Source organism: Aplidium turbinatum, chromosome 1, assembly GCF_918807975.1.
Source record: "Aplidium turbinatum chromosome 1, kaAplTurb1.1, whole genome shotgun sequence".
Lineage (NCBI taxonomy): Eukaryota > Metazoa > Chordata > Ascidiacea > Aplousobranchia > Polyclinidae > Aplidium > Aplidium turbinatum.
In genome coordinates, this window is record NC_137472.1 from 43,745,696 (window position 1) to 43,817,784 (window position 72,089).

General features: G+C 37.7%; 4 protein-coding genes across 4 annotated transcripts in view; 3 read left to right on the forward strand and 1 right to left on the reverse strand.

Moving 5' to 3' along the window:
• Positions 1-2,263, forward strand: part of LOC145770045 (transforming growth factor beta-2 proprotein-like) — a 13,524-nt gene extending 11,261 nt beyond the window's left edge. Inside the window, exon 5 of the mRNA XM_082581636.1 lies at positions 1-2,263. This exon is cut by the window's left edge and continues 642 nt beyond it. The gene's annotated coding sequence lies outside the window, so the exon portion shown is untranslated.
• A 13,589-nt stretch (positions 2,264-15,852) lies between these two features.
• Positions 15,853-25,067, forward strand: LOC145783242 (uncharacterized). Its single transcript, XM_082595059.1, has 4 exons — positions 15,853-15,983; positions 17,057-17,151; positions 24,260-24,388; positions 24,892-25,067. Exons 1-4 carry the CDS (start codon positions 15,899-15,901, stop codon positions 24,982-24,984), a joined length of 402 nt encoding a protein of 133 aa, XP_082451185.1. The 5' UTR covers positions 15,853-15,898; the 3' UTR covers positions 24,985-25,067.
• A 4,490-nt stretch (positions 25,068-29,557) lies between these two features.
• Positions 29,558-44,565, reverse strand: LOC145770087 (uncharacterized). The gene is made up of 5 exons (XM_082581678.1): positions 44,424-44,565; positions 34,101-34,177; positions 33,858-33,905; positions 32,377-32,516; positions 29,558-30,479 (listed from the first exon to the last, which is right to left on the reverse strand). The coding sequence occupies exons 1-5, from the start codon at positions 44,431-44,433 to the stop codon at positions 30,395-30,397; spliced, it is 360 nt and encodes a 119-aa protein (XP_082437804.1). The 5' UTR covers positions 44,434-44,565; the 3' UTR covers positions 29,558-30,394.
• Positions 44,566-65,822: 21,257 nt separating this feature from the next.
• The window catches only part of LOC145780508 (uncharacterized), a 9,304-nt gene continuing 3,037 nt past the window's right edge, over positions 65,823-72,089 (forward strand). Inside the window, exons 1-5 of the mRNA XM_082592129.1 lie at positions 65,823-66,139; positions 67,510-67,636; positions 68,903-69,121; positions 69,728-69,862; positions 71,877-72,089. The exon at positions 71,877-72,089 is cut by the window's right edge and continues 145 nt beyond it. Of these exons, the coding sequence (XP_082448255.1) occupies positions 65,907-66,139; positions 67,510-67,636; positions 68,903-69,121; positions 69,728-69,862; positions 71,877-72,089 (927 nt within the window). The 5' untranslated portion in view covers positions 65,823-65,906. The remainder of the gene's footprint in view (positions 66,140-67,509; positions 67,637-68,902; positions 69,122-69,727; positions 69,863-71,876) is intronic.

Sequence of the window (72,089 nt, forward strand, 5' to 3'; positions counted from 1 at the left end):
TTAATAAGAGCATCAAGCAGTTTTCCAAATCTGCAATAGAAAATTAGTCGCTTAGTTTGACACCAGCAGTCTTATAAGCGATGTGCTCTTGCAAAGTTACTTCAAAAAGATTTTTACAAATACTGCTGTACTACGTTCCTTTACAACGCGCAAATATTTATTGCTTTCGCAGTCAACTTGCAAGTTTTGCAACAAGTGTTTGCAAACATATTTTCATCCACACAAGCTTTCTATCGGGCAAAAATTGCTGCTGAAATGATATAAAAAAGGCAACTTTTGCTAACATTGTGATGTACTTTCGAAGTAGCATAGCCTTCATATCGATTTTGGATTGATTTTCAGTTCTTATCGTCTCAGTATCTACTGTGAGGAAGCATTCCGCAAATGATTTGGGTTTGATGAACTTTTTATTAGCTCTATTGTTTCCTGTTGACTGAATTTCAGTCAGACCATGGGTTATGAAGCTCAATTTTCAAGACCGCTCGTCTGACTTTTGCTATTGGCTATTTAGTCATTACGCTCAACAGTTGCCTACATGTAACAGACCTCAATCAGGAATTGCAATCTCCGATGCATAAGAAATGTTGGGTGATGTCTGCATGTTCTCTAAAAACACAACGTGTTTTTGTTTTTTTATTACTTTAACATCTAAGTCTCTTGGTTTAGACTAAGTTACTAGTCTAGCATAAATTGATTGAAATTTTTTTTCTCTGCAAGACCTAATTTTGTTCTACTGTTAGATAAAAGGTTTTAAGAATTTCTTTATGTCTGTTTGTTGTTTTCTGATCGGCTTTTTGTAAGTTACCCTCAACCTAACTGTGTTAATCAACCAAACCGAAAGTGTGTTGTTGACTAATAATTCGAATTTCATTGTAAGCTAACTATATGATTTGCCTTAACCACTTACATGATGGCATTCGTTACACTCTAACACAGGAGTCACCAAACTACGGCTCCGGGCCAAATCCGGCCAGCGAGGGTCGTTCATTCAGCCTACCGAACTGTGCGAAAAATGTGATATAGCACCCCGAACAGTAAATCAGTCATTTGTTACATTGATTTAGCATCTGCACATTTGCTGTCTGGAACAGAATAAAAATCCTTCTAGAAGTTTACGCTGTGTGAAATGTTTAAGTATGCATTTAGCGTTTCCCGTCACTTTTTTCTAATAAACCGTTTTGAAAATAGCTCTTCCTGAAAGAATAAGTAGACGTGGCTTCAGGAGTTTGTAACAAAATAATGAGTTTTCTCCACAGCCCCTTTGCCTGTAACGACCGAACGTGTCGATTGTTGCATAAATTACACCCACTCCAAAGACTCCATTGAATCACAGTCACAGATTGCAAACTGTATTGAATAAAATAGTTATCCGGCTCACAAACATTTCTTCTCACAGCCACCCTTTTTCAAAAAACTTTGGTAACCCCTGCTGTAACAATAGACTTATTTTTAGTAATGTTAAAAGCCAGTTAGTTATGATGAAATGATCTTGTTTCCTTAACCCAGCACGGTCTAAATCAGTGGTTCTTAACCCTTTGCCTTGTCAGCACCACCTTGAAATTACCAATCAGTTCTCGTACCTCTCCTAGGATTAGCTGAAAAGTAATAGTTGCCTACAGTTCGATTTTTTTGTTGAAACCTGGTAAAAACAACTTTGCTTCTTATGTCGTAATATAACAAACCTTAAGAATTCAGCATCCCCGCACCGCCTAGGAACTGGTCTTAATGGGTGCACTAATGGTGGTCTAATGGGTGCACGCATCCCTTAGTGGTGCGTGCACCCATGGTTGAGAACCCCTGGTGTAAATCGTTAACATTGATATGTTTGTTTTGGTTGCTTGTGTACTTTTATTATTTATCGTTTTATGTTCTTCAAAGCATTAACTGTACAGTATAAATATTGCTGTTGCAGATTTATGTAAATATTAAAACTTAGGCACGTGCTGTGATTGTAACTCGCTGAAAGGACTTTTTAACAAGTAGACGTGAAATGTAACCCATGGACTGCGTTTACATCTCAGTTTTGTCATTGCAATCTGACCGTGTTTATCAAATTTACGTTTGATCGTTTCATTTTTTGGATATTCAATTTGGCGTTTCAACAATACAGTAACTGAAATATGTGACATCTTGCGACACATCAGTTCCAAACTTCAACCTATCCCGTAGCGCTGTTGAATGAGTGAGTTTTTGTCTGGTTTGTATGAATACATATTTCTCAGGGAAAAGGGGTCGTTTTATTGAAAAGGTGCGCAATGTTTCGATCAGGGTTACTGTTGCTTTAGAATTATTATTAAAAAAATAATAAAAAAGTTTAACCTTCCGTGGCTTGGTTGAAGTGATGGAGGCATGACACTGGACAGTTTGGAAAATAAAATTTTGTGATCTTCTTTTCCGACTGTATGGCACTAGCCTGCCGGTATTTTAAGTTCTCCTTGAAGCCTACAATACAGTACATGGTACAATAACCTTGTCCGATGTATTTTGATCTTAACTGAACATGTGGGCTACGTCATAGGTGTTATTTTCGCGTTTGTGATTTTATATTGAATTGCAAAGAGTTATCAGGTTTTTATGTGCATCATGCCGGTAAAACTTTCATATTAGTCATAGACTAATATTTTTGGTGGCCCTTTTAAATGGATTTTTTTGTCAAATTGTTATACTAAGCAACAAATTGAATGAACTTTGAACATTTGGTCCATGGGAGACAAGAAATAGCTTTGATCCACGTCATATGGCACAATTGGGGTCAAGAAAAATGTCAAATGCTGACTTATGCAGCTGATAACAATACTCACTTGTTTGAATTTGCAAGTGTGTCAATTAGGTTTTTGATCACATCCGACTGCCTCCTTTTGCGACAAACCATGCCAATAAAAATAACCCGTTTTCTCGTTTTAGACAGCAAGCACAGTGATTCATAAGGTGACGTCATTTCAGTGACCAAAAGCTGCAGTTGTCGCTGTGGCCTTTGGGGTGGGCAAACTGGGCGATCGCCTAGGGCCCGAAAATTTATGGGGCTCGCGCTTATCCAAAATATGCAAAAATAAAATTCACATTAAGCTCTAGCAGAAGACTAACTTAAACTTTTCCACCATAGTTTACTGTGCCAGTTACTGTAGCTTCAGAGGAAAGATCATTTTCTAAACTAAAGTTGATAAAAAATTACCTGCGCTCTGCAATGAGCCAAAAACGCTTGTTTGGACTAGCTGTTGTTTCAATTGAGCACAACGTGGGCAAAAGTTGGACAATGCTTCTCTTATTAAAGAGTTTGCCGCGATAAAAGCTAGAAAGGTGCATTTTGTGTAAGTGCTGCAGACGGGTGCTGGTGTAGGACTCGGAGGGCACTGGGTGTGGTGGTACAACATAGCATCAGAGTGATGTGGAGATGCCACAGCATGAAATACACCTTTCTCGCTTAACATCGATGTTTGTTGTATTGTGGTAATAATTATTATAGATGTAAGGTTTTAGCGATGGTTTAAAACACTGGTTCCCAACCGGGGGGAATTCCCCACTAGGGGGGAATTTTGCAATTTTCAGGGGGGAATTTGGTTTTAGGATTGTAAAGCTTTTCAAGCCTAGTTAGTTGGCCTAGACCAGAGCTTTAAAGCGTTAAGAAGGAGCCCTTAACTCCCGCTTATTTAAGCAACTGTGCACTGACATGGATGCATAGCCCACCATCACGTAGGCCTACTTCTTTTTCATGCAAATACTCAATGGCTTTCAAGAGGAAACGTAACCAAGCGAGTGTTTGAGCTCAGAGACGAGCTTAAATTATTTTTTGACCTTTAAATAAAATTGGAATTTGGTTCATTGCTGAATGATGACAGATTGATTAGATTCCTTGCTTATTTGGTTGATATGTTTGGTCCATTGACTAAACTGAATCTGGAAATGCAACGGAAAAACACCAATATACGGTATATACAGTATATTCAATCGCCATCTCCGTTTGAAGCAGATTGCACATCAACATGGGTTCATGCGCCATTGACATATCAATATTACAGTGAATTTATAAACTGTACTTCCATGCTGGCTCAAGGAAGGTTAGAATAGAGTGATTGATTTATGTCACTGTCATTAGGAGATTGTCCTAAGGTACTAGAAAGCTCTGCTGTCCTGGTCGCGGAGGGACTACGTTTTGTCTGGCCTCTACCTTTCGACCAGCCTGGCTTGGGTGGCCCTTCCAGAAGCAGATGCCAGTACCGCTCAGCATTTAAAGATGCTTTGGAAGCTTGATGATTGAAAGAGAAAAGTTAGAATGAACAATTGAACATGTAACCATATTTAAAGAATTATTATCATTGGTGCTGGTTGTTAACGGCAAAGAACAAGTTCTTCCAGAGTTGAAAAAAGAATTGATGTTGCAACATCTCACAGCATTAGAACTGGAATTCATTCGATATTTTCCTGAAATTTACGACGATGAGCTTGATTTAATACGAAATTCATTCACATTGTTGATGGAAAAGCTTTTCGATAAATTGCAGAATGAATTTTCAGAACTCAAAACGGATTCTTGCACAAGAGACTTATTCAAAGAAAAAAATCAATCACTGGATTTTGGCCATTAATGTGTAATTCCCATCCCAAAGTGGCAGAGAAAGCTATTCGAAGTATCCTTCCGTTTGCTTCCGCTTATCTATGCAAATAAGGTTTTTCAACTCTTGCAGAGGAAAAGAAAACAGAGAAAAAAATTAGACGTGCAGAATGATATTCGTTATGCTCTTTCCAATACTCTTCCATCACATTCATGAGTTGTCCAAACAAAAAAATCACAAGCTTCACACAGGCTGTTAAATGCCTTGACTCTTATATTTTCAATGTCGTTGGGTCCAGCTCGTGTCCGATCGAATTAGGCTTTGGATGGTGATGTCATATGTGGCTTTGGAGGCCCAGTCTATGATGGAAAAGACGTGAGCCAAAAGGCACATTGTATGGAGGGTAGGGGACTTGGTAGTTTTAGCTTTTCTTTTCTAGTGTTTCATTTTTCATGGGCTTTTTGTACCCTGTTTTTTTCGAAATTTTTCGTGCCTTTCCTAGTTCTTTTTCTCGAGAGTGATCTGTCACTAGTAAGTTGTTCCCATGAATCCAGATCAATGATTCCATTGTTGAGGGAGACTTTCAGCTGGTCTTTGCATCTCATTTTTCTTTTCTTTTTTCTTTGAATACAATACTTTTCAGCAACGTTTTTCATTAATTAATTTATTACTAGTGAAAGTTTAGTTTATCCTACTAGACTTGGATTAAAATGTTAATAATTAATGTAAACGAGTTTTTAACAACTAAATTTATAGGGGGGAATTTAGAGTTGAATATTGACTAAAAGGGTCCACCGGATAAAAAAGGTTGGGAACCACTGGTTTAAAATGTTAATTAGCTGTCTCATGAAATTCTGTCTGTCTAACTAATGGATATTCTAACTAATTTGACTATCTGACTCCATTAACTATTTGCACACAATTATTACTCGAATTATTGTAGGTTTATAACAAAAATGATTTTAAACATTATAGAATAACGAAACAAAAGGTTACGAATTTTCACATTTCAACAGTCGTCCAAATTGTGTTATTGTGATTTATGGTTATTTGAGTTTGCGCACTTTCATTTGTCGATACCGGGCTGTAAGGGGGCCCGCATATTACTTCTTAACCAGGGCCCACAAAACCTTAAGGCCACCACTGGCTGTGGCTGCAGTTGTCTACTATATTTTTTGCGATTATTTGCCAGAAAGTGAAAATTCACATGTTTCAAACTGCAAACAGTTACTCGAATACTACATTGGCTATTTCGTTACCGTCAGTTCTCTGAAACGGTACGGAAGTAGTAGAGAATTCAGAGCAGGGGCACTTTGTCATAGGCTATGCCCTCCAAAGATCCTAATGTGCTAACTATGTCTGTTACTGCAATGCCATCCATGTTTTCTTTATGAAGCTTATAGTATAGCATCGCCAAAAGAAAAAAAATATGCAACTTTATTCTTTTAACGTAGATTGATTGTGGCACGGCCATGATCTCCGGAATGTTTATCCTCGGACTGAGAAAGCCTCTGATGGGTTATTCCTGGCAGTTTTGCATAGTTGTGGAGTAGAGGCTTTGAACTACTGACGCAGTTCCGGTCACAAAGTTTGTGAGTGAATTTTCCGAATGTTGAAATGCTGTTGTCTATGAATTATTCCACTCATTAGGTTACGCCAGTAGCATTGAATCGAGGGTACTTTTGGACTTTGGACCCGGGGCTGAATCATTTTAAGGTCAGTAACCTTTCCAAGGTGCCCCAGGAACTTGAAGAAGCCATTGCGTATTGTTTGGACACAGTGTGTTTTTCTTAGAAGTATCTTGATTTGGGGCTGATAGTATCGTCGGTACCTGGCCCGAATTATCCTCTCAACAACGGTCCTGCTGATAACCATGAAGGCATACCAGGACTTCTGCACGCCACAGTATTTGCAGTGAATGCCTGAATACCGCATGGCCTTCAAACCAGCTACACATCGTGTTGCGATTACGACTGTTAGAGTCACTATCACTTCTATTTGAATGCTACACTTGCCACTGCTTCTATAGCATTGCCACCACCAAATTACCTGAGCGATTAGATGCGAAGAAGCTTGAATGGTGGAATGAAGCTGTTTAAACCCTTACGTCTTTACTCAATAGAGTAGACTATCATTAACAACCTCTGAGAGAGCAACATTTCATCCGAATTGAGAAAGAATGAAACACAAGTGCATGAAAAAAGATGTTCTATAGTGAGTAGTCAGGTAGTGCTGACGCCTGGTAGATCTCTACTTCTCAGCACCGCTCATTCGTTTTCATATGTTTTTAAATGAAAATACATATTACATGATATCACATATTACAAAAATTCTACTGCTCGTTATCATGAACCAAATCAAGAACAAAATGAGCGATGAAATTGCTGAAGCACAGTACGGATTTATGCCGATGCCAGACTACAGTACAAGAAATGCTGTCTTTTAAAGAATATTGCACAAAGTGACAATTTATTTTTTTGTTTGATCAAGTTGCAGCAATAAAGGTCAATCACAACATTAGCGATTGGATATCGATCAAGAGAGGCGTTAAACAAGGATGCGTGCTCTCCCCAAGCCTTTTTACATTGTATGGTGAGATCATCTTCCGATGTCGTGATTCGTGAAGATGACCAGGCGTAAATGTTGGTGGTACTAACTTTAACAACCTAATCTAAGGTATGCTGACGACACTGTCTTAATGGCTGATTCAGAAGCAAAACTGCAACATTTGTTGAACAAGCAAATGCAAAAAGTAAAGAATTTGGTACCGTACGCTACTGCTATTTTGCATTTATCATATGCTGGCATTTGCACAACAATCTAACCACTTAGTGTAATTTATTACGAATCGATTTCGCTATAGGAAAAGCATCTTTAGCTAGCACATGTAAAAAAGAAAGTTTAAAGAATAGCCTACGTAAAACGAACAAATAAAGCAAACTCCGATGCTATCAGATAAGTGAAGAAAGTTATAAAAAAAGAAAGTGAAATTCCAATTTTTCAAATTGAAATCAATGAAATACGGTAACTATAAAGTAGGGGTTCCCAACCTGTGGTGCGCGTACCACTAGTGGTACGCAAAGGTTTTCAGGTGGTACGCGGGTAGCTGCCGTTTTGTATTCACAACTTTATAGTTTGTTTATCTTGTTTTGTTTACAATACAAATTTTTTTTCCTGAAGCCTATTCTTATTGTTACGTAACTATTCCTGCCCATCTACTGTTTTTTAGCTTAAATTTAGTTGTGGTGCTTTAGTGTTATTTTAGTAGGCCAATATTATTCTTTTGAATAAAATATGATTCGATCAAATTAGTTGTTCTGCAAGAAGTGGTACGCTTGGAAGTACAGAGCTTCCAAGTGGTACGCTTGGAAGTACAGAGCTTCCAAGTGGTACGAAATCGTAAAAAGGTTGGGAACCCCTGCTATAAAGCAAGTAAAAAGTTTTCGGTGTATTGAGACAATAAACCGGGACGCATAAGCGAATAAAGAGTTTTAGGCTATGTTGCTCAAGCAAAAGTCGCTTTTCAGCAAATGAAATTAATGTTGTGCAATAAGTAGGCTACACACTTTTCTAAACTAGATACAGAGTATGTGTAGCATTTAGCCTTACAATTTAAAATATAGGCTAATTCAGAAACCTGGACAACCAATAAAAGTGGGCTATGACTGAAAAAACAAACAGGTTTGAAATGTGGGCATTCCGAAAAATACTGAAAATTTCCTGGACTTCCAATCAAACCAACCAAAGTGTTTTAAATCAACTTAATCAAACAAGGACTCTACTGAAAACTATCAAAGAAAAACAACTTCAATTTCTAGGACACGTGCTGCGAAATGGAAAATCAGAACATCTCTCTCTCACAGGCAAAACGATATAAATTTATACAAATTATATTATATTTTCAACAAAGTGTTCAACTTCGGAATCTAAACTTTGAAAATTTGGAGGGGCCATGGCCCCTTTCGCCCCCCCCCCCCCCTGGCTACGCCTATGACCTAATATACACAGCAAAAGACCGAGGATCTTGGAAACTTTTCATACAAGAGGCAATCAATGTTTGAAATCAAGTATGACAATGAAAGAAAAAGAAGCCGCCTTTACGGTCGCGACAGCTTTATCAATAAACTATACCAGTTACCGCACCTGGTTGATTTACTTGCTGCAACTGAAATGTGGTGTTTTGCCTATAGTTTCAAATATAAACAACTTTGAACAATGCAAAAAAGTGAAGCAGTTGCAGGGGAAGGCCACTTACATTTAATTACGGTTGAGTGACTCTTGCACATGTTGATTAAAATTGGTCTAAAATGTATAAAATGAAAGATTGAAAATGGGTTCAAGGAAGACAATTAAAAGTCTGACGCATGCCCGGTTACGGAGATTAATGGAGCGAATTTTTCGATTGTTAAAGTGTTCTTGGCGAGAAATTATTCCATCCGTTAGATGCCGCTACATGGAGAGCATTCCTTAACGTACGTTGCTCAAGCGCGCACCCCAAGAGTCGAACCAGCGCCGCTTGATCTCCGTTTAAAATTCATTTAATGCAAGAATTCTCATAATCTTATACAATAAAATTGATGTGCTCCCGATAAGAGTCCGCCGCAATAGCTCAGTTGATCAACGCGTGACGTCGCAAACCAAGAAGATTCGAGAATTCTTGCATTAAATGAATTTTAAACGCAAAAATTCATGGTAAAATTGTGATACGTGTTTGGTTTTCATTTCAACATTGTCATTACCGCATTTTGTTCACACCGGTCAAAAACTGGAAAATCTTTGACATTCATGTTGTTTATAAATTGTAGCAAACTGGTGCTTTGTTTCAATCTAGAAAGTAAGAACACTTCAGCTCGGGAGCTATACAAGCAAGAAGCTAAGATGGAGCGTCTGGCCGAGCAACTGGGAGCCAGTTATCGGAAACTCTATTTGGTTACAAGAAAAGCACAAGGTACGGAATGCGCGACGCCCTTGTGAAAAGGCATTCCATTGTTGGAGAACGAATGATGCGTGTTCTTGACTGAACTGTCATTTCGAAGCCATGCAATACAAACGGTCTCATATTTCATCGTTGGTTTTCAACCAAAAGGGTTTTTCACCATCGTTTTACTTTAATGTTTACATGGTGCTTTGACTAAATCAAACTATAGCATTTTATTCATGACGCTTCCTTGGCCGAATTTGTTTGAAAAACTCGATGGATGCAGGAAGCAGTTTGTAGGCCTTCTTTTTCAATTGCCTTGCCTGAACCAGGTATCGACGGCCTCGGATGATTGGTTTAATAATTAGACCAAGTATTCCTATTTGGCTATTATGTCTGCCTTGTCGTTAAATTGTTTCAAATGAGTTTGTCTTTGTTTGTCAGGTGCCCGCTTTCCAAAAATCTTACCGGTTAAAGAGAGATGCTCCAGTTTTTTCCTTTCTTATTACATAGCCGAGAAATTTATATTATTCGGTTATGGTTAGGTAAGCTACTTATTTCAAATTTGTGAAAGGTTGAATTACTTTGGTGTGATATTATGATTAATCTCTCAAAGTTAAATGCGTATTTTTGCAGGTGAAGATTTGTTTTCTGTCGATCCAAAGGTCTTAGAACTGTATAATGAAATGAAGAATGGAGAATTCAATGAGAATGAAAGAAAATCTATTACTGACGATTTACGATATTTGGAAATGTGCATTAACAAGCACAGAAAGTTTAGGTGCATACTTTGTCTTTTTGACAAGCTTATCTTTAGTTCAGCAAAGTCGCAGATTTGAAATGAAATCTTGGATCGATATCAATATTTCTTCCGTAGCCCATGTTTTTGTCTATAATTTTTTAATTGTTCTTGTAATTTTGCAAACAAAACTTGTGTGTTTTAGTGGGAGGCTCCTTTAATATCCTAAATTCTTCTTAATCTGTTAAATCCTAGAAAACATCTAAATTCTAAAGTCATAAACAGTTGGAATTTTACCTTATAGGGTGCTTTAATTTGACCATTTTAATGTATCTTAGAAGCATACCAGCTTAGAATTTTGCCCTTTTTCAGAAGTGAAGAATTGCATGAGTGATCACTGATCATCGTTATATAGTATAATTTTCTAAGAAGTGTGATTACATTTGGTACAATTTTTTTTAGGCCTGATGCTGCTTATAGCTGGTTTGGCAAAAATACATGTTTGTTTTCTTTGGGCAGAAATCAATTGAAAAGTCTTCGCAATACAATCCATGATCATGACGGAAAAGAAAACAAACATCTGGCCATCAGGCACAAAGAACTTAGAGGCAAAATGAGTTGGATGGCCGACAAAGTAAATGATTTTCCAACATCGCTATCTTGTTTCTCATATTGTAGAATTGACAGGCGATCGACACCGCGTATCGCCCATAAGGCTGAGCTCGTCAGTATCGCACCACTAATTCATGGTTTATCATTAGGTTTCAGAAATGTTGCAGATTTGCATAGTCTTTATCATTATCTTAGTCATTATCTTTTCTATAGAATTCTATTAGCCTTTTACTTGTGAGAAACTTGTACGAACTACTTTGAAGTATGTAATGGAATAAAGAAGAAATACATTGAAGTATTTCAACTCATTACTAAGTGTATCTTTGTGGCACGAAGCAGCTACCACAAACCTACGTTGTTTCTGATAGAACACAAGGGTCAACTTGCCTTCGCTGAGCACCCCCAACATCGGGATCTCCCACTCTCGCATGTGAGGCGACGTCGACCAACGGGTGTGAGGACTAGCGACCCTTCCCCGCATCTTCACAAACGCGTTGTCGTGGCTGTTGTAATGTAGGTGAACGATCATGTGCATGTTGGATTAGCCGAAAGGGTTGTTCAAATAACATGTAATGCCATCATCACCAAATTCTATTTTGTCCCCATTAGTGAAAGTGTCCGATTCTTTACTTGCAGCGATTGTCTTCACTCTTCCATCTCATTCTGTCAATCGCATCTTCTTCCTTTAGTCCGACTTTGTCTACCTCATTCTTTACCTATTTTTTCCATCCATCAATTCTTCAGTCTGTTTCTCCTTTCTGGTTTTTACTCCATACGTTGCTCTCACCATTGCCCTTTCCATTCTTCTCAAAATAGCCAGTCCACTTTGCCTGCTTTTCGTTTGGCTTTTTATCACGCCAAATATGACGTGTATGACACGTCTGGTGAAGAGAAAAAAATTATTACGTGCATTCTTTTCTTTAAAACACACTTTTAGAGTTTAGCTGTCGATTTGTTAAATATTGCTATGGTTGAAAAGTTGATTTTTTTGGAGATGACCAGCCTACAATTTCAATATAGAAAGTATCGTATCAATTTACCGTGGATGATTCAAAACCACTCTTATAACCAAAATCATGAAAAAGTTAGCCGCGTCTGCATAGCCGAGTGGTGAGAAATCCGGTTAGGGTTTTGGAAGGTCGCTGGTCGACACCAACCAAAAGCATGTGTCCTTGACAAGACGTATGCCACATGCATGCCTGAATGTAGACACGAAGGTTGGCTTCCATGGACCATGCCTTCCCGTCCACTTCATCTAAACATTCACCTAGGGAGCGTAAGCGTGCATACGACAAAAAAGAACTTAGAAAATCTGAGTTCTTGTAAAAAAGCATGTTTTTTGCTGTTCTACAAAGAAGCTTCATTGTCAGCAAGATTACTGTAATTGGATGACAGCAGCCTAACGAAAGCTTTCACGTTTTTTTATCCAACGAGTTTCACGCTTTCAGTTTCTGAAACGCCGATAATTTTTTGGGTAGTAAAGACGCACCATACCCTGACGTCACATTGCGCAGCGAAATTATGCAAATAATGCAGTAGGCTAGGTTATTACCGCTTTTTGCAGCTTGTCAAGTGAAGCTAAATTTTGCTGTCGTTTCTCGCTAAACCTCTTTTAGATTGCTTCATTGTCTGGTGACGCTTGACTGTGTTCTGCCCAAAGGCAAGGTTTGTTTTTTGTTGAGTTCAACCAGTTACCACCAGACCCATCGGCAAAATACAAAGCTCCCAATGTCAACCTTAAGCATGAAGTCATCAAAACGGGTTTAGCAACAATTTTGAATATACTCAACATTTATTAACCAATGAAAAAAAAGTACGTAAAAGTAAGTTTGACAGAAACCTGTTTAGTGTCAGAAGCATACATTTCTTCATAACTTATGGATGTGCACTTGTGTAGGTAGCACACGGTCAGCTATAAGCCTATCATATTTGAAACATAACGAGCTATATCGTTTTTTTCGAATAGCCTGGCCTACTTTGCACAAAATCAAACCTATGCAGGCTACAGAAGTTTAAAGTTTGCTTTAAAAAAATAGTGTGGCGAAAATGAGCGAGGGCTTGTAGTGTTGGTTGTTTTGTTGTAGATGAAGAATTATAAGAAACTGCGATAGGCCATGTCGAAGTCAACTTAATGTTATTTTTCGACAAAAAGAGATTTTTGTGTTGGGCTACAGCAAGTTGATATTTTTAGCTACAGTATCGCACTGTTAAAGTTCTTTTATTCACAGTTTTAGACTAAATAACTTAGCAAACTTTTGGGAAAACAAATTTTTCAAGAACGTTCAAAAATGTCCCAACGGCCTTTTTTTGGATATAAAACAAGCTGCACAGTACACACTTATGCGTCTTAAGTAAAACGATAAAAACCGGTTGACGAAAACTTGAAAATGTTAAAATCAATTTATTGTAGTTTTGCTCTTCCACAGTATCAATCCTTTGCTTTGGATAGCGTGCACCTGCGTGCACTAAAAATACATAACTTACAATTGTTACGTTCAGCTGCAATCTCACAGTTAACCAGTTACTGGGACAACAAAAGCCGTCGTTTTTACATTGGTTCAACGTCTGCGGACGTTGAATTTGATCATCACATTTTAGGGCATGTCGAGCCTAGTGTTGTTTGAAATTGGTTTGTTAAACTTGGCGAAGATTCGAGATCATTTTAATGGAGAATTTGACACTTGCATAATTCAAACAGTAAATTTACTATAATCATTTGTTTGGAGCTGTTGTGGACAGTACCGAGTACAATTGTACCGCGGTACTTTTTATGTACCGGTACCGCGGTACTTTTTGAAATTTTTACCGGTTGCCTAGATACCCAGTACTTTTTTAGGTCAAAATACCCGGTACTTTTGTTGGTACTTTTTTTTCAACAATGTTAACTCCGTAACGATTAAGTGACACTCATTTTGAGATGCTACTGATTTTGAAAACGAATGCCTAGAACAGGCTTACCCCAAACATTTACTAAATACCCAATTAGTTATAAAGTAATAGGCCTATAACTTTAGGGTCTTATTTGTGGTTTTAAATGTAAGATTATTTAGATTACAATCACAAAAAAATTCATTATTCTAAGTCTTGTAACTTGTATTTAAAAAAGTACCGTACCGGTACCGCGGTACTTTTTGAAAAGAGTACCGGTACCGCGGTACTATTTTGACCAATACCGAGTACCGGTACCGCGGTGCTTTGTAATAGTACCGTGCCCATCTCTGGCTGTTATACAGGGTGGGCCAGAAAACCTACCACATTTCAAACTAGGAAAAAGAGACAAAATTTATAAGCAATCAAAACATTTATTGTCTCATCTCAAAGTGAAAACGTTACCATTTGATGTATTTCGCTCATTTCCCTGAAAAGCCTCAATGCCGAGGCGTGCTTGCGAGCTGAACGACTAAGAGATTGCTAAATTTACTCTTTTACAGCAAGGATGTTTGTTGGAGTTCGAACACTTCGAGGCCTTCCGGGTGGCTGTCGCTTTAGTGCTGAACCCGTAGCTCTGAAATTTTTGACTCAGAGCATTACAGATTTTCGATTGGGACCAGGATCGTTACAGTTTAGTTTGAAATGAGTCTTAAAATTTTATAATTTTCCCATTTCTAATGAAATCTTCCACAATAAATGCACGGTGATCGCCAGTCCAGGCCATTTTACATACCAATACAAAATTTAAAAAATTTGCATAAAAAATTATTTATTTATAAAAGCTAAAACCTGAAACACAAATGGTAAGTCTTTTGCTGCAAAATTTCAATTCAACCTCCTGTCAGACTACTACAGCTTTGGTACAGTAACAATTTGAAATGTGGTAGGTTTTTCTGGCGCACCCTGTGTTTTCTTAAATTTTCCTTCATGGAATGTTTCTCTGAAAAATTCCGTTGCCATAATGAAAAGATTGCAATTATGATAGTCCATAGAAGATTTTTGCCATTTGGCACTAAAAATTAATGTATGACAGCTTTTCAATTTATGCCTAAATGTAATTTTGACAAAAATCTCTTTGAATAAACAAAGGGTGGGAGGGGCAAGCTAAAAAGCAATAGCGGACTTTGTTTCATTGCCGACTGTTTTACATTAAATCACAAAATATACACAGTAGGCTGCACAAAATTATACTGTAGGCGTAGATGATTGCTTTAAATATTTTGGCTTTTTGTATAAACCTATGCAAATATGTAAAAGAAAACACCTTGAAATAAGTTCAATGGTGTAGGGCTGGGCTATTTCAAAATGCGATGACAAACAATTTTTAAACAACATTTTAAAAATTGCGCAGTCGTTTCTCACTATTTTTACAGCTTCCAAATTAAACAAAACTTATACAACAAGATATTTTAACTTAAGCTACGGTATAATTTGTCACCTCAAAGAGAGAAGAAAAAAATGACGAATAGGCGAACTGAAGAATTATGCAAACATTTCAAAACTATGTTAGTCATAGCATTGAGCCTTTGTTATTGCTGCTAGCTCAGTGTGTGACGTTTATTGTTGAATGCAATGTTCTTACACAAAACACAAATCATGTATAGCGGCCTACACAGAAGTCCATGCAGTGGCGTAGCTAGGGAATGTGCCGCCTGGGGCGGATTCAGATTTTGCCGCCTCTTCAAGAAAAAAAATGTGAAAATGAAATGCGTTTTTTTTTATCAGATTATAATCAAAATCAAAAATCGTAGTCTGAAAGTGCCGCCCCCAGACGTGCCGCCCGGGGCGGTCCGCCCCCTCCTAGCTACGCCATTGAGTCCATGGATGACCCTTTGTTTGGGAACGCGCGCGTCGTGATCTAACTCATGAGACTGCGTGAAATAATCCATGTTGCGGTAACTAACAAAGCTGTGATTTTATAGGATTAATCGGATTAATAAAAAGACGAAGTGTGAGTTTTCATTTACAACTTTTACTAATTGTGAATTTCAAACATGTGATATATCTCCTTTTAAACTGCTTGTTAACTCTCTGAATAACAGCAAACTCATGCTACAATTACAATTAATAGTGATCCAGCTAAATGTATATTTTATTTTTCTAGTGACAATAAGATAAACATTGGAACTATCATTATTGTATAGCACGATGAGGAACTTTCTCATAGTAATTGTTGCTTCTATGTTTTGTGCGCTCTCTCTTGCTCAAGGTCCAGAAGGTCCAACTGGATCAAGTAAGTTAGACGAATCATAGAGTGCTTATGAGTAGCCTGTAGTGTATAGTTTAGGACTAGAGTCTAGAATTTACATTTTTTGTCAATAAAATGTAGCCTATAGATAAGTTTAGCTATAGGCTACATTTTTCGATGCTAAAACAAACTACATTTCGTCTGAACGGTCTAACCCGTGAAGAGTTAGGCTACTAAAATAGCTAAACAGGCGTGATTTTGTTACTTTGCTGGTCACAGCGGTAAACCATAATCTCTTCGTGGGAAAATTGTAACATAAGATTCGCGGATCCGTTCGTCTGTATGTAATGACTGAAAAAGAAACACTCCTTTGAAACGTCTATTCAAAAAGTGTATTTCTGTAAAATTAGCCCGCGGCTATCGAAAATGGAGTGCAACGCAATACACCACTAAAAACTTGTCACTACAACAAACTACTTAGATAAAAGACGGAAATTTTGTCCAGCTAGCAGCACTAAGCGAAACAGTTAAATTTGCGACCAACTTCCAAGTAACAATTTTACGAATGGTCAGAATACATTTCAATATCTCAAACGCACGTACGCAGTTATGTGACGCAATAATGAAAGAAATTGTGAAATAATTCAAACAGGTGTTCAAAGGTGATGATGCAATGTTTCATCAGGTCTTACGAACGATGATGCAATATTTGGACATTTTCTAGCAATTTCCATGACGTAAGATGCCAGCTAGGTTAAGTAGACCATAACGGTTTTATATGACGTTAGATTTGGTGAACAATTGGCTGGAACATTTGCAAACCTTGTGTTTTGGGTGTCCATTTGAACATGTTTTTTTAATGAAAAGTATGAAAACTTGTTTTCGGGAGTTAATTATAGATTACATTGCAAAGTAAACAGGAGTTTGAGTGGAAAAAGTATTAAGTAGCCCCTTCTATTTGCAGCGTGTCTGAGTAGAACAAAAGCAGATTGTTTCATCTCAAATAGGCAGATAGCCTACACTATATACAGTACAGTACAGAAGGCCATGAACTCTAAAATATGCCTGATGTGTTTTGTGCATGTTGACTATCAAGTCGTAGCTTATGTGTTTTTCAGCTGTCGCTACATGCTGGAACGGCACTGTGACTGTGGATGACGAAGGAGAGGAAACTGGACCATTGAATATGGTGCCGTGTAATCTCGCAGGCGGAGTGAGTGATCTGTAGCTGACGACAAATAGACAGTTGGTCTGCATCACTCATGTAGTTTAGCATATAGCCATACACACAAATTACAACAAGCTTACCTGTATACTTAAAGCTACCATGCCGGCCTTATTTCAAAGATTTGTCGTTGATTTGAAGAACTCTGTTTTAGAAAATATTAGGCCCAATGTCCTTATTTAAAAAATATCTTTATTTTCGACTTTTGTCCTTATTTTATCTTGTTTTTTTTTTTCTTAATGCCTAAATGCAGGGCCGGATTTAGACAAAGAAGAGCCCTAGGCTTTTGTACATTTGAGGCATCTAACCTCCATCCTCACCCGTAGAGACGAGAATTTTAAGCAACCACTGATGCCATGGTGAATTATCAGTCACGGTAAATATACAAGCCAGCTAGAACGTCGTCAGCGTAGAAATTCGGGGTAGGGGGGTGGGCAAACGAGAGTTATTGCAAATCTCGGTGGGTGGTCTGTGGAAAGTCCCCCAGAAAATTTTGAAAAGCATGTCTTAAAATTGTGCATTTTGAGAGCATTTTCAGCCCAAGTTAATACTAAAATGAACAAGGTAACTTGAAAGTCACCCACACCGTTTCTAATGCCTTTACGCCAAGCTCAGTTGCCACCTTGTCACTAAAAATTAATCTTGAAAGAAAAAGGAGGGATTTTGCAGAAACTTCAAAGGCTGAGAGAAAATAATAATAATAATAACACAATCACACTTTTTCCACGTCGGGAAGCCCTTCAAAAGGGGAGCCCGAGGCAACTGCACCCTCTGCCCCCCTAAATCCGGGTCTGCTTGTGTAGCCTATACACTGCACAAGTTCTCATACTGACAAGGAGACAACGAAACGACCATGGATTGCAAGTGGTATGGCTAGTGGTAGCCTAGTCAATTGCCACCCTACAGAAATGATAATTTCGTTATTTGAGACAAAAAATGTAACTATGACACAGAGTATATCAATATTATCAATATAATAATATTGGCCAATAGCCTAGCGTGTAAAATTGTGCTAGTCGGTGCATATATTTTGTGCTAGTCGGTGCATAGATCTTTTTTTTGGGGGGGGGGGGGGGGCGCAATTGACTTCCTGACTACGCCTCTGCACTCAAGTGTTGAAATTAACTACCTTATTTGAAGATAGCTAAAGTGTGTAATTTGATTGTTGCCTAAATATTTTGTGAAATATCAGGCTTCTGTAGAATAAGGCAGCAGTGGCTGAGTGGTTAGCGCGTTGGGCTCGCAGTCGAGAGCCTGCATGTTCGACTCCAGCCACCCGCACTTGCTGTTGTTTCTTTGGGCAAGAAACTTTACGATAATTGCCTCTACCCAGTGATCGATTTCGAGTAATGGGTAGTACCAAATTTAAGCCATAAATAGAGTAGGCAACCGGAAACAGACATTGCAGTCGGCTGCAGCGTGGGTCAGGTGTACGTCGGAAGGCGTACGCCGATGCATAGCGCTCAAATCCGCTTTCTCGCAATGCAGGATAAACAAAAACAAACAAAGTTAGTCAAAGAAAATAATTGACTAACATCGTTCGTTACAAATTAGCAGATAATTTTCTCAATGACTATTAATACTCTATTTAAACCATTTTAAAAGTAGGCTAACACCTAACAGATAAAAATGTAACCTTTAGCCTGTGTCATTTTTATTTCCTTTCCATAAAAACAAACACACCAGAAACTCAATTTGCATTACGAGTATTACGACCTGTTTATGAATAGCCTACACACTTTACTTTATTGGAACTGGTTGTCACAAAATTTCACGTTATTAACAGGTGAAAGTTTCTCCAAATATATAGGTCATGTTTAAATGTTAATAAATATACGTGGTAGCCTACATCTTAAATTTTGAGGCCCCTAAATCTTGAGGTCCTAAACTTTAGCTTTTCTAGTCCAATCGTAAATCCGGCATTGCTTAAACGTCTTTTTGATCTCATTATATTAATCATATCGGTGACTGACTTAAAGTAACCTCATTTATTGAGGTCAGTTTATTATGGCATAGGCAACATGCGTGTCATGAAAGGAGTAGCCTTCATGAAAGCAGTTGAATCTCTTCAAAGAGAAAGTATATTGGCCGTAAAATAGTCTATATTTATAGTGATATTTAAATACAAGGATTTGTTGGAATATCGGTAGGCTATATTGCTTGATTGCTTCTGGTAAAAAGGTATAGTCTGGGAGCCTACGACAGAAGATTTCACTCCATAAGGTACAAAAGGTTTGACCCCTTGAAGTTACTGGGATCAACTATGTCACTTACAAAAAGTATGGAAGATTGACCGCACCGGGTGGATCTGGACCCTAGAGCCCCCTAAAAAGCCCAAAAAGGGGGTTAATTTCACCCCATAAGGTACATGGACCAAACTTGGTGAAAACGAAGTTCTATGTCAGGACATCACAAAAATATCAAATCTAACAATATTTTCGGGTGGAAAGGTGATGTAAGACCCCCCCAAAGTGGCCCCCCAGGGGGTTAATTTCACCCCATAAGGTACATGGACCAAAGTTGGTCAAAACGAAGTCTTATGTCAGGACATCACAAAAATATCAAATCTAACAATATTTTCGGGTGGAAAGGTGATGTAAGATGCCTTCAAAGTGACTTCCCATAATGTGACCCCCTCGAAAGGTTTATTCCACCCCATAAAGTACATGGACTAAACTTGGTCAAAATGAAGTCTTATATCAGGACATCACAAAAATATCAAATCTAACAATATTTTCGGGTGGAAAGGTGATGTAAGATGACTTCAAAGTGACTTCCCTTAATGTGACCCCCTCGGAAGGTGTATTTCACCCCATAAAGTACATGGACCAAACTTGGTCAAAACGAAGTCTTATGTCAGGACATCACAAAAATATCAAATCTAACAATAGTTTTGGGAGGAAAGATGATGTAAGACTCCCCCAAAGTGACCCCCAGGAGATTAATTGCACCCCACAAGATAGGCTACATGGACTAAAGTAGGTTAAATCGAAGTCTTATTTCACGGCATAACAAAAATATCAAATCTAACAATATTTTCGGGTGGAAAGGGGAAGTAAGATGTCATCAAAGTAACCCCCAGAGGGTTTATTTCACCATAGAGTACATGGACCAAACGTGGTCAAAACGAAGTCTTACAGGACATCATAAAGTATCAAATCTAACAATACTCTCAATTGGGAAGGTGATAAAAGACCTACCCAAAAGTGAATCTCCTCCTATAGTTTAATTTACTTCATCCCTTACTCGAACCAACCTTGGTGTAACGGAAGTGCTATGCCAGGACAGTACGAATGGATTAAATCTAAAAATATTTTTATATAGGTTTTGGTGAAATACATTCACAAGCTGTCCCATGATGCATGAAATGAAACTATAACCTACTTTACAAAAAGTTTTTGTATAAATCATATTCAGTCAATCGAAAAAAGGCAACAGGACATGACAATACATGGCTTTGTAACACCAAAAACAGAAAGTACATAAGCAGCATATAGGCTACAGTAGCCAGAAAATTGATCCAAGATCTTGATACGACCACTAAATGTGGACTTAATCGAACAACTGACTATCCAAATCACAACGTTTCGAAATGAATCATTTGGAACGTTAATTCAGGCAGTAATGAACATTTTCCAGCTGCTACAATAAATAACCCAATAAACCCAATGTAGTAAACTTTTGTTTAATGCCATTTGCTTCATGTCTCCAATCAGTTATTGTAACTGTTCATTCATAAACAGAGATTGTTTGTGTAAATGTAAACGGTCGTTTCTTTATTCTTCATTGTCACTGCTGTCGCTTTCACTTTCTTCATCTTATTCTTCAGATTCATACAATTCTCCTGTTATATACAGAGATAAAGCAAGCTGTCTGCGATGTACCAGCCCCAAGCAATGTGGTTATCCGCACGTCTGACACTGACTGTCTTGTAATTGGCCTAGGTTGCTATGGAACTTTTGATCCTTCATTAAAGATATGGATAGAAGCTGGCTTGCAAAGCGATAACACGCAGCGGTACATCAACATCAACCAGCTGCATACCGCACTTGGAGTGACGATTTGCAAGTGTTTACCTGCATATCATGCCTTTACAGATTCTGATTACACTTCGTCATTTAGCAGGAAAGGGAAAGTGCGGCCGCTGAAATTACTCCAAGGAAACCACGAAGCGCAGGCAGCTTTTAGCCAACTCGGACAAGACAAAGAAATTAGTGAAGACACTATCATCGCAATAGAGAACTTTGTGTGTAACATGTACAAAAACAAGAAAATTAATTATGTCAACGAAGTCCGTTTACAAATGTTTTTAGACGGCTACAAACCCAAAAAAGAAAATGAAAGGATATCATGCATACCAGAAGCTACTGTAGATAGTAGTACTCTACCACTTTGTTTACGAGTACTTCTCCTAGGGACGGTACATTACGGGACGCGCAACTCCGTTGTTCCTTCAACATTAGAAGGGTCAATTGCCAATTTGACATTTTTTTACGCTTTACTGCTGGCTTGCTTTCAACTAAAAACCTTAAATTACTTTAAAACCAACTTCACTCTTCTTATATAACCCATAAAAAGTAAAATATTTTGTAAATTACAAAAAAACGTAACCCTTCTAGTGTTGCGGATAAGCCAAAAGCGGATGAAGTTTCGCATCCCTATGATCTACAATCCCTAACTTCTCCAGAAGACAAGGCGCACACATCTCATCACAAGATGGTGGTTATCTTCAACTAGAAGTGAACAAGCAGCAACGTCGCTGCTAGAGTATGGCTGGAAAGAAGAAGGAGGTTGTTATAAAGTGGTGTGGTTTGAAGGTAAAGGTATAAAGCATCTTTAGATGTCTCTGCGTGGAATCTGATCTCATCCAGGAAAGTCAAGAAGAAGGTAAACAGCATTGGATGTCGCTTGGGTTACCCTTTATAAATATAAAACTTTCTCCTGGTCTATCCGTCATTTACTTTCTTACTGCAAACATTAGCCAATAACTGGCTGTAAAGTTTCGTTTTAGGAACCTATAACCAATAGTTTCTGCAATCTTGAGAAAAATGCCTGGGTGCACTAAATAACAAATAAATGTTGAACTTTTTCCAGTTAATAGTAGGCCTACGTTGCAATGTTGCATTATTCGAAGAAAAATAGACGTCTGTAAAAGATAATAAAATTACTATTGTATGTTACGCATATCTGTAGTGCATAATAGCAAATGTTTCGTACAGTCTTTATTTCTCTGTATATAACAGGAGAATTGTATGAATCTGAAGAATAAGACGAAGAAAGTGAAAGCGACAGCAGTGACAATGAAGAATAAAGAAACGACCGTTTACATTTACACAAACAATCTCTGTTTATGAATGAACAGTTACAATAACTGATTGGAGACATGAAGCAAACGGCATTAAACAAAAGTTTACTGCATTGGGTTTATTGGGTTATTTATTGTAGCAGCTGGAAAATGTTCATTACTGCCTGAATTGACGTTCCAAATGATTCATTTCGAAACGTTGTGATTTGGATAGTCAGTTGTTCGATTAAGTCCACATTTAGTGGTCGTATCAAGATCTTGGATCAATTTTCTGGCTACTGTAGCCTATATGCTGCTTATGTACTTTCTGTTTTTGGTGTTACAAAGCCATGTATTGTCATGTCCTGTTGCCTTTTTTCGATTGACTGAATATGATTTATACAAAAACTTTTTGTAAAGTAGGTTATAGTTTCATTTCATGCATCATGGGACAGCTTGTGAATGTATTTCACCAAAACCTATATAAAAATATTTTTAGATTTAATCCATTCGTACTGTCCTGGCATAGCACTTCCGTTACACCAAGGTTGGTTCGAGTAAGGGATGAAGTAAATTAAACTATAGGAAGAGATTCACTTTTGGGTAGGTCTTTTATCACCTTCCCAATTGAGAGTATTGTTAGATTTGATACTTTATGATGTCCTGTAAGACTTCGTTTTGACCACGTTTGGTCCATGTACTCTATGGTGAAATAAACCCTCTGGGGGTTACTTTGATGACATCTTACATCCCCTTTCTACCCGAAAATATTGTTAGATTTGATATTTTTGTTATGCCGTGAAATAAGACTTCGATTTAACCTACTTTAGTCCATGTAGCCTATCTTGTGGGGTGCAATTAATCTCCTGGGGGTCACTTTGGGGGAGTCTTACATCATCTTTCCTCCCAAAACTATTGTTAGATTTGATATTTTTGTGATGTCCTGACATAAGACTTCGTTTTGACCAAGTTTGGTCCATGTACTTTATGGGGTGAAATACACCTTCCGAGGGGGTCACATTAAGGGAAGTCACTTTGAAGTCATCTCACATCACCTTTCCACCCGAAAATATTGTTAGATTTGATATTTTTGTGATGTCCTGACATAAGACTTCATTTTGACCAAGTTTAGTCCATGTACTTTATGGGGTGGAATAAACCTTTCGAGGGGGTCACATTATGGGAAGTCACTTTAAAGGCATCTCACATCACCTTTCCACCCGAAAATATTGTTAGATTTGATGTTTTTGTGATGTCCTGACATAAGACTTCGTTTTGACCAACTTTGGTCCATGTACTTTATGGGGTGAACTTAACTTCCTGGGGGGTCACTTTGGGGGGGGTCTTACATCACCTTTCCACTCGAAAATATTGTTAGATTTGATATTTTTGTGATGTCCTGACATAGAACTTCGTTTTCACCAAGTTTGGTCTATGTACCTTATGGGGTGAAATTAACCCCCTTTTTGGGCTTTTTAGGGGGCTCTAGGGTCCAGATCCACCCGGTGCGGTCAATCTTCCATACTTTTTGTAAGTGACATGGTTGACCCCAGTAACTTCAAGGGGTCAAACCTTTTGTACCTTATGGGGTGAAATCTTCTGTCGTAGGCTCTCGGTCTAGTATTGTACCTGCAGTAAATGACTTCACATATTCTGACCTTTAAACAGAAAAACGTTGTTTTTGTCGTCCCTATTTTGAGTGTAAATCAATGTTAGCCCTGCCTATAAGGCTACCTTAAACTCGCAAAAACTTTTAGTTGTCTAAATAATAAAATTTTCAAACCTTTATTGTAAAACTCTTTTATTTTGCAGTATTCGTGCGCAAGCAAAATCGAAATTCAATCCGGAACCCACAAGGTTGATCGGGAATGCAAGCAGACACTAGCCTGTCAGAATAACGCTGCAGGAAATGTTCCAAAATGTTATGGCGGAGAAAATACGGTACGAACATAAAAATCAGCAGGAGTATGTTTCTCACAAAGTTTGTGTACTGTAGTTTAACCCCATTTTAAGACCAGAATAAATTTTTAAATTGCAACCTCTGTTGCTCTAGTGAAGTTGCCATTTCAGTGATACCAAGTAGCCTAATTTTTTTCTGCTGCATTTATAACCGTTTCTCCGCCGAAATTAGGCTGCAATAATTAAACAGGCATTGACAGGCTTAAAAGTTCAAAATCAAGTGCAATACCTACCAGATTCAACACATTCCACATCAAAATTTCTAAACCGACTTCTTGATAAAAATTAAACCCCGACAAGGAACAGATTTACAAATTTTAATGGAGTTATTTTCAAAGTTCAATTTCATCATCGTTCAATTGACTTATGAAAGGCTGTCAAGTTAGGCTGTAAACTTAAATCTTAAAACTTAAATCAATCAACGGATATGTTGATTTCAGGTAGCCGACAAGGCTATAAATTTTATAACTTGCTGCTATATTTAGGTACGTTTATGCCATTTCTGTTGCCAAACTATGAATTGTAACAACTTCAATGAAATCCCAGAGCAGGAGGAGCCTTCCGAAGAAGAGCCATAAATCAATGATGTCATATCACCGTTGGCACCCAAATGTCTTGTTGTGCCGCATTTTATTTCATGAATAAACATGCAGTGGAAAAGTTCCTTTTTAACTGATATGTGTCGACAAACAAAGTTTCACCCAAAATGAATTGGCACCAATGATCGCTTCAGTAAGTTTTAACTATGGTACGGTAGCTTACATCCCGGTAGCTCAGTTGGTTAAGCTTCAGTCTAGACTTCGTGAAAGATGAAATGACAAGACCAAGTGGCGCTGGTTCGACTCTCGAGAGGTGCGTCTGAGCAACGCATTTAAAAAGCAGCTCTTTATTTAACAGCAACTAATGGATAGAATAATTCACATTCAGCAAACGAGAACTTCACTCTGTCAATCTCGGTAGTGCAAAACCTCTACAAGATTAAGTTTCAGAAAAGGCTTTCTTAGTCTAAGGAAAATGATTCTCATCATCACCACTACATGGTTCGTTCAAAGATATGACGCTTTAGACTACAAGTTGCTAAAATCATCACACTGACGCGTAATAGGATGTCGACAAAATCACAGAGAGTTGAAGAAAATGACGACATACATTTGAACAGCTGCTCCTGATTGTTTCGCAACGGTGTGATGTCTAACGTTTGATAGTCAAAGCTGACATGGTTTTGATTCCAGACTATCATAAAATTCGAGCTCGGCTTAAGAAATCGACATCACCAGACGACAAATGTGATTTTGAAAAGAAAAAAAGATTAGCCTATACCAGCAAAGTAGGAATTAAATCGTCTTTCAATTTACTTTATGCCTACATCTATCGTCTGTAAGTTTAATAAAAAAAAGTAGGCTACCAAATCATGGCGATGTGGCAGCTAAACATTAAACTTCTAATTGAAAAGTCTGGCAAGGTACCAAACACTGTGTTCTCTATTGTGCTCAAACGCAACGCTGCCATTGCTTGAGCTAACTGGATGAAACAAGATGCATTACTATCATTTCTTCACTTCCACGGCCAAGAACACGTTAAATCTCTTTTATTGCATTGTAATTCGTAGTTCACTCACGTTAACATTAAGCTTAGCCTACTGGTGGTCTATGACGTTTCGCTGCTGCCTTTGTAAGTTATATTTAAAGAAATTGTAGGAGATCATTTGGATAAGCGACTCCTATGTTCATGTTCGATCTGTGTTTAAGTACAATGTTTTGAGTATAATGTTTCACATCATACATCAGTGGTTCTCAATCAGTAGTTAAATTTTAAAGGGAGTCGCCCAACTAAAAATATCATATAGGCTAAAAGAAATGGCCTAACTCTTTTTATATCAAGTGGGGTAATGCTAAGTTAAAATATGCAAACGTTAGTCAGCAGCCTAGTCGCACTCATAAGTTTATCATTACTGTGATTGCAAGGAGGTTCTGATTTGGCTACAAATAAAAAGAAATTTATTGTAAAATCGATTAATTCTTTATAAAATTTACAGAAAAACATTAAATTAGCATTTTAGTTATTATCGGCAGGTTCAGGCAATAGGCATCCGCTACATTAAAAGTAGCTCACTACCCACTGCCATTACTCGAGTTAAAAAAGCGCGCGCTACTGCTACTCTTGTCTTAATTTAACTGACACAGGAAGCACTTTGTGCCGTCCAAATGACCAATGACAACGAATGATAAGTTGATAACCTATCATCCTAGTCCCGGCCTATCATTTGTGTACAGTGTACAATGCCATTTCAACGTCGTTATAGAACTAGTTCAGTTTTCAGTTCAGTATATTTTTTGTTTTGTTGGCGAAAACGAAAGACACAAAAAGCAAAAAGACAATAAACACAAATAATTCGCACAACAAGGATGGCAGCGAAAGACCAAAAGGTCACCAAAGTCAGCTGCCACCCAAACATTTAAACAGAAGACCCAAAATTAAGAACATTAACCCATACGGTATATAATATAGCCTATAGCACAATACCAGCACTTTAATTTGTAAAAATTAACAATGGAATTAACAATACATTAACAATGGAATAACACAGGGCAACATAAAAAAAACATTGTGTAGAGAAATAAGCGGATGATACGTTTCAGGAGTGATCATTGCACAAATTCTTTAATAAACATTTATATTTAAATTTAAAAACATTGTAAGACTTTTCTTTTATTTCTTTTGGTACTTGATTCCATAGTTTCACTCCATTAAAACATAGCATCTTCTTACCAGAGTTTGACGTTGTAGAAGGCAAATATAAATCATTTTTTTGGTTCTGACGGGTTTTGTGATGGTGAATTTCATTTACAAAAATAAAGCAGCCAGCAAAGGCCCTGGGCAGCATTTTGTGCACATATTTGTACATAAATTTTGCAGTTTCTAATTTAATAATATCGTCAATTCTGAGCACATTAAATTGGTGATAAAGAACAGTTGTATTTTGTTGACCTCGGCAAAAATAAGCAGGATCGAATGAACTTGTTTTGTAACCCTTGTAGTGGAGCAAGCAATGTAGAGTTTGCTCTTCCCCAATTTATAATCCAGTATTGGATCTTGGATTGAAACAAAGCATAATATAAAGCCCGTAATACTGTTAAAGGGGCAATGTATCTCAGCTTAAATGCTATGCCGCAGACCTTTGCAAGCTGCTTTCTAAGATTAATAATATGACTATCCTATGTCAATCGCTCATCCAAAGTTACACCTATATAGTTTATACATTTCTTCCTTTCGATGGATCGGCCACTGATGGACAGACTAAAATTTTCTGCTGCACTTTTTTTGTTGCAGAGGATCATATAAGTAGTTTTACTATAATTTAATGAAAGTTCATTGGATTTCATCCACACATCAATTTTTTCTATTTCTCTATTGACATTTTTTTGGAGAGATGACAGGCATTTATCTGACATATGAAAGTTTGAGTCATCAGCAAAAAGTGTAGTTGAAAAAGAAGATGCATTTGGAAGATCATTCACATAAAGAAGAAAAAGCAAGGGACCAAGGATCGACCCCTGTGGGACACCACATTTAACAACATTGAAATTAGAATTCTTACCGTTAATTTTTGTACTTTGCATTCTATTTGTTAGATAAGATGTTAAAACGTTTAAAAACTTGCCACGAAAGCCATAATGGTGAAGTTTTTTTTAAAAGTATGCCATGATCAACTGTATCGAAAGCTTTACTTAAATCAACAAAAACCGAGCATGTGTATTTATGATCATTCAAGTTAGAAAGTAAATCATCATAAATTTTTGTCAATGCTAAGCTTGTTGAATCATTTTCACGAAAACCATGTTGAGCTGGGGTTAAAATATTATATTTGTTAATAAAATTCATCATCCGTTTATATAGAATGTTTTCGAAAATTTTGGCAAAAGTTGGCAATAAAGAAATTGGTCGCAAATCTGTAAAGTGTAAAGGTGAACTAACTTTTGGTACAGGTATTATGAGACTCTTTTTGAGTACATCAGGAAAGATTTCTTGCAAGACACATTTATTCAGTACTTTTGTTAAAAAAAGGGTATATAATTACATTAGCCATTTTGATAAATTTAGAAGGTATTTCAAAAATGCCTGAAGCTTTATTTGCTTTGAGGCTTCTTATAGCATCAGATACTTCTATCTCATTTATATCAGGAAAGCCAAAAGAAGAATATTTTCTGTTTAACATGAATGATTCAAAATTTACATTTGAATTTTAGCTGCCATTAAAGTTCCAATATTTGTGAAGTAATTATTTAATAAATTCAATAGAATCTGTTTTATAGCTTTTATCATTTATAGTCATAGTTGAAGGAAGCTTTTTATTATTCGAATTTCTTTTCCCCTCTATCATCTCATGAATGATATTCCATGTTTTCTTGGAGTCACTTTTTGTTTCTTCAAACTTTTTTTATTCTTGGTGAAATTTATATTAAGAAAAATATTAGTTGTTCTTGGTGAAATTTATTGTTGGAGTACGCATCTTTTAAAAACACGAACATTTCAAAATGGGAGTTGCTCAGTCCTGCCCGCTTTGGCTTCAACACGTCTTTTCCAACAGAGAAAAATCTCTCCAACACAGCACTGGAAGGAACGGGGCGTTGTATGTAATAGAGACGTTATAATTCGGCACTAGGAAAGTTCAAGGACTTGTTTCTGTCTGAAAAAAGGCTTCTACAATACTTTTCTTTCCGCACCGACGTTTCATGCGATGGCACTAACACACTATAACATTCATCCTCAGAGTCATGTCACTCTGCCAATGCACATCTGTCATAAGTGCGTCGCGAGTTCAGCAAATTCTTCCTTAAAGTTCGTCAATAAAGTTTTAGAACCACTGCTGTTGATTGTGCTGAACCATTCGTAGGCCTAACCAGCAACCCTACAACAGCTATTGACATTTTGCTTATTGTAACCTAGTTCGAGTAGCCCGACATCCAAAATAAATCCACGATTTCTCTAAACAAAGGCATCACGAAAAGTGAATTTTCGAAATCACCCGAATAGCAGCGGACCATCCTGCCATTACGTTACTTACACCTCAATCCAGACTGATTTGCTGTCTGGGAATGTCTTGGCATCTCACATTCTTAATTCAATGCACAGTCGCACGCGTGCTTAAAACAAATTTACTTTTTTTTTATTAACTGCTAATTGAAGTGTAATAGTCATTCGTTAAACAAACGTTGAAAAGATGAAAACACTACGTCAATAAACTGTATTCACGTTGTTTGGTTGAAAGCAACGTATACAGTATAAACGACTAAACGTAGCCCAATTAAAATCTGCGCTCGTTAAAAATGTCACAGTTAACTAAATAACATAGCACTAACGTAAGTAGTTCAATTGAATATAGTGACAATTAATTGGAGTTTCTTTCAACAAAACGAAAACTTGAGTTATTAAAACAACCCCTTGAAACGGTGCCAGCAAGCCTTTCAGTTGCCACGAAACATTAAGCTCAGTGCGGTGTGGTAGCAATGGTCCAAACAGCAGCTGTTGTGTCTAGTTACTGTAGGCTACTGCTTGCTTCTGCTAAATCAATAAACGTTCTTATCACAAAAGACTTAATAGTTTCATTACAAGGACGTCGTAAGAAAGCACACCTAAGCGTTACAAAACATTAACGTTAAAATCAGTATCTCATGTCTGCTGCTTCTTTATGTCATCACAACAGACTGCTACTGTAAAATCTGACAAGTTTCTTTCGCATTTTCTCTTTTAACGGCCGCTGACTATTTAGTGATGCAGCAGCAAAATAACAAAATTAACGACAGTAACGTTTTTCAATTAGAAAAAAAAATTGGTATGACAAAGTGATTTTGTGCCTGCGTTGTTCAGAAAGCAATTCCCTAAAAAAATTTCACAAAACAAGAAAAAAATAATTTGAACACAAAACAAAGAGATTTCCTCAACACACAGAAACAACTCCGTCGGGACCACGCTTGTTTCTCGTCCAATCTACTCCTTGGCGCCACTTCCAGGTTTGAACTCATCTTTGTTTTTCAAGAGATAAGCAGCCAGATACTCAATCGGATTCGGGGGTCTGCAAAATAATAGAATGACATAAGCATGGCGACTGACAGGAATACTGAAAGTGGACAGCAAGTGAGGGTACTGTAAAGTTAAATTTAGTTTAATAAAAAAAAAGGCACAGGGTTGCCAACAATAAACAAGTAATGAAGTCGATTAAACTGTGCTAAGATAAATTTTCAGAAAAAAGTGACAAGTTACAAAAAAAAATCAACATGGAATCAAGGCGTTGGGTTGTCCATCTAGCAGGCAAGACAGGTGATCACTGGAGTGACATGCATGAGAAAATAAATTTTTCGATAATATTGAGTGCTGTCTAAGTGATTATAAAAACAAACAGTTGCACTTTACAGTAGTAAAAGTGCCAGTTTGCAGCAGGCCCTCAAAAAGTGAGGCCGAGGGAAGGAGGCGAATATTAAAAAGATGGTTGAAAGATCCAATATAACTTTGGTCAAAGTCCTTGTTTTGACCACAGTTGAAACCATTATATTCTTGATGTAACTTAGTTATATGCTTCACAGTTCATATACTTCTCAAGGAACATACAAAAGAACCACAAACTAAAATCATGATGCGGATAAAAAATTTAATTTAAAGCTAGAAAAAATGAAAAGTGAGACAAGTTTAGAACAACATGAACGAGACAGTAGAAATTGTATGGAAACATACTGCAATCGTGCTGCACATCCTGTGTTTAGCTTCGAGAGTCGATGTGGTGTGACAAGTAAAATAGCATTTTGTTTACTGAACTAAAATTTCTATGAAAAACGATAACGAAAAGAAAATCACACATAGCGGACAAGAGCTTTTCAAGGAAGTAGATAATCAATAAATTAAGAACCTAAACCAAAGGTTTGGTTGCATGAAAACACAAAACCGTCTTTACGTGAAAACATGCGTGGAAAGAATGTGATGATATTACAAGTGGTGCTTAATCTTGCACTTACATTTAAGGTAGGCGCCTGATGCTGTCAATAAATCAGAAAGTTTATGACATGCGCAATTGGATATATTTAAAACTGTTCTGGTACAGCAATGCCAGTTTCACAATCTACTGCACCATGAATGTTGATCGCTGGTAGGTGATCAGAAATTATTGATTTCAAATGGTACATGAAAATGTAGAAAATTTAATGCTTTGTAGGCAACGAAAGTTGCTGTTGTTAGATCTTTTAGTGTTTCAATCCATTGTCCCCATGAGTTTGAACACCGAGTTGACGTAAAAGTCAAAAATTAAAAAGCAATTGTTGATAGGTTGGAAATAATTGAATTTAGAACAATTAATTACGATATGAAGAATGAAGATAAACTGTTATTAAAACAGGATCAACAAATTTATTGCACCTAATACTCATCCGCAGTCCGCACTGACCACACTACCGTGATATCGGTAGCATTAAAAAAATAGCACTTTATTGTATTCTACAGGGAAGTGATGATGCATACCATACAATCTAAATAAAGTGATAAAATCCCCCTTCCGTAGATCAAATTGTCAATAGCTTTAGAAAATGTAAACAGTTTTTATACAATTTCGCCCACAGCGCCAACAGGAGTCAATCTCCGAATTCGAGCCTGTCTCAATCCATGACTGAGAATTTGCGGCAGTTTGTCGATTCCACTATGGGCTTGACAAGAGATGACGCGTGAGACATATCGAGGTGTGAGGGCGATTGCGGCACTTGGAGGTGAGTCCGGCCACCTTTGGTAACGAGGACATTACCGGATTAAAACTGGCCTACTACTACTGTTGTCTCTATAAGTAGGAACTGACTCCCTCAAGAGCTTGCAAGAGTTCGCAAAACAACAAACAGCTGTTCAACAAAGCAGTACAAATATCATCGGTAAGTTACACTGTATCGAGGGTAACTTCGATATTTTAATACACACATTGCTTGAGTAAAACCTACCTTTCTTTAGCCAATGTTGATAGACCAGAGAGAAGTATCGGAACTATAGTTTGATCGAGATAAGCACGTGTGGGCAAGGACTGCATGTCCACAGTGTTAGGAGTCTTTCCAGCAGCATCCTTGTCAGTGCTGGCAGGTTCCTGCATAAAATTAAATTATTATTGCATTGAAGTTCATAAAATGTCAAGAAAATCTTAGTTATAGTTTCTATAAAAACTTATAGTTTCAAAGGAGAGTGCTTTTTGTACCAAAGACAGGCAAGACACAATAATACAACAGGGTTGAGCATTATAACGATGTATTTTACATATTTACAAATAGTTTTAACAGTCGAACGTTTTCAGCTTAACTTCAGCCCTCATCAGGAATCTGAAAATATTTACAAAATGCAATAAATTTCAACTTTCTGAAGGTAACTAGCTTGCTAACTGACTAAAACAGACAAACGGAAAATAAATTAAATTTACATTGGGAAAAAAGCAACTAACAACAAATGGTTTGTACCACAGGGTATAAGGTGACACATTTAATAAATGTTGAGAAGGCATACGCCTCCAGCAAAAAATTGTTTGTTTAAATTTGGATTGTGGCATTTGACAGCTCTTCCGAAATTTTTATGTCAAATGGGGATTTGCCTTTAAGTAAAATTTTAAATGAGTCAGCAGAGAATTTTTGATCTGTGCAAAATGAACATTCCATGATATGGTCTTTGATGGCACTTTTCTTTACGTCCCTAAAGTTCAGATGCTCCCGTACACTCGTGGTCAAATTAAAGTCACGATAAAGTGTCGGAATGTGTTTGCCTAGAATGCAGTAGGAACACCATATTCTGGCGCGGCCGACTTAGCAATAGGCCAATTGATAACTTTTGCGTCGAAGCGATTAGTAGTAAAAAAAGAACTGGATTGGGAATTCAAGACTAGAGAACAAAATATCTGAATAAACAAACAATATAACAGGGCAAGATATGCTCAATTAAATTCACGCCTAGTACTTTCACGATGAGATGCATCCTGAGATGTGATGTCCCATTGTCCCTCCGACAGGTCGTACGCACCAGACGTTCTGGTCCAGATTTATAACATGGTGCAATTCGGGTTATACTGTATGTGAAGAAATCACTTTGAAATATGTTGCTAACTGTCTCATTACTTTCAGTGGCATTCTACTTTAGTTTCAGTGTGATAACTGCATAGCTGAGAGGCCAGCATGCTTCTTGGAAGAACATTGGTATCAAACGGTCCAAACCTATTAACAGTAGGCACTACGCAGATATTTCTATGGCAAGACATTTCACAGGCCTGAACGAGTGAACGTGGACACAAAGATTGGCTTCCTACTATTTTTAACCACTGGATATAAGACTGGTTGCCTATGCGGTCACTATTTGTGCATATGGAGGTTCCAAGGAAAGGAAATATTTTTATGATAATACTTAAAACTTTTTTAAATGAAGGTTCCAAAATGAAAGAACGACCCACCTGCGTGTTGGCTGCTGCACTGGGTTCAGGTGGATTTGTTACCGCTTCCTGAAACAGATATTCAATATTCATCACAAATTTATTTATACTATACTTCTGTTGAAATAGGTCGAATGATGTCAGTATATTCATACTGAACAAAAATATGATTAAAAAGTGCAAAAGTATATGTAGTTTTGAAAAAGTAATGGTGTACTTGCAACAACTCATAAAACAAAACTTAAACAACTTAAAAATATTTACAGGATCCCCTTGTGCCGATGTTGTATTTTCTGCTTCCATTGGTGTTTCAGACACTGGAGTAGCAGTGGTGACTTCCGCTAAATAAAATTACAAACACATAAAAAATGGTTATTATAGCATAAATTAGTTAGTCAACATTATTTTACATTTTTAACTTAGTTTCCGTTGAGTTAAACAAAACAGCGATGAGTAAAATTAAAAAATCACATTTGCATGAACAATTAAACATATAGACTGTAAACAAACATATACCTTCAGGTTATAAAGGACTGAACGTTATGATTATAAATAATCTAACATGTTACAAATGTACGGTATCATACTTTCTATGGTGACACAAGTGAAATCAATATTGCAGTTTACAGTAATGAATAAACATAATCTTAGTTAATTCTTTATTATATTTTTCAAGTTTCTAACTAAAATCCAAAACATTGCTGCACTTCTTGTTGAACAAAACATTACAAATCCAGGCAAACTTTTGCAATATATATTTGACAAAACAGTGGTTTCAAACCAATCTTGCCAATCTTGAAGGTAAACTTTAGTTGAGGAGTTGTTATATATTCGTTAAAGAACATTTCTGGTTCATAGTGGTCAACAATCTGCCATGGCATAATGGCGATTTCATGTAAAACTTATTGACAAGGGATTTAACCACAATGTCAACACGGAATGACCCGTTTTAGAGAATCTGATTCGGAGAAATCCCAATTCGGAGACACCTTTTTGTGAAGAAAGCTGATTCGGTTATTTCATAAATCCAGCGACGGCTGCTGTAAATTTAAAGAATCTGTAGGAATCATTTGGGTTGGCAGTTTTTGGGTTCACCTTCCCGTATCCATGCAAAAAAGAAAGTTTTTGTTTCAGTGAAGTAAATTAGCTGATATCTTGCAGGTATATATACGCTATAGCGATATCTAGCAAGTTTAGGTGAGACATTTTCGCCGAGACTTCATTCGATTAACCAACCGTTAATCACGAAACGCCACTTTACAAATAACCTATAAGCTTATTCGTTTGAATAAACAGATGCTGCTGTGAGATTTTAGAAATCTCCGAAAAAGGCTATCTCCGAATTGAATTCTCTGAACAGTAGCAAATCAATGTTACAGTAACATATTGCAGTTCATGAAAAATTATGTTTTGATCTTGTTGGGTCTCATTAGCATAACATAGTCAGTTCAAAAGACAAACAAGCAAAAGACCTTGTAAAAGCAAGTCGGTACACCATAACACAATTTTCTATTGATTAAATGCCTACAATTGTACATATGGTCTCACAAAGTGGTGACGAAGCTATCCGTATCGAAATATATATATGAAATAAGTACAACCCACAGTACAATACTGGTTTCTACAGTATTTGAATAAGCTTAACCTTATGCCTGAGGTAGAATTGTGACCTTTAAAATTTTAAACCTCTGCATTCACATCATCACTTGCCAAGAAGTTATACTGTCATATATTTTGTATTGAAATTAAATCTGAGAAATAATAGAAAAACGGGATTCAAAGTCTTTCAAAGTGATCACATGAAAGATATCATGTCAAAGCTGAACATAGAAAGGAAATCTGCAAATGGTTGTTACGACATTACTTTGACTGCTGGAGATGGTGAATTTGCCAGCCACAAGTGCATTTTCAACCTTTTATCAAAAATGCTTTTCTCAGAGATGACAGAAAAGTATGAACGCAAGGCGGATATACCAGACATGGATTGGATAAAGAAACAATGGAGCTGATCCACACTTTCATTTACACTCGCACGGTAAAAGTGACAGATGAAAGTGTGTATAATTTGCTTGAAGCATCAAATTATATGCAAATTCCAAATCTCAAGCAATATTGCATCAAATTTTTTGTGACAAATTGCTTAACAATTCAAGCATATGCGAAAACGTATGATCCGGGCCAGGTTGTGGCAATGTGGCAAAAGCTAACATTGTCAATGCTAAGAACTTTGAATCAGTCATCGAAGGAAAAGAATTCAAAGAGCAAATACCAGACATGATGTTTGAAGTGATGCAAATGGAAGAGAAAAAGGTAACCTCTAAAGAAAATGTTTTTCATGCGCTCATTAATTGGGTCAAACATGACGTCGCTACATGTAAGAAGCAAATGGTTAAACTTTTCAGTCATTAAACTTGGAAAACTGTCGTGGAATTTCTTGCAAGATGTTGCATTGAAAGAGGAATTGATTATGACTTCAGTGGAATGTCCAAGTATTTTACTTCAATCTTCAATTTCATGTGATGCTGCAACTGAAGTCCTTTTCGCTGCTACAGCAAAAAAAGAATCGAGCAATCAATTTCTTGTGATTCATAAAAAAAATGTGTGAAAGTATGACGTAAGAAAGAAGTAACTGACTTCCTGAACACAAACTTTGAACACTTGAACAGATCAGCTGTTAGCCATAAAAATGAGGTTTTTGTTATGAGTGGATATAAAACGAAAGTAGTTGAAAAATTCAAGTTAAATGATGAAGGATCTGGTTGGACACAACTTGCTTCTACAAATGCTGTGAGATGTTGGGCTGCTTCAGTAGTTTGAAATGATTTGATCTTCATTGTTGGTGGCACAAAAGATGGTTTCCCTGCAGTGACTTCATGTTTAAAGTTACAACATTGTTGAAAGCAAATACTGTAGTACAACAGCATTGATATGAATGAAGGTCGTAATGTTCAGGCTTTGGTTTCCAATGGAGGGTTGATATACGCTGTTGGTGGTTATAACAGAAGGAAGTTAAACACAGTGAACACATGTATCCACGAGAAGGTTGGTGGAGAAGAATTCTGATACGCTGTGGTTTCCAACCATTTTTAGTTACGGACCCCTTTCAAAATTTTTTCAAGCTTACAGACCCCTAAATTTTTGAGACTGATCCTAACTAATCAATAATTTTGCAAAACTATGCTTACTACCGTAATACCGTATTATTTATAATAAAATACTAGCAAACTTAAAAAACAACATTGTCTTCGAATTATATTAAAAACTTGCTCAAACATTCAAGAACCATCAGAAAAAGAACTTCAAACAAATACAGGTACATTTCATAATACAACAATGATACATGGTGCATTGGTGCGTCATAAGTCTGGAAACAAAGTTACATTATATTCTAAATTTATTGATAAAAGACCATTACATCTCAAATTTGGCCAATGTATTGCTTAAATTGTGCTGTAATATTTAACAACTTTTTTCTTCTTTTCCAAACTTATGACGCACCCTGTACTAACTTAAAACACATTTAATGAGAAGCCTGTTGTTGTCTGTCTTGCACCAAAACACAGAACTGTGGCAGGGTTTTTGATAAAGCTACACACATATAACATCCAAACTATTTCGGTGTTTGGTTTTTATGGTAAGAGCCGAAAATGCAGTCTCATAGAGGTAAGTAGTAGCGAATGGAATCAGATTGTTGAGAGTACCAAAATTTTTTCAGAGTTATAGCATTAAATTCTATGTGTAAAAGTTCGCTTGCTCTCAAATCAATAAGATCATCTTTGTTGGAATCTTCATCATCAATACTGTTCACGTCAATGAGAAAAGGATTTCAAATCCATGCTTCACCCTCCAAGTTACCCAAATTTAACATAGCCTTGAATAGTTCAAAGGAGGTCTGTAGAGTATCCAAGTGTGAACAAAGCTCCGTTCTCATAAAGATAACAATGTCACATTCTTCTTGAGTTTCATCCTTCAAAATAAGATCTTCTAACATTGGAAAGTTGGTATAATTACCTACTTCCAATCTACTTTTCCAAAGAGACAACTTGAGCATGAACATGTTCAGTTTATCAGCTGCATTCATTATTGTCACACCTGGTCCCTGAATGGCATGATTAAGGTTATTGATATGGTCAAACTATCGACCAAGTAGGATAGGCCATACAAAAAAAGAATTCGACTCCAATTTTTCAGAAAAGGACTTCTTTTATCTTTCAGAAATAATGACACTTTTTGTTGAGCTTCTGTAATCGTTTCAAAACTTCGCCTCTGGAAAGTCAACGTACTTCTGAATGGTACAAAAGCATCTCGTGATCTGACCGGCATGAAGTTCCTGGCAGAGACCTAAGAAGATACGATGATTAATGGGTCAAATTGTGATAAAATTAACCACTTTCACACAATCTGACAGAACTTGTTTGAGAGTTAATGGCAAAGTTTTGCTGCTAATTCATGCCGTGCAGGATGCAATGAGTAACCATTACATCAGGAGCTTCGTTTTTGACTAAAGAGACAAACCCGATTTGTTTCCGAGCATCACCGGTGCTCCATCCGTACAAATTGAGCCTAATTTCTTTTCTAGTCAAAGTTTTGCTTGACAAAAAATTTGTTTATCATTATAAATACATCACTAGCCTTTGCAGTTTCCAAAAGTTTCACAAAACAAAAATTCTTCTTTGGTTTTATCGCCATTAACATAACGCACATAACTTAAGAGCTGACTGCAAAAGAAACATCAGTGTTTTCGTCCAGCTGCAAGCTAAATGGGAAAGGAGATGATGCCATTTTTCCATCACTTCTTTGAGAATATTTTCTGAAACATTATCTATTCTTGATTTAACAACGTTATTTGACATCGGTATACTTTCAAGTTTTTTTCTTTGTTCTGAGCCACAAACTACTTTAATTTCTAGAGCACAGGGTTTTTTAATGTTTCGGCAATAATGTGCGGCTTTTTTCCCTTGGCAATCTGATAAGCAACTTTGTAACTTGCTTCAAGCAAAGTCTTTACAGTTGGAATAAACCCGTACTTATCTAAAGTTCGGTCACTTCAAAATCTTGCTTTCTTTTGCAAAATATATCGCGGCTGTCGGAACGGTTATCCAGATGATACCATTTAAGTGTTCCTTGTAACGTTGCAAGATCTTCACACGATTCATGCTGCTGGAGAATATGCTGACCCATTTGAAACTTATGATGCGATGAACAATATGTGGTAGTTGGAAATGTTGAAGTATTCAAGAAAGCACTATTCATTGTAGCAATTTAGTTGTCATAACTGGTCGCGTCATTACATCTCTTTGATTGTCCTGGGTACCGACACAAAACTGCAACTGGTAAGGAGACACTACTTAGAGTAAGTGGTGCTTTGGGGAATGTGGAGTTACCCCTTTATTCTCATGACTCCCAGGTCTGGGTTAAATACCCAGAGAAGGCTTGGCTCTTGTCGGTGCGATGTGTAGGTGTACTGCAATGTACAATTCCTAACATACCCAAATCAAACCCCCAGGGTTAAAATGGTCCCGTGCTTCCAGGAAAGGTTCTTATACCATATATTAAGACAAGGAAAGTCTGATATAAATCCTACAACTCAGGGACCTTACTGTCCTTGTCTCAGCATGCTGACTGCTGAGCCAGGGCAGACAAACCTTGTGTGTAAAGGGTGAGGCCAGGATTGTGCACACTGTAATTCACCTTAAAAATCAATAGCGCAGGCTCAAGTTCATTTCACGTCTTAGCCTTTACCCCAAAAGTCCTGTAGCGATGGAAAAGGGATGAAGTAGGCAACGTTTTATGCTCCAACTCTAATAGCGGAATAATCCAAAAAGGAAAGATTTTATGTCTCCTTGTGCCATCTTGCAAAAAGCATCTCTCCCAATGACAAGATCATAATTCTTGGCGACTTCAATGCAAGACTTGGGCAAGACTCTGAGACATGAAAAGGGGTATCAGGGGGACAATCGGGACATGATATTGGTAAATCCTACGATAATGAATGTTTGCTAATAGATTTCTGTGCTGAACATCAATTCACTATAAAGTATAACAAATACTTTGTTTCAGAAGAAAGATAGGCTAAAGACAACTAAAAGACAAAATGCACCCTCAATCCAAGCACTGGTATCTCATTGACTACATCCTTATGCTGTGCGCCAATGTGATCGCAGGGATGTTTTACACAAATGCGTAATGCCAAGCGCAGAATGCTACCATGATCACCATATAGTTTGCTGTAAACTAAGGCTCCATCTCAAGTACAACTCAAAGAAAAAACCTCCCAAGAAAAAAAATACAACATTAGCAGGTTGCAACCAACTACATTAAATGCAAAACTTCAAGAAAGGTTACAATCAAGTTAGCTTCTGGGAACATCTAAAAACAGTTGAGAAACAGTCATCTAAAGAAATACTTGGATCTACCCATAGAAAGAATCAAGACTGGTTTGACGAAAACAATCACCTCATCTAAATGTTATCAGCTAGAAAAGATCTGCATATCAAGCACATTTAACCAAACCAGTTTGCCCCATAAAGAAAGCAACCTTCCAAGAATGCAATCATCATTATTCTGTACAAAAACTATTAGGACAGAAATCTGACTGTTCTAACTACCGTGGAATCACTCTTCTCTCAACTGCCAGTAAAATCTTTGCCCCAGTGCTTTTAAGCAGTTTACTTCCCATAGTTGAAGAGCACCTCCCAACATCACAGTGAGAGTTATGAGCAAATAAAAGCACCATCGACATGGTATTTGTTCTCCATCAATCACAAGAAAAATGTAGGAAACAAAACAAAGGCCTCTTCATCGCCTTTGTTAACCTCATCAAAGCTTTTGACACAATGAGTAGAAATGGACTCTGGAATATCTTGAAACGGTTAGGCTGTCATACAAAATTTCTCAGCAAGATCATCCAGTTGCACACAATCCAACATGGCCAAGTTCAACATGACAATGACATATCTGCATGTTTTAACATATCAAATGGCGTAAACAAGGTTGTGTTTTAGCACCAACATTAATTAGCATCTTCTTAACTGCAATGCTCCAAGAAGCATTTAAAGATCTTTCTGATGAGGATGGTATCTACATATGCTACCGTAATGACTACTGACGGCTCTCTGTTCGACCTTGGGAGTCTTACACAAAAACAAAACCAATCCATGAACGGCTGTTTGCTAATGATGCAGCCTTGCATGCCCACACAGAGGAAGCACTGCAACACTTAACTTCTTGTGAAGAAAGGGGCGTTCTTCCCGGCTATCAGCACAAGGCTGAGCACTCACTAGTACAGCGAGCAGCTGCGATTCGCCAACCACAAAGATAAGAGTTAAACTGACCGGTAAAGCGGTGGTCGAATAAATTTGTGGCAGAATACGGTGCGATACTGATGAGCCCAGCCTCATGGGCGAAACATGTGTCTATCGCTGTCAATTCTTGCTACAAATCGGCTGCCGAGAAACTTAACTTCTTGTTTTGCAGAAGTTACAAAAATATTCGGGCTAGTAATTAGCCTAAAAAAGACAGAAGTGCTACATCAGCCTGCACCTGAGGAAGTATTCTTCCATCCTCATTCAGGACTCATATCTGTCGACCAATCGGAGCTCAATGTAGTGCAGCAGTTTCCATACCTAGGATACACCATATCTTCAGATGCTAAAATTGAGTGTAGACTGGCTACAGCAAGCTCTGCCTTTGAAAGGCTTCACAAATGAGTTTGGGACAATCATTACTTACAAAAGGAAACAAAATTCATGGTATAAGAGGCAGTCGTTTCAACATCTCTCCTCTATGGATCAGAATGCTGGGTGCTATATCGCCATTACAACTCCTGGAACATTTTCACCAGCGTTGTCTCATATTTATTCTGAACATTCACTGGAGCAAACATGTCCCAGACACTGAAGTCCTTTAACAGGTATCTATCTCCAACATTGAATCATCGCAGTTAAAAAGAGAACTATGTTGGGTTGGCCATGTTTCCAGGATGGACAATTACAGACTCTCCAAGATCATCTTATTTGGAGAGCTTTCCAAAATCAGGCCATCGCAATGTTGGTGCTCCCAGGAAGTGCTTCAAAGACACCCTACAATCATCACTGAAATTGAGCAACTTAGACACTCGACATTGTATTAACCTTGAAGGTAGACATGCATGGACGCTCACTGTACATGAAACCATTTTCAAGTATGAAGAAATGCGTATCACCAACCTAGAAGAAAAGCGTCGCAATAGACAAAAATATAGAAATTTCCATTACTACCGGTGGCTTTACATATTATCGTTGCGGTCGCGCCTGCCAGTCATGCATTGAACTTTTTAGCCATAAGAGAGCTTGCAAATGACATGATTTTTAAACTGCTATCTTTGTTCCGAAGTACTGCCATATATAGTACACTACTGGTAGATTGTTATTTTGTAGTAGAGTGAAGAGTTTTCATTCTCAGTTGACTTTCCTGAAGCTGTGATTTTGTTTTAAATTTGTGTACCATGTGTATAATAATTGTGTATTCATTACATCTTGTGTATAAAATAGAGATTTTTCTGATGATGGAACTTTAAAGTTGTTCAAATACAACATTAGATCAACTGGAAATGTGAAATCAGAAATCTGTGTTAAATCGCAAAATTTTGTATCTGCAGCATTTCTTGAAGATTATATACTGATTCTTTACTGACTGTAGATACTTTTTGCAAAACCGTTTTGAATGAACAAACATTGCAGAAATAAGGCAGATATATACTTTAATGCTGTACTTTTAAGAGGAGTTGTCTTCAAGGTAAAATATAGTTAACAACCTTCTCCACTACGTCCATGACATCTATTAAGATTGCTACCTTTTTGTATGATGCGCTCTGATGAAAGAGACACTGAATTTTCACAATGCTGTTGGAATTTCCTGATCTTCCATGTGTATTTAAAGGGCAGTGGCTATTTGACCGGCGCCGGTCTTTGAATCTGAAACACTATTTGACCGGTCATGACGTCACTATACAGTCACTTTTTTCTTTTTCTCTTTCAAAGCAAGCAAAAGACGAGAAGCGCATATAAGTTCTAAATCCAACCATCGTACTCAACTCGTAACGTGGCGCATGCGATACGTTGCCGCCTCCGACTCTAAAGGGACTGAGTTCGATACTACCCGGAAGCGTTCTTTTTTTTTATTTTATTTTTTTAACTAAATTTTGACACGAAGTGCATTTTTTAGTCAGTTTTTAATTATTTTTTATGTCTTTTCAAATGTGAGTAATAAAGTTAGAGTTTTTTTAATTTGCTGGAATTTGAGAATTTCTCTGGGTAATTTTCCGATTGTGGCCGTGCTAACTACTGATACGGTATATAGCCTACATAATTTTTCAATTCAGGCACGTTTTAAACTTTTCAAGGTTTTGCCACGTCTTCCCGTTCATTAACGTGCTGGGAGGTCTATATGTATCGATTTTTGTAGTTAGTATCTTTTTCGTCCCGGACGCGTTAATGACGAAAAATAAAATGATTGATTGATGTGACCGTGTTTGCCGAACGAAGCAATACATTTTTGCTCTCAACAAAATGCACTTTGGGTCAAAATTTAGTTAAAAAAAAAGAACGCTTCTGGGTAGTATCGAACTCAGTCCCTCTAGAATAGGAAGCGGCGACGTACCACACGCGCCACATAACGAGTTGAATATAATGGTTAGATTCAGAACTTATATGCGCGCTTCTCATCTTTTGCTTTGAAAGAGAAAAAGAAAAAAAGTGACTGGACAATGACGTAATGACGGTCAAATAGTGTTTCAGATTCAAAGACCGGCGCCGGTCAAATAGCCACTGCCTATTTAAAGTGATGACATAACACCTTTAGTTTTTTTAAACAACGTACGTAAGAGATCCTTTAGTTGTTATTGCCATCACAATGTTGGTGTTACTGATAGAAAAAGACTCATCAAACAATATACCATAAGACGGCCATATATTACTACAATTTTTAAAAAGGCTGTCACAGGCCAGATCTGGCCACATAGACACAACCTTAGCATGAACTTGTGTGTGAATATTGATTGATTGAATCTTTATCCTCAGACTGGTCAAGCTTCTTGCAGAGCTTAATCCTGGCAGTTTCGCATACTTGTAGAGGCTTTGAATCACTGACGCAGGCCCGGTCACCGAGATTGACAGAGTGAAGTTTCCGATTGTTGAAGTCTTGTTGCCAGGGAACTATTCAATCCATTAGATGCTGCTGAATGGAAAGCAGTCCTTAATGTGCGTTGCTCAAGCGCACACACAGAGAGTCGAGCCAGCGCCGCTTGATCTTGAAGCTTCTTCGTTCCAAAAGTCACTGAGCTATCAGGGCAAACATTTTCATATTTCAGTCACAGGTTGCTAACTTATACTATATGACTTAAATTTCATATTCAACCCCAACCAGGTTAAAATCTTGTTTAGGAAAATCCGCTGCCAATCCCAATTGTGAGTGACTGGTAAGCTTTCTTCAATTTTGGTCTACTAGAACAAAAGGTATACCTAGGCTATAAATTTTCATCTAATTACTACATTACAAACCCTTTAAAAAAAAGTTTAAACTTAACAAATCCTTAAAACGTTTACTCACAATCAGCCATGACTTTTGCGCTTTATTTGTAAGAAAATGCTTTTCTGCACAACACAAGCGCGCCTTGGAAGGTAAAGCAGTTTGACCAAAGTCCTCAATCAGGAGCAGATAGATTGATTTTGTATTCCAGCAACGCGCTGCCCTGAAAGCGCAAAAATATTAAAATTTTGTTGGGGAGCAATAAAGCAACCAACGTTATTCAACAAGATTGGTCATAAAAGCAAAATAGTTTATACTATAGTTTGGTACATGTTTGGCTAGGTAATGTAAAATATAAGGGAATTTGTAAGTTAAAGTAACAAAGTCATCAGTATTTACTACAAAAATGTTTTTATTTTTTGCATCTCCTAATGAATAAGTGCAGTTATAAATATAGATGGATAGTCGTTTTGTTAGCAATTTTTAAAAAAGTTTTATTTTTGCAATATCGCATAAAAATACACAAAGATAATAATAGAACAAAATGATAAGATGGTTTTACTTTTTTTTAAAGATCACTAGAAAATTAAAGAAAAACTTACCTAATGCGTTGTTTCAAACATGACCATATTGGGATAACTGTTTCAACACAGTGATGTAGCCAGAAAAAAAAAATTGAGGGTGAGAGAGAGAGTTGTTTGTTTTATTTGCCTTCCTAATACAAGTCGAGAAAAAGAAACGCAATTACATAAAAATCAAAGTATAACAACAGAAAGGCGTGGCAGCACCAAAAAACTTTGTGGTTAACCAGTCAAGGAAGGCCAATGCCCAATGGAAAAGCATGAAAACCAAATTAGGTACCACTACCACATTTCAGAACACCCAGCACAAACACTAATGCATATTAGACCTACGCTGAAAGCGCAGAAAAAAATCGACTGGTGAAACGGATCAACATTTTTGATAAAAACCATCCAAATATGAAGCAAAGGGAAGATGGCTTAAAATCATTCTCGTGCCTTGGTAATAGGCCTATGCAATCGACTTTCTAACAGATTCAGAAAGTATGTTTAAACATAAAGCACAAACAATTTATTATTACATGATCAGAAAATGACAACATCACGAGTAAAAGTCTATTCGTCGCCTCCCGCCAGCCGTATTTACTCGATTAATTTTCTCGTCACTGATCCTTTCGCGATGGCAATGAAACACACACAAATCTAAGAGGCAATCGGAAGTCATTGTTGAGCGTACCAGATCTTGACCCTCTTCATGAATAAAAAAAAACAAAAAACTTTCAGCTTCAACTGCTGTTGGCAGGATGACTTGGATTGCACTGTACACGCTTGAATAACTAATATTTAACATTCAGAAGAAGTTCTTGTAAAATTTCCTGGTTGACTTGAGAAGTCAGAGAAGACCTCCAGAGAATTACGTCGCTGTCAAGGTTGGTCAAATAAAGCAAAATAAACAAATGCTCAATTTCATCTATCTTGTTTGGTTTGCTTGATAGAAGAATGAATAGCAACGCAAAAAATGAAGGGTTGTCACTCAAATCGTTCCCGAAGAGAGTTACTGGTACCGGTAGGCTACTCAATCCGTCGGTGTATGGGACATAGCCTAGGGCCTACCGAACGTTGGAAATACTGGAAGCCGATTCAAAACAGACGTTAGCACGGTAAACTTGTACGGTAGGCTTCAGTGGCGGCTCGTGCCATGGGGCTGCAGGGCTGCAGCCCCCCCTGAAAGAAAGAGAAAAAAGGGAAGATATGTTTTCCTCTGTGTTTGTCCGACCCGATTACTTTTTTCACTTATGGATTGCGGATTGAAAATTAAAATATTTAAAAATTTGTTTGGAAACATGGCTTTGGGACAACATTCTTTGCAGCCCCAGATTTTGGATTTCAAGTGCTCTGATTGGCTAAAAATATCCTTGAAGCTCCACCTCTTTTGGTATTTTACAGAATACGGTACATACCGGTAACAGCAATTTTTGAATCTGTTGGGGCTGCATGGAAAACAGCCCCCCCCCCTAACCGAATAATTCTACAGACTTTTTAAAGTTAAGTTTTGTTTCGCAGAGTAGCGATGAGACATGACTGTAAATGTGATAGCTATAGGATTAGGGTATTCAACAGGTTATAGGATGTACCGGTACCGGTACTAGGGCAAGAAAACAACAGTGCTAGGACAAGAAACAATAGTGCTAGGACAAGAAACAATAACTTACACTGGATCTCGAACCTCAATCGTCTTAGGCTACTGTGTGACTGTGATGTGCAGTCTGACCATAAAAAGAGCTCAACACCTGCTCTCCTGGGCCACATCGAAACCTGCTTTTGCCTGAGGATGGGTTTCTTTTATGTCCGGTTTTCTTTATCCATCCTATTATTGTTATTACAAAGTGGCTATTTTTACACACTTGTTGCCATAGTTACAATCAGGTGTTGCCAGAGTTAGGATTAAAGTTAGGTAGGGTTAATTAAGGTAAGGGTTAGAGTTAGGAATAAGGTTAGGGTTTTGATCTTTGCCCAGTTTTGATCTTTGCATGTGACTCCATGCTGCTGAGGGTTGGTATAGTATTTTCTAGGGCAAGGAACGATAATTGTTTCCACTCAGTGATCCGTCAGGAGTGATAGATAGTTAAGTTAGGTGCTTCACTAGTGTCTGCCCTCTAGGTCTAGTACCGGTATGCTGCAGAAGTGCATCTACATGAATGATTTATCTTCTGAATTAAACGGTCTTTCTGTTGGCTGCTGCATTGGCAACTCCTGTCTTCAATCATTTAATGTATGCTGAAGGCTTGTGTTGTTTTGCATCAAGTGTCAAGGGACTCCAGAAACTCATCAATGTTTGTCAAATGTATGTAGTTTCTCATGACATTATATTTAATTGCAACAAAACTGTTGGTGTTTTATATAAAGCCTAGATGTTGAAATTTGGCTATAATCCGATCATATATAATACGGTATTTAAATAAAAATCGTATCTGCTTTGAGACCCTTGAAATATATTGGAGTAATAATTAACGCTTCTACCTGATGATAAAGACATGAAACGACAATTACGGTCATTGTATTGTTCTGAAAACATGTTAAAAGCAAGGTTTTCCAAACGTTTGATTGCTGTTAAAAATGTGTTGTTTCGTTCCTATTGTATGCCTTTATATGCCTGTCAACTATGGTGTAACTATCTTCTATCCAGTAGTAATCGCTTACGTGTTGGATACAATAATTGTTACAGAATGTTGTTTAATCTGCAGAGACGATGCAGCATCACCTCTGCATTCGTTGATAACAATATCACCATTTTTCAAGCTTTCATTTGTAAAAAATTATATCAGTTTGTAACCCGCTGTAACTTGTCTTCCAACCAATGGATATATGAACTAATGCGAACAGACTGTTACACTCAATCTTTGTATTTGGTACATTACGACTCAGCTCTTCGGAGTTGAGTATCTGCTTTGTTTCTACTTTCATCTTGAGTCTGATGCAAATAAATAAAAAAAAAATATCATATATATATGGATACTCTTATTTTGACTCTGAATCTACCTTCATTTAAAAAAATTGACAATGATTTCATTTGTCTTAACAGGTTTATGCTATAATAATTTACACTTTAATTGGAACATTTTGCAATTTATATACAATGGATAATTCTGTAATGTCATTGAAAAAAATTAGGTTTTCCCAGTTGTCTCTGCAAGAAAAACTTAGCATCAAAGCACAAGGAAGACCCACTCCAAACCTTGACATTTCCCAATCATCCACCAGTAGAGGTAACCCTTATGCAAGGAAGTTTAACAGAAATGTGTATGATGATCATGACTGGCTGTGTGGCTGCAACAGTGAAAATGCTTTCTTTTGCTTTCCCTGTGGAGATCAAGAACATTCCTGGACCAAAGTAGGTGTGAAAGACCTGAAACATCTCAGTAGAAAGACAGAGAAGCATAGTAGATCAACTTTCCACATGAACAATACTTTGAGTCTTTCAGTGCTTGGCAGAGTTAATATTGCTACACTTATAGATTCTGGATATCAACTCTCCATTACTAAACATAATGAAGAAGTAACGAAGAACAGAACAGTATTGTCAAAGATTATAGATTGTATAAAATTTTGTGGCAGATTTGAATTGCCATTAAGGGGACATGATGAAAGTCAAGGCTCAAAAAATCCTGGTGTGTTCATGGGGTTAATTGATTTTGCTTCCAATCTTGACTCACGCTTCCAAAATCATTTTAATTCTGCAAAGGTATTCAAAGGTACATCCAAAACTATTCAAAATGAGCTTTTGGAAACGATTCTTGAGCTTTGCAAAAGCAAAATTAAAGAAGAAATATCACAGTCTGAATTTGTAGCAATCATGTGTGATGAAACTACTGACATCTCAGAGAAGACACAGATGGTGATTGTACTACGGTATGAAAGTCATGGGAAGCCTGTTGAAAGATTTTGGGGTTTTTTTAATCCTGCTAACCAGACAGCAGAAGCTCTGTCTTCAATCCTATTTCAGGAACTTAAAGTTTTGCTTGGGAGCAATACATCCAAACTTGTAGCACAAACTTATGATGGTGCTGCTGCTATGAGTGGTGCAAGAAATGGTGTGCAATCAAGAATCAAGCAAGTATATAGCAATGCACACTTTGTCCATTGTTATGCACACCAGCTAAACTTGGTTATACAAAAAGCCACTTCGCAGAATACCAGTGTCAGAGTCTTTTTTAACAGTCTTTCGGGAATCCCAAGTTTTTTCTCCAAATCTCCTCAAAGAATGGCTGCTTTGGACCAAGTTGCTCAAAGGCGTATTCCTCGCCCATCAGCAACACGATGGAATTTTAAAAGCAGGACGGTGAATGCTGTATCGGAGGTAAAAGACGCACTTATAGAATGCTGCTCAACTTTGGAACAAAGCAACTCTTCGGTGACTGGCTTTGCTGCTGCTGGTATAAAACGAATGCTCATAGATCCAAAATTTGTGTTTTGGTTAGATTTCTTTTCGAAAATCATGCCTCATGTTGACATACTGTTTGCTCAGCTGCAGTCTGTGGAGCTTGAGTCATTCAAAGTGCAGTGCTCTCTGGATAATTTTCTGTCAGCAATACAAAGAATAAGGGAAGGCATTGCTGCAGACAATGAGTCACCTTCACCCACACGGAGAATGCCTGAATCCCAAATCATTGATGCTAAAGAAGTATGTGATGTTGTCTTAATGCAGTGTCAAGAAAGGTTCAAGTTCACCAATCATCTTGAAGCAAGCACTTTATTTAATTTGAAAAATGCTTCACAATATGCAAGACAGTTTCCAGAAAAAGCTTTAGAAAAATGTTGTGAAGCATACCCTATGTTAATCAAAGACAAGCTCAAACCGGAGCTGTCTGTTCTCTATTCTAGAAATGACATGCATTCAGTGAGTGGACTTGTGCAGCTGCTTTCGTTGCTAAACCTGGAAGGAATGCAATCACCTTTTTCTGAAGTAATAAAGCTAGCTAAAATTCTACTTACCACTCCAATGTCAACAGCAGAACCAGAACGTTGCTTTTCATCACTGAAAAGGATTAAAACCTTTTCCCGTAGCACCATGTGTACTGAAAGACTTTCTGCATTAGCCATGGTGTCAATAGAAAATCGCTTAATAACTGAAACCAAAGATTTCAACGAGAGGGTAATTGACCATTTTGCCATGGCAAAAAGTCGCCGAATGGAATTCATCTATAAATAAAGGTCCGCTGTCCTTTATATGTGATGCTCAGTAATGTGTAGCAAAGAGTAAATGTGGCACCTATGGCTTGAGCGAGATCAATGGTTATAATTACAATATGTGTGTGTGTATTTGTTTGTTTTTGTAATGTTAGGTTCAGTCGTGTTCTCATTGCTTTAAGAATTGGCGCTCCAATTGTTTCTGGAATGAGGAGGCGACTGATTCTTAACTAATTCATCTACTTGTTTTAAAGTGTCAGGTTTGGTGGCCGTGCTTAACTATATTTATCGATGCATATACCGCAATATTAGATCCTTTCATGCACGTCTTAAACCATTAAGGTTTTGCCACCTTTTCCTTTTGTTGGTTTTGTTACTGTATTTCTTTTTTACAATATCATTTCTTTTGCATTCTGTCAAAGAAAAATAATTTGAATTGAACTGAATTATACTTGCCATCCAGTGGGCATTTATACTTGTGATAGAATTGAGATTTTGTCTTTGTCCTTCTGTATTGTGATACATGCAGGGTTGCTAGCTGGCTTCAGCTGGCAAAAGATAATTTTTGTAGGAAAGAATAAAAAATGTTAACTTCCAAGCATTTTTAGTTCTGGAGCAGTGGGTGCATACATGCAGGGTGCTCCAAAAAAGATGTAGCTACGGTTATACTACATGTATACTGCAATATACTGTGTGTGTGCGAAGATTATGTACTTTGTAATGAGATCGTTTTTAACTGCAAAAAGTCGTTTGCTATGTATTTTCTAACTAATCACTTAAAGTTAAATTTAAATCCAATTTCACGGCTCAACGGAAGTCAAATCAAATCTGTAGATAGCGTCAGATACTTGGGTGTATTTCTTGACACGGCAATGTGTGATGGCAAGGATATAAACCGACAAGTACGATCATTATACTGTTTTACCAATAAATTAAAATTTTACAAGAGCTCCAGTGAAGTTAAAAATGTTCTCTTCCGTTCATATTGTACCCCAATGTATGCATGTCACCATGGGAAAATTATCACCAACGTGAATTAATCGCTTGCGTGTTGCATTCAATAATGCATTTAGAATTATTCACCATTTGCCCAAACATTATAGCGTAGGCTACGTGAACATCAAGTCTTGTGTAACATTGTATGTCATATAACATTTGATGCATTACAACGGAAAAGGGCCTTTTTTTTGTTGGGTAATGTGAATCATCGTCAAACTCTATTGTTGATTCCCTGATAAGGTATGACTGCTATCGTAACTCAAACTACCTCCTTCATTATAATACCACTATGTAGGCTATGCCGTTACCTAGCCTTGATGGCTGCTATGGCACAGCAGTGATATCAACATTCATCGATTGATAAAGTTTAAATTTCTTTTTATAGTTGGGTGTTTGAACAGATTAAGTATGATATTTCATTTTGAATATTGATTTTTGTTTCGCATGTTTAATTTGTGTGATATGGATCGCATGATCTGAAATGGACGATTGATTAATAAATTTATTGCTTACTTCAGCGTCATTCCTGTGAATGTACTTCTGTTTGTCTTTTGTTTCTGTGTATTTTTTTGTGTGGATCGTATGTGGACAATCGTGTCCGATGCCGGCGATCGACAATAAATATTTGCAGACAACAAACTGAGCGAACTATTGAGAAAACGACGAAGTGCATAGAACATAGTTTGATTTGTATTTAGCACTGATTTTGAATATAAAAATTTGAAATATTAGTATTTTTCAAGCTCTACAGCAGCATTTTTGACTGTTATTCCACTCCCAAATTTCTTTTGAAAATGCTCTCAAAATGCACCAAATTAAATGTAATTGTAAAAAATTTTCTGGGGGAGGCCCCCCAGACCCCCCGCCGTGGGTGTCGCCTTCGGCGACACGCCCGCAAGGTTCGCCTGATATCGCCCTCCAACAATTCTTGGATATGCTGCCTTGCAGCCCCCCCAATTCAGGAGGCCACCAGCCGCCACTGGTAGGCTACCTCCTTTATTCTGGGCATTGTCAGCTCTTGTAGCTCCTACCCCGATCGAGTAGGCTATTTCACACGCTTCTTTGTAGGCTATATGTTCAACGAAACGTTCAGGTCGTTATTGTGGTCATGGTCGAGAACGCTCGTAGAGAAGTAGCTTAATCAGCAGGCTCTTCACGCATGGCACACTGACTCCAACAGTCTCTAGTGGTTCTAACTATAAAAGCCGAAAATCTTCCAATCAAGCAAACAGCATAAGTCACCTCAGATTTCTCTAGAGCAGTTTTCAAAGAAAATACTTTTGCCATAGTCTCACTGCTTGAGTCCCTCATCAAAGAACCAAGAGCATCAAGCTATGCACTTAAAATCATCTATGGTGTCCTTTATCATGCAGCCAAAAATAAGTATTCAGTCAATTCAGCTTTTAATGAACATTTAAAATAAACAAACATACAATTGATATTTCAACTAACCCCATGCCTGGGGTAGGAACTTACCTGGGGTTAGTTGAAAAACGTCAGTTTAATGCCCACTAATGAACTGGATACTCTTTTTTCAACCAACAAACATTTACATAGGGTTGTAAGCAAATATGTTTACCTGCTTTAAAATCAAAATGCAATAAATTCTGCACCTCATCACCGTAAAAACACTTTTCAATAAACGCGTTGTTGAAACTTGTGATACCGTGCCCATAGCACTTGCCAAGTTATTCAAATTAAAATTTTACAATGTATGTCTGCTTAAAACAAGTACATTGGAGTTTATACTACGTATTATCATACCACGGCGATATACTCGTATCATACTACATAATCATAGCGTTGTAACAGATGTGATGAAAGCAGATGACATTGTGACAGAAGTGGTTTAGCTAACATTCTGTATACAGTAGAACTTGGATAACTCGTCTTCGGAAAACTCGTCAGTTTGCCCAAGTCGTCAATGATTGCCAGTATCTTTTGTAGACAATCAAGTTCTGTTAAGTGGTCATCGCATAATTCGTCAATTCGATTATGTCGTCACTGTTTTTCTTCCCCTAGGACGTAAAATTCGTCTAAGTTGTCATCCACCCAAATGCTGACGTGGCATTTACAGACCCTTTCGAGAAGAAATTACTGCGCTAAGACGTGTGCACGCACTCTATCGGGTCAGACCGAGGTGGCCAGACGCACATGCGTGGAGTATGTTGGTCTGGTCGATTGCAGGTGTGCGCGCACGTGCTCTGTTGCCGATAAGAGAAGCGCTGTTCAGCACGTGCGTGGTTCATTTGCGACAATACTGTTTCATGTAAACAAAAGTTGCAGCAACTCCAACACTATATGTTATGCTAAGAAGACAGTGGTGAATTCGCAAGCTCACTATCAAATGTGCATGAATACTTGCTTGACAAGACACTTGTCAAGCAAAACGCAGTCAAAAATATCTGTGTTCTTCAGTTAAGCTGTTAAGTGCGTTATTACTGTACTTTATTGTTTATTTTTATGTACTTTACTGTACTTTATTAAATTCTTTTCTCGCTTTCCTCTTCATCTCACTTTACCACTATCGCATTTAATTACGTCGCGGAGCACCATGAAATTAATGCGACGCGAAACAATGGCAAAATTTAGCTGTTTGCATTGGTCGTCAGTTCGCGTAAGTCGTCACTTTTTCTGTTCCCCCTGGAGTGACGAGTTATCCAAGTTCTACTGTACATAGATCAAGCACTACAGTTGCTTCTCAAAGGTCTTCTTTATTGGTTGCCCAGCATACAAGTCGATGTCATCAGATAGCCGAGACAAAAACAGGTCACGCCAACTTGAAAAGGGAGGAAAAAGAAAGGAATCTTGCTACGCTAGTCCTTTTATCACGAAAATATTCATCCGCGCGAGTGTTGCCAGGCGCCATGCTAATGAATTAAAACTTGAAACAGTTGAGAGTACGGTAGGCTAAACAATTGAATTAAGATAACTGCACTGCAGAATATTGGTTGATGACGAATACGAGACAGCAGTCAGTACATACGTTGGCCCCAGTCAAAACGACATTGAAACATAGGAGAGATGTCGTGAATGACGAAAACAGTAAGTTATGATTTAGGGTTAGAAACTGAAATTGAATACTGGGGCGCAACTGTAAAATCAGCCATGAGAGAAAAAAATTTACAAGCGTTTTTGTTAGAGAAAAATTAAGCATATATACTAACAGGTAAGCGTCCATGGCTGTCCATGTCCTGCATCCAAAGAGATAGGACCTGACACCCATGGAAGCAAACCAGAAAGGTAAAAAAAAATGTATGTAGCCTAACGTTGCGCGCTCGGTTGTGCGAGACAGGATGTTCTAAAGTCATACTATTAGTTCGAGTATTTTGATGAGGGAGTACGAGACAGCAGTTGATGTGAAAGTTCGATGATATATGATGAGCACGACAGCAGGTGATAAGCAGTTCAGTTAGTAGTCCATTGATGGATGACGAGCACGACAGCTGTTGAGTTGTGAGTCCGTTGATGTGTGCCGAATATGACACGAAAGAAGCCAGCTTGTATAATTACAAGCTGTGTGACGATGCAGCCATTGCATGTCGAAAGTGGAGCAAATAGCGGCACTGGTTTGGTTGACGTCGCGGTGTGCTTCTGACGTGGAGAAGGCTTGAAACGTCGCGGTGTGCTTCTGACGCAGAGAAGGCTTGAATGATGAACGATGCAGCAATTGCACGTCGAAGGTGTGTCGCAGGGAGTAGCGACAGATATGGAGTTGACCATATTGGTTGCGTCGGCGGTGTGCTTCTGACGTGGAGAAGGCTTGAAACGTCGCGATGTGCCTCTGACGCAGAGAAGGCTTGAATGATGAACGATGCAGCAATTGCACGTCGAAGGTGTGTCGCAGGAAGTAGCGGAAGACATGGGGTTGACCATGTTGGTTGCGTCGCCGGCTGTGAATAGCCGTATTGAAATCATCTCCGTGGAGGCATCTCGTGGTGAGGAATGTGATGAGGGACTGTTCAACTCAGTGCAAGTCATGGAGAACATGGGGTGCTGTGGTGCCATGTTGAAGTGGTCTCATCAGTGAGCTTGTCGTGTCATCATCGTGGTGCTCTATTGAAGTCCCTTGAAGTCGCGCATCAAGTCTCGCAGCAACCGTGTTGATGGGCGCGTCTGAAATAAAATTGATACAAAGTAGCATCCGCTTGAAAGCAGTACAACAACACATTACAAAAAAAATAGCAATACATGCGGGCATGTAAGTTGTTAAAGTTGCAAAGCATGACGTGGTCATGGCAACAAATGCCGGCTGATGATAGGTAGGAAACTAGACATGAAACTATGAGAATCGTAGTACATGGGTAGCCTACTAGGTAGGCTCAGCACTCATTAAAAAAAGCGACAAACACGAGCATAAAAAAATGTTGTAATGACGTAGCATGACGTGGTCATGGCGGCAAATGCCGGCTGAAATAAGATACATTAAAAAGTAGCGACAAAAGTTGTTGTAATTAAGTAGCATGACAGTGTCATGGCGGCAAACGCCGGCTGAGATATAATACATTAAAAAGTAGCGACAAAAGTTGTTGTCATTAAGTAGCATGACAGTGTCATGGCGGCAATTGCCGGCTGATGATGGGTCACTTTTAAAAAAACGTAGCGACAAATATGAGTACAAAAAGTTGTTGCAACGTCACGTGACTGTGGTTAAACGGGTGACTATAGAATGGAATAATGGATGCAGTTTTGACGTCTTGTCCAGGACGTAAGCTACTGAAGGGATGCAGTTTTGACGTCTTGCCCAGGACGGTAAATTACAGTAGAATTCAGTCGTTAGGCATATAGTTGAGTTTGTTGTGGCATAGTAAACACAGAAAGTACATGACGTTGTCATGGCGTAAGCTTAGATAGGCCTACTTAGGCAAAATAGAATACAAAACAGCAACACGAGTTGCGGCAAGATGATGGTAAGTATAACACAAGGTGGCAGTAGGCTTAAGTAAAAGAGTGTACAAAGTGACGCGAGCACAGAGAGTACATGACGTTGTCATGGCGTAAGCTTAGATAGGCCTGTTTAGGCAAAATAAAATACAAAACAGCAACACGAGTTGCGGCAAGATGACGTTAAGTATAACACAAGGTGGCAGTAGGCTTAAGTAAAAGAGTGTACAAAGTGACGTGAGCGCAGAGAGACATCATGACGTGTTATAAACGTTGCAGTTGTTAGGAAATCGATGCATAATGGGGAGATTGGTAATGAGTATGGCTGGCAATTACCTGTAGGCTACCGTACTAGTTAGCCTACTTGCGACAAGTTAAAAAAAAAAAATTTTATGCAGTGGATTCTATAGCAACTACAAGGATTAGGTACCATGGAATAGAAGTTATAAATGGTTAAAAATGATTAATATAGGCTGCAGTAGGCTGCTAGATGATTAGAGATATTTTAAAAAAATTTTGCATGCAGTAGTTTCTATAGCAACCACAAGAAGAATAAGGTAACCTACATAGAAATAGAAGTTAAAAACTATGCATTTTGACTACAGTAGGAGGTAATTACAGAAGTTAAAAAAAATTTGCAAAAACGTGGTACATTACCAGGTGGCGTTGATGTCTTTGTTTCAGGTCGTAAGTTCAGAAAATTTACTCGGAGGCACCATTGTAACAGACGAGGTTAAAGCAGACATCCTTGTGACAGAAGTGGTTTAGCTAACATTCTGTATACATAGATCAAGCACTACAGTTGCTTCTCAAAGGTCTTCTTTATTGATTGCCCAGCATACAAGTCGATGTCATCAGATAGCCGAGACAAAAACAGGTCACGCCAACTTGTGTCAATTTGAAAAAGGAGGAAAAATAAAGGAATCTTGCTACGCTAGTCCTTTTATCACGAAAATATTCATCCGCGCGAGTGTTGCCAGGCGCCATGCTAATGAATTAAAACTTGAAACAGTTGAGAGTACGGTAGGCTAAACCAGTGGTTCTCAAACTTTTTTTTGTTGCGACGCCTTTGGAAAAGTTTTCTGGACTTGCGACGCACCAGCAAATAAAAGTTAATGAGGAAACTTATTACTAAAGTTTTGTTTGCTGATACAACAACAAAAAGCAATGCATATTATTTAATGTGACGTGTGGGCTTGTTTGTTTTTACAAAGTTCATTAAATCTTGGGAGAATTTTTGAAATTGCCACCCGCATTTTTCTTTCTGTGTTTATTGGTGATCGAAATTTGCTTTTTATCACCGCCAAGGCAGAAAATCCTGCTTCACATAAATATGACGTGACATATGGGATAATAATTCGCAGTGCTTTTTTCACCAAAGCTGGATAATCGCCATTCATTGAAATCCAGAAATTTGCCGGATTTCCTGAATTAAACATCCTTTTCATGGAATTGTCACAAGAAAGGTCAATGTAGGCTTCTTTTTCTTCTGCAGTAAAAGACAGTGGAGTAGGTTGGACGAAAGGATCACGAATCCATTCGTAGTTTGATAAATTTTTCGGAAGTATATTTTGCAAATTTCGACTCGAGCTTGGACAAATGTTGCCCAAATATGCTTCACAAATTTGAAGGCAGCGTCATACTTTTCTTTTCAAGCAAACTGGACAAGAAAGTGAAGTATCGAGAGCTTCCAGACAGGTTTGCTATATCTTCCTTCCACAATAGCAGCTTTTTAACGAATTCTGCAATTTTATCTGAAATGTCATTTTTATTCGGCTCTTGCATAGAAATGTTCAGTTTGGCGAAGATATCACACAAGTCAAGTAAGCCAATTTCAATAAGAAATTGTTCTGAGCTAAACAATCCGCAAGTGGATTATTTTCTTGCTGCAAAAAAGCCTGAAGTTCATCCATCAATTCGTAGAAGCGTTCAAAGAATTTTCTAAGCGAAAGCCACTTGGATGAAAATTAAAAGAGCAAACTCCGATGCGCTGCATTCATTTCTTCACAAAGTTTTTTGAAAACTCTTGACTTCAGTGGGCGTGTTTTAATGAAGTTAACAACTTTGATGACAACTGAAACTGCTAATCAAAGGATTAACCTCATCTTTATAAGATATATAAACTGAATTTAGCTACGAAACGAAACTCTTCTGCGACGCCCTTGGAAAATTGAAACGACGCACCAGGGCGTCGCGACGCACAGTTTGAGAACTACTGGGCTAAACAATTGAATTAAGATAACTGCACTGCAGAATATTGGTTGATGACGAATACGAGACAGCAGTCAGTACAGCGTTATCAAAGCATTATCCAACTAACCCCACCCACTATTTTCCAACTAGCCCCATTAGCATTTATGACAAACTATTTTCCTAAAATATTCAAGCATGGGGCATTGGACTAAAATTTGTTTATTTCTTAGTGTTGTAGACTAAACCAGTGGTTCTCAACCTTTTAACAGTGGGGGACCGGCAAAATTTTTAAAAAATGTTCGCGGACCGGCAACCAAAGATCGTAGTATTTGTAACGTTTTGTTAACCAGAGTTGTCGTTGCGCACCATAATGCAAGGTCAGGCGCGGATCTAGGATTTTTTTGGGGGGGGGGCAAGAAAAATTGAAAATGAATTAAAAAGTAAGAAAAATAAAAAACAGATATGAACAATCAGTGGCGTAGCCAGGAATTTGGGGGTTTCGACGGCGTGTTCGTCAAAGGCGACACCCAGCGGCGGGGGTTTGGGGGGCCTCCCACAGAAAATTTTGAAAAATTACTTTGAAGTTGGTGCATTCTGAGAGCATTTTCAACAAAAATATGGGTATAAATATTCCTGTAAAATGGTGCTGTCCGGTGGCATAGCAAAAGGATAAGATCATGTTTTCTTCGGCATTTTTTCGGTAATAAAGCTAAGTCTCTATGTTTTCATCATCATCATAATCCATCGTCGGTTTGTTCCCCACTAGTGGGGGTGGCCGATTTTTTTGTTGCTAATTCCTGGCTGAGATGTTTGAATGTTTGGTATTGGCAAAACTCGTTCTTTTAATGCAGTTTCGCTTAAAACTAGGCAAACTTTGTTTTAGAGACATGGAGACTGAAAGCATCATTCTCAATATCGTGACGTCACACGCGTGCCAAAGAGGGGGTTGTAAGTCCGCTGTGTGACTAATAGCAGCTGGTTAGAAGCATATCAAACCATTCAACAATTTCTCACAAAATTTCGAGGGGGCCCCGGGCCCCTTGGGCCCCCCCATAAATCCGCGCCTGTGCAAGGTTTTAGGATATTTGTATTCAGGAAAAAAGTTGGAATAAAACGGCAATCAAGTCAACTCAAACAGAAAAATATCAATCCATTTGCATACAAAATCAATGTCAGTGGAAAATTCGCTACTGTTACGCTGCCTGTAGCCTATGTGAGGAAAACGAGATATCAAAGAAGTTTCTAAAACACGTAGCTCTGTTTCGGCATCCAGGCGATTTCTTTGCATTGTTATTAAAGCTAGAGATGAAAAAGAATTGTCGTTTCTAAATAGCTAGTTGAAACAATTACCATCAATTCGATTGTTTAAAAGTTAGGCACAAATTCGCTTGCAAGAGATAACCAGAGGTGTGACAATGATGTTTTTTTGAATCTGTACTGCCAAGCAGAAGCACAACATATTGTAATTCAATCAGACTTTCTTTTTCACGAAGATTAAGGTCGTAGCCTATGTGTTGACATCATCGATGCATGGATTGTTTATCCAAACGTTTCCATGTCGAAGATCTCCATGTTACGCAAAACGATTGTCAAAATTGTTAGTCAACTTTTTCAAGTGTTGGCTCACAATGCTCAGCACCTGTTTTTACTTTTTTCACCACTCCATTTCAGCAGCATTTTCCACGGCAAATCGGCTTGTCTTCATGCCATTCCGAAGCGCTATTTTCCGCATAGTCTTTGAAAAACAAAATCTTTGCTTTCTCAAACCTCGGTTCTGGCAAATTTCCATTGCAGGCCTGACTTTATCCCGGAACTTCAAATTTATCTAATTCCAAATTTTCGTCTCCAACGACTTTGAAATTTTTCAAAATCAAGGACAAAATTCCCCATTGGTTATGTATTTCTGTGTTTTAAAACTTTTTGAAAACTACACGCAATTTGTCACAAAAACATTACCAACGGCACAGAATTAGGTCATCAGAAAGTTCACCTTTAGCCTATTATCAAACAATTTTACGTGGAGATATGTCAGTTTTACAGCGGTGCATGTTTCACAGTCCGATCACAATTTTACATTATGCTAATAACTCCACATTAAAATAAGCTTTGCAAAAAATAAGATCTTCTGCGGACCGGCAAAAAAATTACACGGACGGCACCGGTCCGCGGACCGGCGGTTAAGAACCCCTGTTGTAGAACACCTACAGCTGACACACACCAAAAAACTTCTGCCTGTCTTTAACGATATCGACGCATAAGAAATTTTTTAATAAGCCAAAAATTTTACTTCGAAAGTAAGAAAATACAAAATTGTTAGCCAAACGAGTATACCTTGACTCAACAAATCGAAACTAACATGGATTATGTGTTTTTATAAACTACTTCAAATGTTGGCAGTAGCCTAAATATTAAAAAAAGTTATCGAAAGTTAAAAAAATGGTCATTTTTCAACTAACCCCGCCTTCCAACTAACCCCACTCTCCCCTAAAGCAAGTAGGGTATAGAGTAGGGAAATTATAAGGGTAGTTGAATTAACAAGTGATTATGAGCATTCATTGAATATCTATACCTGGTTGTAATAGTGCAACGCAGGTTGCCATAACAAAGTTTATTAAATTACTATATGTGTCAATTGTCATTTTACCATAAACAGAGATTATTTAAGATAAATAGAAGCCCTTCTATTGTCAGACGTAATAAAAGCCTTCGTATCAAAATTGTTTGGTCAAAACCATCCTAAACGACTAAATTAAAGCATAAAAGTTGTTATTCTGTAGTGATCCTGGGGAGGGGGCCGTAATGTAGAAAAAGGGCCCGAAAACGTAATTGAATGCATTGCGCGAAAAATAGGGGCCCTAAGTGGTGATTTAATGCTTTAGGTGCAAAAATGTTCTGTTAAAAACACCCTAAATTAAATAAAAAAAACTTGGGTATTATATGCTGTCCGGGAGGCATAGTGAAGCAAAAGCAAAAAACCCGGGCTTTTTGTTAAAAGCCCAAACCCGTTAGGTTTTTTTTTTTAAAGCCCAGGTATTTTGGGCTTTTTGTGTTTTTTGAAAACTATATTTTAACAAAGTAATTTCACGCTTATTTCACATCAAAATGAATTTTGTAGCCGGAGCCGGAGTGAATACTTTCGGAGCAGGAGCGCAGCCCGAGTAAAAAAGTGACTTCGTTCTGCTAGGCATGTGGTGATTGCAAAAGTTAATGAAGAAAGGTTATTGGTCAGATGATTAATTTGATTATGTTTTAACAAGATGTTTAAGCCTTGGTAGAGAGCTTGACTTGTTGTATCAGATACAAAAAACGCTCAGTAACGTTAACGAATTTAACATTTTTTATTAAACACACAAAAATAAGAAGAAAAAACTACTAAATCCAACGTTTTCGACACCACGTAGTGTCCTCATCAGGAATAATTGTAGGCTACATCTAAGAGAAATAAATGAATGAATTTGAAAATTTTATATTAAAGCTGTACAAGCGACACCTCTCAACAGCACCAATAACAACTGACACAAGAATTCAATGCAGGAAACACAAATTGGCGAGGGACAGGTCGGATGGTAGGCTATAGGCTATGCACAACACATAGGCTAACACTAAATAATACTTTTATTGCAGCCTGATACTATTATTACGCACAGATGTCCAATTCTGCAGTAAAATGTTGTATGGTGTGATATACGTAGGCCTACGCCTTACAAAACATCACTCGTTTAAACAAACATCCCAAAAGGGGACCCAGAGTGAGAGGGGGCCCGGAATGGTCCTTCATACCCCTAGTGAAAAATTCTCTCAGAGGCCCTGCATCCACATCAATATTGGAACTGGCAAATTCAATCCACAACACTTTTCATTAGGCTGTCATTCATTACTACATGTGTGCTTTTCTCTGTTTTTGTTTTATTTTTTGCTATTTTTTTTTTTTTTGGGTTTTGTGGGTGTGCTAACTAGGCTACTAACATATAGCCTATTCCTACATGATTTTCCATTCAGACACGTTTTAAATCTTTCAAGGTTTTGCCACCTTTTCCCGTTCATTAACGTGCTGGTAGGTCTATATCAATGTTTGTAGTTAGCAGTGGTGCCGAAGTTAGTTTAGGATTGGGGGGGATAATTCAACAATTTATCAAATTTTAGACGATTTTTGAACATTGGGGGGGATGCAAATTTTTGTACACAATTTTAGTGGTAGCCTACAGGTATTAAATTTATTAAACAATCACCGGACCTGGGTAAATTAGCTGCTAACAGCATAATATACGGTACAGATAAGAAATCATGGAGATAAAAGTGCTACCAGTGCGCTTGTGAATGCTTGTTTCTTATTCTTGCAGCAGTCAAAGAAAAATTGGTAACTCCAGCAGGATTCGAACTTATGACCTTCCAATGAATACTTAGTTTTTCAAAAAAACACAGAAGTTATACTTTTCTTCTTGTCCTCTCCTTCACTAGAATCACTACACTTAGTGCACTATAAGACAAAGTCACTAGTCAGGACACTGAAAACAATCGAAACTACAGAAGAACATCTGCAAATTTATGACAAAAATAATAACTTTCAAACCAGTGGTTCCCAACCGGGGTGCCGCGGCACCCTGGGGTGCCAATTGCAAAGCTCAAGGGTGCCGCGAGATATTGAGATATTGCAATACTGCGGCCCATTTTTTGTTTTAACTGTAACCCTTTAAGTGCGGAATTGATTTATTTCTAACCGAGTTTCAATGAGTATTAAGTTTCGCGTCTCCCAGTTATTCACGGCTCCTTTCTGGAGAGTCGCTTAGTGGGGAAGTCGCTGACGACAAGTAACTTAGATAATCTGCGGTATGCCTTTGTTTTCTCTCCCAGGAAAAACAGCGTGAAAGAGATTTTGACTCTTTGCTTTTCTTTCCATAAAAACGTTTGAAACGCATCATTATTGCCAGGTTTTATGATTTTATTTTGCGTTTCACGGCGCACAATTGGGTCTCCTAATTAGCGTATTTAGTAGATATCTTCGACCAATTAAATAACGTAAATGGCAAAAATGAAACTCTCTTAACTTCAAACGATAAAACGAAAGCACTGAGTGAAAAACAGCAAATGTGGTTCTTAAAAGTGGTGAACGGAAACTTTGACATGCTTTCACATTTGTCTGAAATGAATAACAAAGAAGTTGTCTCATTAATAACTTCTTCTTGATCAGTTCAGTCGTTTACGACTCTTGGTTACTCTATATGTCATCTTTCTCCACATCTCTCGATCCCACGCAGCCTCCTTCAATTCATGCATTCCCATATCACTGTCATTTACGATTTTGTCAAGTTATCTTGTTTTTGGGCGCCCCTTCCTCTTCCTCCTCTGACCAAACCAAGCATGATGTCTTTTTCCATTGATTTGCTTCTCATTATGTGGCCAAAATATGAAAGTTTCTGCCTGAAGATTGTAGCTTTTAGGGATATGTCCGGTTTAATTTTAAGCTTATGCACAAGCAGATGCCTCTCGACGAGTTCTGGATAAAAATTCAAAATGAATATCCTTGCATTGGAAAGAAAGCTATTGTGCTTTTGCTGCAGTTTTCCACGTCATACCTATGTGAGAGTAAGTTTTCCATATTATCGAACATAAAAACTAAACAACGAGAATGACTGCTTATAGTCGAGGAAGAAATACGGGTGGCTTTATCGAATGTGCCCCCAGATATTAAGGGACTTTGTGCAAGAGGTCAAGGCCAAATTTCACACTGACTTTTGAATAAATCCATTTATTTACGCGCGCTATATACTATATATTGTACAACTCATTCTGTTTTTTATCATACAGTTAGGCCTATTTTTAATACAGAAACCTCATAAAATTGATCCAGTTTTGCCAGGGTGCCGCAAACTATTTATCTCTTTGATAGGGTGCCGCAAGGTCAAAAAGGTTGGGAACCACTGTTTCAAACACTTAACAAGAACTTAATTGTTACAACCGAACATGTTGTGTCTTACGGTAGTGCACATTGAAAACTCATTAGAAATGTCATTTATGCTGATGTCATTAAGAATATTTTGGTGAATGTTGCAAATAATATTAGCATTCAACCTCTCTTGTCCCAAAGTATTTCTCAGAAAGGTTTTCAATCTATGCAGATTGGAAAATGACCTCTTGCAGCAACAGAGCTTACCAGGCAAACTAAGAGGATCTTAATCAGCTGAAGTATTTGAGAATGGAGAGGTTTTTCCAACTCGGACAATGCCTGCTAAGCTCTTTTAGATTAGAACAGCAGACACTATAGTTAGGAGCTACGATTAAACGCACGAGATTAATCCATTGCATACCAACGACACAAGGCCTGCACAGGATATTAAAACAATGAGTCTCCTCATAAGCATTACTGCAGTGCCGTGGCCGGTGGCCTGGTCCAACTCGTCCTTAATACCTTCAATGAAGGTCCTTCATTAGCTAGCGTCAAATCTAAGACAATTTAGACCTGTGATCAAACATTAATAAAAGAAAAACAACAACAATGCAAGATGATTGCACACAACTAAATCGAAGTAGGCTACAACTTTATAGCAAATATTTTTTTCTTAATTATTGGGGGGGATGCTGCCAAAATATTGGGGGGGATATATCCCCCCCATGCCCCCCTACTTCGGCACCACTGGTAGTTAGTATCTTTTTCGTCCCGGACGCGTTAATGACGAAAAGTAAAATGATTGATTGATTGAGCTGGAAGGCAGCAAGGTGGCGCTGGTGTAACTGTGTTGCAGGGTCACATGATAAGAACTGTCCAATGAAATGCACGCAAAAAAGAGCAATCATCAAGTAGCCAATACAGCCTATACAGGACAAAAATTGTAAACAAAACAAAGCGTCGCTTGTCGATTCTTGTATGTTCGAAATTAGTTGGTTCTGCCGAAGATGTGTTTGTTTTAATATCAGTATGACTGCTTTTAAAATTTACATGACAATTGTTTGTGACAGTTATCATTGAAGTACTGTGCCTTAAAGCTCTGCACACCTGTGTGTAGCCTAGGCTCCCTATGGTGTGTGGTGTGCATAGCTAGATTTGTTGTCAAGTGGTGGTGTCATACTAAATGACAGCTTACCGTATCATATTTTCCAATCATCTTAATTGTGCCATGATTTAACCTACTAGCTTATTATGTAATGTATTGCTTTGAAGGTTTTATTCACTGTAATGGTTGTCAAACTTTTGTATCTTGGCGGACCCCTTTTGGTGCCTCGAAGCAGTCGCAGACCCCTAAAAAGATGATTTATAATTTAATATATCACGTCACAAATAAAGCATAAACCATTATTTATTATTTTAAGGTGTTTTATTTTGACGTTTTAAATGTTCGACTATTAGTTACGTTTGATGTCATCTTTCTTGCAGTGGCAGATCCTGATGAAAATGTTAAGTGTGGGCATTTCACCAATAGCTTAATATGGTGCAACCTTGCAAATACACTGTGAATAAAGTTACTTATGATCATGCCACTAAAGGTGAAACTCAACCGAGTCAACTTATATTGCAAAGTTACTTCTGTTTTTGATAAGTAAACACCCCTTCCTGTTGAATCGTCACTGTAGTCCTGTAAGAATTACCGTAATGCTCTGGATTGCTATATTCTCAACCAGTTAAAATATACATAATAGGAATTGTACGGTAAATCACAATTTACAAAATCTTTCACTGTTTTGTATTTCAGATGAAAGCTTGATTACCATACTTACAGATAAAAGTTACTTCAATTTAAAAAATTTAAACTTCTGCACAAACTCTTCAACCTAAGCTTCAACTAAAATGTCTGACCAAGACCAATCGGTTAGGACCTATATTATGAGTCGATTAACTACATTTTGGGTTAGATTGTCACCTCAATATGAATTGGCAAAAAAGATTTTGGTGATTTGTATTGTTGCTTGCATTGTTTCAAGCACAGCACTTTGTATATCTGCATTCCTGTTTGGAACAATCTACTTTTACCATATGCCTACAATACACCATTCATTTCCATTGCACTTTCAATACAACAGGTAGGTTATGAGCTAACATTTTTTTAAACACTGTTGGTCGGTATGGATTTGCAACAGTGTATTGTACCTTTGCACTTTTATGAACTGCAGATTGTTTATATCATTGTATTTTGTAAGAGATCTTAGGCTGAATACTGAAAAGTTTGGGTGTTCATCAGGACAATTATCGTTTCTAGCACTAGTTGCTATGTTCATCTGATGAAATTGAAAGTAAAAATTAACAACAAACAAGATGGTTTATTGTTTCACTGACGTTTCGCGCATTGTCATGGTGCGCAAAACGTCAGTGAAGCAATAAACCATCTTGTTTGTTGTTGATTTTTACTTTCAATTTCATTAGATGAACGTAGCAACTAGTGCTAGAAACGAAAGCTTAGGCTGTAGGCTAACTTAAGCATCTAATTATAAGGTGTCAGTTGTTTTTTATTGAATTATTTAACATCAAGATTGCCAGTTCTTTGGTAGGATGTGTTTGTGTATAACTTTAGGTTAGGGATGGTAGAAGTAGGGGATTGCTCGGTCAAAAAGAAGGTGGACCACTGGAGGGTCATAGTGTTATGACAAAATATGGTGCAACTACAGCTTCATGTCTACCGGCATATTATGTCGCATACCCAGATGAAGCGTATGTGATTTGGCTGCGTGTGTACAAAGTGTGTATATTGCCAAAATAAATGTATGAAAATATGTGATATCATGTTTATGTAATTCCATACTAGTCATAATAAGGCAGCAATAGATTTCACGCTAGTACAGTGATAACAGTAGTTAGTGTCACACTGCTATAGCAATGGTTCTGCCGATGTTCTAGCATCTCAAACCTTACGCAAACTATGGCATTTCATTTGATAAAAATGAATTTACGTAAAAGAAAACAAAATTTTTTGCAGTTTTGCTATTTTTTAAATTTTGCAGTGACCCTCCAGCTGTCCATATAGCAAGAAATATCAATAAAGCGAGTCGTCCTGGTATTCCACTGTCTCTACTTTAGGTTTACTAAAAGGATTTGGCTTCTTTGTTTGTTTTTTAAATAAATACGTAAAAGTGTTTCTTGAAAGATCTTTTTTCTGGTTGTCTAATGTGAATTTTTGCAGTCAATGTATACAAAAATTTTGTACATCATTGGCTCAAACAAAAGTCCTGGTTAAAGTTATAGAATTGTTCCAAGTAGGCTACAACATGTTCCATGATTTGACTTTTAAACTAGCTACTGTTTGCCAACATTATGTACGGTAATATTTTTATTTGCTTTATTTGGAAGGTGCATGTTTACAATAATAGTTGTTGGCCTATGGCTGTTGGCTATACTGCAGAGCTATTCTTTTTTTTATCAATTGTGTTTGTTTTTTTGATTTTCTATAATCTTGTAGATCATGCATGCAACAGCATAAGTTAGCTGAGCAAGGATTGCGTTGGGATCGACACCTGCATGCAGTGTACACACAAATGTGTTATCCAGTTGCTCATGTTCACCTTGCGTCTAGGAAAGACTCTCATGTGAGTTGCACAGTACAGTAGGCCTATACACTTTACGCTTTTGCTTGAACATGTCACAATGTAGTTATATTTCCTGTATTGTTATTTATTTTATCAGGCATTTAGTTCAATAACATGAGACGTTTTTCTGGTGTAAACATCAGAATAAATTCAGATCAGGCATCTGAAACACCTTGGAATAGTTTACACCAGTGGTTCCCAAACTTTTTCAGCTTGTGGCACACTAAAATAATTATAAAATGCTCGCGGCACACTTACGTAAATTTTTAAGCTATTTTCTGGAAATTAGAATGAAAACCGACTTCCTGACGTTTTTTCATCTCAAACACTTTATTTCAATAAAGTTGTTAGAAAAAATTTAATTTCTATGCGCACAATACACATGGCTATTATCTTGTATTTAAATATTTTGGCTCTGTGATTTTCATAGCTCCCGTTATTAGCGATTAATTAGCACTGGGCTAAGATAGTCCTTGACGTACTTTTCGCGTACAAAAACAGCTCGTAGCCTACTAAGATAGGGTTAAGTCGCATATATGCAATTATGCATGTCTGCATGCCTTATTTTAAATATTTGTACAGTTTTTTTCCAAAATTCCAAAAAGATTCGCGGCACACTCGAGAATCTGTGGCGGCATACAGTTTGGGAATCACTGGTTTACACTGTTAGAACATGTCATGTGTTTCTCGGCAGTAGACTGTAGCAAGAATTGACAGCGATAGACATGTGTTTCGCCCAGGCCCGGATTTAGGGGGCAGAAGGTGCAGTTGCTCTGGGCCCCCTTTTGAAGGGCCCCCTGATGTGGAAAAATATGATTAATTGTGTTAATTATTAATATTTTCTTTCAGCCTTTAAAGTTTCTGCAAAATGCCTTCTTTTTTTTTCAAGGTTAATTTTTAGTCACAAGGTGGTGACTGAGCTTGGTGTAAAGTAAAGGCATTAGCAACATTGTGGGTGACTTTCAAATTACCTTGTAAAGCTGTTTGCATGGAGGCCCCTAGTCCCCCATCAGTTAAACTCGCCCCTTGGTTTGCCCATGAGGCTGGGCTCATCAGTATCGCCCCACTAATTCATGCCACACAGTTCTCAAACGCTGCTTTAATCAGTCAATTGAATTCTTACTTTTGTGGAATGAAAACAACTAAACTAATTGTCGCCAAGAACAACTCATGTTATTGAATATCTCCAGTGTTGATGAACTGGAAGTGTGGTGATGATTAAACTCTAACTGAAGATTTCCTAATTACCACACTGTTTGTCCTTAGCTGCTTCAAGAAGGACAAGCTTACAATGTAATCGTTACCCTTGAACTTCCTGAAACTCCGTCTAATTTGCAAATGGGAATGTTTATGGTAACAATGATGGTGAAAGGCCAACCAACTACAACGTCAACACATCCTGGTCAGTACCGATGGTCAAAAAAGCGAATGGAGCATGATCTTGTGGAGAATGACAAACCAATTACGATGTCTGCTTCTAGAGCGGTATGTTCTCAAACACGAAAGAATATATATATTTTTTTGTGAATAAAAATCGTCTAATTATGGGGCTATTTATTTTTGTTTACATAGGTCTTCGACAAAGAACACTGTATTTGAGTCTATAAACTTGAGTGTGTTATGAATAATAGCATGTACTGTAATGTTCTGTTACTACACAAAGTCAGGAACATACCAAACTCATAAGAAGATGAAAGGTGTAAATCTAATGTATGTACAACATAGATTGTTCGTTTACTAATTTACCACTTCACCTAAATTCATAAAAAATTACCATGCGAATTAAACAGTTGTTGATTAAAAGTCTGAGATAGTTTTCCAAAATGTAGAAAAATGAGATTTGAATTCTTTAAAGCAGAGTTTGATTTATTGAAATTTGAACTGTCAGAAGTTTGATGCAAACCTTTACTCCACTGCTCTGATCACAACTTCGGTTTATGCTCACAATGTAGTGGTTGCGGACAAATGTGGAATAGGCCTGCCGCATGCATTGTTTGTCTATACTGTATGTTGATTGTACTAGGATTAAAAATAATTACTGACATTCAATCTGTAATTCGATCAGTATGAGTAACATGAGAATTTTTTTAGATGTCTTTGCAATACAAGTCTCCTCTAATTCGCTTAATGTACAAATTGATGTTTTGGCCTTTGTTTATGTTTGAGTTTTTACCCGAATCTCAAACTCTGGACACAATGTTGTTCGACAACCTCATGTTGCAGCAGGTACACGTTTTATACTACTGTTCTATTCTGACATTTGTTCTATTAAATGTTTGTATTACTAGTTGCCAGAAATGATTTTAAGGGAGAGAAATCGCCTTCTTTCCAGTATTTATGTTGTACCTTAAAGTGCAACTGCACGATCAAATTAACATTGGCTAGAATCCATTGCCAAGACGTCTGGTACGGGATGAAAAACTTACTTCCTTACAATTGAGGCCCACAGCCAAGAAACCGACCTTTTTCCCACGCTCTCTAGCGCTTCTCTCTCACGCTACCTGGAAGTGGCAAATTCGTCTACGCCACCTAGCGATATGACGTCACTTGTAGTCGAACTTTGTGGAGACCAAACTAGACGCGATAGGTAAATGCGCTAATTTATAAGGTATCTATAATGAAGACGCATCTTTCAGCCAGCATATTATACAAATTTAGTTGTTGATGCCTGTGTGCCAGGAGTGGTTTGCGATACCCATCGCCGAAGGCTAGTTTCGTAGATTTGAACCGGCAAACTTGGTTACAGTAGCCTATATCGAAAAGATTTTGTATTGTACAATAACGCTTCAACAATCAGTTCAGTTTGTTTTTATTTCTGACCATCACAACGAAAAAACGGTATATGGCAAACATAGCAGAGGTCTAGAGAAAGGTAGAAGCGACAAAACGCGGACGTTATAACGTGCATGATAGCCTACCAAAGCAGGACAATCAGTTTAAAATATGGCACGGTCGCAACATCATTGTGGCTGTTTTCTGAATCCAGCATAATCCCCATCGTCGCTAGGGTATTTTCTACGAATAAAAGAGACAATGCAGGATGGCAGCACGACTCTGTTCGACTTGCCCAAAACTTCTCCATCCAACAGCCTCTCCAGCACGTGCCTATAAGCGACCAGCCTGAGAGGCATAACAGCTTCGTTAAGTACGAATGGAACAATTACGCAACTAGCTTTTGAAAGGCTGTTGAACAGTAAACAACATTACTCACTCATTTGACAACTTTCCATTGCGTAGTCTGGGCTTGTCATCTTTTCCCCAATTTTCAAAATCATGCTCAAGAAAGTGATTTGAGCAGATAACACTGCTAGGGAAGGGTCCATTCCACATACGGACTTGATGAGCAAACCTGCACCACTTAATTTGCAAATGTTGATCGTTCGAGAAGGCAAAAAATGTCACCTTGCAACAGGAATAGAGAAAATTTTCACCATTTTAAATATTTAGTTCAGAACTACAATAATCTAAGAAACAAAATTGTTAGAAAAATGTTTTCTTTTAAAAGTTCATTTTTCCAAGAGATACATTTGAACGAAAGACTTGAAACTTACAAGAATGTAACATGACATTGGTTAAGACGTATGCTTTCCTTATGGGCCTATGACAGCTTTGGTCAGTCTCTTAAACCAACAATCTCAATGAACAAGACAACAGACCTGGCTTATTTTTTCAAACTAGAGGTTGCAAAGAGCCTATACTACTTGCTTTCACATAAAAAGCACGTGCCACGAGATCGAAGCAGCGAAAAAAACCTCTTCCCTCTAAGACTAAGCCAACCAAAGCACTTGCAAAACCGATAGTCGCTCCGAGGTCTGACTACAAGTGACGTCATAATCCGCGTGTTGCGCAATGCAATCCGCTATTACAGGAACGTGGCCGAAAATACAAGCGCGTGGAAAACCATGGTTTTGATAATTTTTACTGAGATAAATATAACCTTAAAATGCAAGGGCGAGGTTGGTATTTATAGATTGAAACATGCTCTTTCAGATAAAGTGAGGTCAAAGTCATCGTGCAGTTGCACTTTAAGCACACAAAGCCGAGTAGAGTAGACGATTTTAACACAAAGGGAATGTTAAAGATACAAGTATATAAGTATGTCACATATGGCTAATGGCTATGTTACTCCGCTGTGTATGCTCACTTAACCGCTACCGAAGGTGTATTTATGTTGTAGATACGTTATCTGTTTATATCTGTTTCATTTTTAACTGAGACTGTCTATGTTTTTTCACTAAAGGTATCTAGGAATTGGAGTGCTTCAGTATTCTTGGAGAATCCCGGCATCGATGTGTATTCTGGGAAGCTGGATATCATTGCCGAGTTTTCTGGAATTCAACATATCCTCTATCGATGGCCAATCACATCATTTTTCTTAGGCACAGCATCTTTATTTCTCCCCGTTGTTTTTGTGATCTTGATCTCGCTTTTTTGTTGTGTATGGCTTCCTTTC

Coding starts and splice junctions, on each gene's coding strand:
- LOC145783242 (XM_082595059.1), top strand. CDS start 15,899: ATGAGGAACTTTCTCATAGTAATTGTTGCTTCTATGTTTTGTGCGCTC. Junction 17,152..24,259: donor CGTGTAATCTCGCAGGCGGA/GTGAGTGATCTG, acceptor TTTATTTTGCAG/TATTCGTGCGCAAGCAAAAT. Junction 24,389..24,891: donor GTTATGGCGGAGAAAATACG/GTACGAACATAA, acceptor TGCTATATTTAG/GTACGTTTATGCCATTTCTG.
- LOC145770087 (XM_082581678.1), bottom strand. Junction 33,906..34,100: donor CATCGGCACAAGGGGATCCT/GTAAATATTTTT, acceptor TATCTGTTTCAG/GAAGCGGTAACAAATCCACC. Junction 30,480..32,376: donor TCAACATTGGCTAAAGAAAG/GTAGGTTTTACT, acceptor ATTATTTTGCAG/ACCCCCGAATCCGATTGAGT.